This window comes from Cherax quadricarinatus, chromosome 25 (genome assembly GCF_038502225.1).
Source record: "Cherax quadricarinatus isolate ZL_2023a chromosome 25, ASM3850222v1, whole genome shotgun sequence".
Taxonomy (NCBI): Eukaryota; Metazoa; Arthropoda; class Malacostraca; order Decapoda; family Parastacidae; genus Cherax; species Cherax quadricarinatus.
The window spans coordinates 38,177,598-38,249,686 of record NC_091316.1 but is presented as its reverse complement, the minus strand read 5'-3'; positions in this window follow the sequence as shown (position 1 = coordinate 38,249,686).

Genomic DNA, 72,089 nt, shown 5'->3' with positions numbered 1-72,089 from the left:
TGTAACTTCCAATTCAGATTTGCCTCAAATACAGCATGAGTTAGCCAATGCTACAGAGTTTGATCCTCCCAGAGATGACACCCATTCTGCATATGCCAATCTTACCCTAGCAGAGTTGGGGTTAAATGTAAATAACCTGTATAGATGAATAATTACAGTATCAACTTATCAGTATTCAAGAATTTTTTTTTTGTGTTCATGTTCTCTCCGCATTCTGAGAGTTAACAGTCTAGATTTGCGTGCACCGAATCTGCCTTTCTGTTAAACACTCTTTCTTTGTATATATTCCTTCCTCAGAATCCGTAGATCACATGAATACAGATCGATCGATCAAAATTTTTTTTTTTTTATCACTTGTAATCTCAACGTTGAGTTCGTTGTTCATTTGTTGAGTTTTAAGTTGTACTATAGTATACCTTGTATTGCATTACAGTTTCAGTTACGTAAGCTTTCATTCCAATGTTCTACTTATGTATATATAATGTTTAATTGTTGTGTACTTTGACATTGTATAGAATCAGCCCAAGCCGTATACCTGCCATCTCTAGTTTGTATTAGTTGTATGTCGGGACGACATACGTTAGCGTCGCCGAGCTCTCAGTAGTAGTAACCAGTTACCAGTAACCAGTGTACCGTTGACTCAACGACCAACCGTCTCTGCCTGAGTCACTATCTGAATTCATATTGTGCTGACCTCAGCAGTATCAAAGGCCCCCTCACATAGGGTACTGTGGGCGGCTAGTCAGTGTTACGAGTGTGAGCAAGGAGATAGGTACGGCTGGCAAGGGCTCTCTCCACATAACTGCAATTATACGTAATAACAGCCTACGTGAGTATTTCTTACCTAATCCACGTATCGAACTCCCACATGATAGAACAAGAACAAGGCAGAACAAGAACAAGGCAGAACAAGAACAAGGCAGAACAAGAACAAGGCAGAACAAGAATAAGGCAGAACAAGAAAAAGGCAGAACAAGAATAAGGCAGAACAAGAAAAAGGCAGAACAAGAATAAGGCAGAACTAGAACAAGGCAGAACTAGAACAAGGCAGAACAAGAACAAGGCAGAACAAGAACAAGGCAGAACAAGAACAAGGCAGAACTAGAACAAGGCAGAACTAGAACAAGGCAGAAAAAGAACATGGCAGAACAAGAACAAGGCAGAACAAGAACAAGGCAGAACAAGAACAAGGCAGAACAAGAACAAGGCAGAACAAGAACAAGGCAGAACAAGAACAACAGGTACAACTTGCTCGTAATATATCTCACTATATTAACACTTTCATGAGAAGGAAATGATATCAAACAGTTGTTCTTCAACTCTATATATCTTTGGTCAGGCCTCATTTACCAGAAATCTTCCCTATGAGGATAGACTGAGGGCCTTGAATCTGCACTCTCTAGAAAGGCTTAGAATTAGGGGGGATATGATTGAGGTGTATAAATGGAAAACAGGAATTAATAAAGGGGATGTAAATAGTGTGCTGAAAATACCTAGCCTAGACAGGACTCGCAGCAATGGTTTTAAGCTGGAAAAATTCAGATTCAGGAAGGATATAGGAAAGTACTGGTTTGGTAATAGAGTTGTTGATGAGTGGAACAAACTCCCGAGTACCGTCATAGAAGCTAAGACGTTGTGTAGTTTTAAAAATAGGTTGGATAAATACATGAGTGGGTGTGAGTTGAACCTGACTAGCTGGTGCTACTGGGTCAGATGCTGTGCTCCTCCCTGACTAGGTCAAAGCATTGGCTTAAGCCGGTGAGAGAATTGGACCTGCCTTGCATGGGCCAGTAGGCCTGCTGCAGTGTTCAGTCTTTCTTATGTTCTTATGTTTTATTTTTAAGTCGCGCAGAAAAAGGCAATAAAATCAAGACTAGAAGGAATCAAAGAAGAGGAATAACACATAAATGAAAAGGTAAAATGTTTAGATTTTTTCCTTGTATAAACAAAATTATAAACAACAAGTTAAAAAAGAAATAAACAATAAAACATCAAGTGAGGTTGAGTATGAAAATTATTTAAAATATAAAGCATTTGAAATCAAATAATTTTGAGGCTTCATGAAAAATTGTTTGATAAAAGTACGGCACAGCAAACAATTATCAAAGGGGACAAAAGAGAGTGTAAAAATTACAAGGGTATATGTCTGTTGAGTATATCTGGTAAAGTGTATGGTAGAGTTGTTACTGAAGGAGGTGAACAGTCTTTACGAGGATAGTGAGGCTCAGGTTAGAGTATGTAGGAGAAAGGGTAATTATTTCCCAGAAAAATTAGGCCTTAGGGATGTGTGATGTCACCATAGTTGTTCAATATAATTATAGATGGGGTTGTATGAGAAGTGAATGCTCGGGTCTTGGCAAGAGGTGTAGGATTAAAGGATAAAGGATCCAACACAAAGTGGGAGTTGTCACAGTTGCTTTTTGCTGATGACACTGTGCTTTTGGGAGATTCTGAAGAAAAGTTGCAGAGGTTGGTTGATGAGTTTGGTAGGGTATGTAAAAGAAGGAAACTAAAGATGAATATTGGAAAGAGTAAGGTGATGAGGTTAAAAAATTAGGTGACGGAAGACTGGAGATCAGATTGGAGGGAGAGAGTATTGAGGAGGTGAATGTATTCAAATATTTGGGAGTGGATAGGTTAGTAGATGGGTCTATGAAAGATGAGATGAATCATAGAATTGATGAGGGAAAAAAAGGTGAGGAGTCTGTGGAGACAAAGAACTTTGTCCATTGCAGCAGAGATAGGAATGTATGAGAGTAAAGATATACCAGCGCTCTTATAAGAGTGTGAAGTATAGGTGGTGAATGTTACAACAAGGAGAAGGCTGGAGGCAGTGGAGATGTCATGTCTGAGGGCAAGGTGTGGTGTGCATATAATGCGGAGAATTCGTAGTTTGGAGATTAGGAGGAGGTGTGAGATTACCAGAACTATTATTCAGAGGGCTGAGGAGGGGTTATTGAGATGGTTTGTACATGTTAAGAGGATAGAACTAAATAGAATGACTTCGAGAGTGTATAAATCTGCAGTGGATGGAAGGGAGGGAAGGGGTACAAGGTATACAGGTCTAGCTGACATAAGTGAAATACTACTATATAGGAAGCCCCTTGTTATGCAGAACATTTCTTGCAAATTAGGTTAGTTTTGTCCCAGGATGCGACCCACACCAGTCGACTAACACCCAGGTGCCCATTTTACTGATGGGTGAACATAGACAACCGGTGTAAGGAAACATGTCCAATGTTTCCACCCCTTCGCCGGGAATCAGACCCGGACCCTCAACCATGTGAAGCGAGAGCTTTGACCACCAGGCCACGGGGCACCAAATATCACCTATGATTTTTTTGGTCTCTGTAGATGAGATAGTATCGGGCAAGCACAAAATCGTTGAACAACGACAGATGCAGCTGATAACACAGACTATGATCAATAGAGTGTGATGACGTCACTGTAGCATTTATGCTCTGTGATCAGTCCGACAAAAGTTCGTCATCAAATGTCTATTCAGCCAAATGCTTGGATATCTATAGTAAGAAATACAGTGAGTTACGCGAGGTATTGTGTCATGTGGAAGTATTGGTTAATTCATTTTATTCTGTCTTTTATTGCCAATTATTCTCATTTGCAGTCTATAATTATCTGTTGTTTGCCATTTTAATCATAATACTGCAAAAACTCACAAACTTTAAATTAGAACTGTGCATATATTATTCTACGAGATATTGCTAACAACTTATATTAGCCTTAGTGCAATTACAAGTGATAATTGCAATTACAAGTGATAATTACGATTAAAAGTGAAAATTTTGTAATTATATTTTATTAGCTTATATCTAGTTAATATGTTAGCTCATTCTAGCTTAATACATAGTTAACACCAAATTCATTATATTTATTAGTTATTACACTCTATTTAACCAACATGCATTATCCATATACTTGTCCAAACATCCCACTATTACAGATATCACTGCTAGAACTCAACACACTATACATGTTATAAAGAATTACCATTTAACCATAATGATGAATGATCACGTCGACTCGGATCTAAACATATACAATCTAACTCCCAACCAAAATTTATTGGAAAGTAACTGCCTCTATTACACAGCATCACAAACCAGCACTGTCTTAAATACTGCTAAAAGTGTAACAGTTCTTGACTACAACATCAGGTCCTTAAGGAAACACCTGATGGCCTGATGGCACTCCTTGATTCCTTAAAAAGAACCTTCTCCTGTATTATTCTCACTGAAACCTGACTTAAGTAGGATACAGTTGATATCTACTCACTACCAGGATACACAACAATCCACAACTGCAGACCATACCAAGTTGGGGGAGGTATTGCAATCTATTACTCTTATGAACTATCTTGTAATAATACCACTTGCTATAGTGATGAATACGGAGAAAATATTTTTTGCTAATTATCTGTAAAAATCCTTAGGACTCCTATAACAGTCGGTGCCATTTACCGGATGCCTCACACAAACATCCCAAATTTTAGCGAAAAATTAAAGTCACTAATAACAAACAGACAAATGAACAAGCACCACCTTCTCTTAGCTGGAGACTTCAGTATCAACCTTGGCCTACCAGATAATCAGACTGTAACTGATTTCATCAACAATATGAACAACACACTTCTTATACCAACAATAACTAAACCAACCAGGCTGACTGAGACAAGTGCAACCATAATAGACCACATATGGACCAATATACTAGCCCCCTTAAATCAAGGATAATCACAGACAGCACTACTGACCACTACCCAACCTTCCTCTTAACAAACATTAGTAAACCACCACTGGAATACAACAAAGTTTCATTTAGACTCCATGACGAGGCCTCAATAAGGAATTTCACAGCAGACCTAGATGTTGCTGAGGCAGATGATGTTGGTGAGGGGCTCTTGATTTAGGGAATTGGATCTGTGCTCCAGTTCCCCGAATTAAGCCTGAATGCTTTCCACACCCCCCTCCCCTGGGCGCTGTATAATCCTACGGGTTTAGCGCTTCCCCCTTGATTATAATAATAATAATAGAGAATTCTACAAGGCCAATGGTATTGACGATTGAACAGACATTTTTCTTAATAAATTACTTAGACTATACAACAAACATTGTCCTATAAAAACGAAACAGATCACGAATAAACGGCTTGGTTGCCCATGGCTAACTTACAGCATACTAAGATCCATTGATAAGAAACATCAATATGAAAAGCAATATAGACAGGGCTTAAAACACAAAGATATTATTAAACTCTATGCATCGGTTCTCACCAAACTAATAAAAAAAGGAAAGAAATTGTACTACTCCAGCAAATTCACTGAAACATGAGGAGATATAAAATAAGACTTGGAAAACACTCTCTCAGATTCTGGGCATCCACAGGCTGAAAAAAACTAGGGATATTGTCCTAACTAAACCGAACGAAACACTACTACAGCCTATTGATACAGTTAACAAGATAAATGACTTCGTCTTAACCATAGGATCAAATCTCGCCAGTAAAATCCCAGGTACCAACGCCCGAGCAAGTGATTACTTAGATGTGAATTACCCAGCCTCCTCCTGTCTTGCACCTACTGAGTCCACTGAAGTCACCACGATTATCAAGTCACTTAAAAATAAATCAGGGAATCTGTCTCAAGTCTCCCCAATATTGTACAAAGGGTGACTATTTCATTACTTTTTAACAAATCACTAGAAACTAGCACTTTCCCGACACTACTCAAGACAGCAAGGGTTACACCAATACACAAACCTGGTGACCCCACAGATGTAAACAACTACAGGCCAATATCAAACTTACCGTTGCTATCCAAAATCTTTGAGAAAATCGTGCACAAGAGATTATAATCGTTTATATTATTATTATTATTATAATCAAGGGGGAAGCGCTAAACCCGGAAGATTATACAGCGCCTGGGGGGGGGGATGTGGAAGGTATTCAGGCTTAATTTGGGGAACTGGAGCACAGATCCAATTCCCTAAATCAAGAGCCCCTCACCAACATCAAGGAACCTTCCTTGAGGGGATAATCGTTTATAACAGCCCAAAGCATACTCAAACCCTGCCAGTTTGGTTTCAGAAAAAAAAAAAAAAAAAAAGCACAAACGATGCAATTGTAGAAATGCTGGACCTGCTTTACACAGTACTGGAAAATAAGGAATATCCATTAGGACTTTTTATTGACCTAAGGAAAGCTTTTGACACAGTAGACCACGGCATCCTACTCCACAAACTTCACTATTATGATATAAGAGGCCATGCACTTGTAAATTCCAATATTAACCCTGAACTAAAGCACTTTCTTGATAATTGTAACAGGACCCACAGGCACAACACCAGGCACAAAACTCTATGACATTCCCTGCGTCCGGCTAAACCTATACAAAAATTCAATGTACATTAAAGGACCTAAAATCTGGAACTCCCTACCATAAAACTCTAGAAATACAGACACAACCATCACTGTCAAAACTACCATTAAAAAACATCTTATCTCCCTGACTCACCCCACCGTCAGCTAACTACATAAAAACAACCTATTCTCTTACTTGCATCATACACACATAAAAAAACAAACTAGACCAACTCTTGATATCTGTGATCCCCCAGTTTACACTTACACTCACCCAAATGACTGTAAGCATAAAATTTCGAAGAAAGCTATTGCCTAATAAATCTTCAACTAGTCATAAGTTTGCCTGATATACTACAATATTTTATAATTTGTAAACCCCACATTATAATCTTTACAGAAAAATAAACATTTGAATTTGAACTATGAAAGCTTGTCAACTTGATGGTAAAACTGACACAATCATCGTGTCACTTGTTGCTGATATCATACAGCGTGAAATGTTCAACACTGTGCACCATTGGTGGATCATTTACTGGTGACTCCGTGCACGTATCTGTGTCTTCAGAGACATAATACTCACCACAGGACGAGACTTTCTCTGGCGTCTAGCCGCTTTCTCTTTCAACCCATCCTCTTATTGACGGATACTGTCTCGCTGTTGCAAACACAGTCGAATTAGTGACTGTTCAACGTGCCTTAAACAGTAATCACTTGATTTACATATTTCTAGCATGCATTGTAGGGTCTCTTATCGTTTTCTTTCTCTTCACACTTTTATCGCCTTCATGCATTTTATTTACTGACATTGTATTATATAAAATTGGTTAGTTATTACTGAAAGAGGACAATTAAACCAAACTAAACCTACAGTAAACTAAGCTAACGTTACTTACATATATTAAAAATAAATTGATGACAAGTTTATGGTAGTATTCCACATGGAATTTGCTGGGATGAGGTGTCACAATATGTCTGCTAATCTTAAGTATTCTGCTATCAATTACCTTGAAAAAACTGCAGTCTGCCTATAATCTCCTATAAGAGGCACTTTTTCCAGCAACAGCTTTGATAATATAGTTCGTGACCCTGTAAGCACACGGTGCTCAGTCTCCATTCCACAGGACTGAAACTTCTTCACCGGGGTGATGCTCAGCAGGAGCATATCCCTGTTTACATGTCTAACTGAAAAAACCCAAGTTACCAATCTATTACACATTATTTAAGCCTGTTTTAAAGAGTAAGTGTTCACCTATGTCTGAGTACGTGTGTGCACCTATGTCTGAGTACGTGTGTGCACCTATGTCTGAGGTACGTGAGTGTAAGTGTGCACCTATGTCTGAGTACGTGTGTGCACCTATGTCTGAGGTACGTGAGTGTAAGTGTGCACCTATGTCTGAGTACGTGTGTGCACCTATGTCTGAGGTACGTGAGTGTAAGTGTGCACCTATGTCTGAGTACGTGTGTGCACCTATGTCTGAGGTACGTGAGTGTAAGTGTGCACCTATGTCTGAGTACGTGTGTGCACCTATGTCTGAGGTACGTGAGTGTAAGTGTGCACCTATGTCTGAGGTACGTGAGTGTAAGTGTGCATCTATGTCTGAGGTACGTGAGTGTAAGTGTGCATCTATGTCTGAGTACGTGTGTGCACCTATGTCTGAGGTACGTGAGTGTAAGTGTGCACCTATGTCTGAGTACGTGTGTGCACCTATGTCTGAGGTACGTGAGTGTAAGTGAGCATCTATGTCTAAGGTACGTGAGTGTAAGTGTGCACCTATGTCTGAGGTACGTGAGTGTAAGTGAGCATCTATGTCTGAGGTACGTGAGTGTAAGTGTGCATCTATGTCTGAGGTACGTGAGTGTAAGTGTACATCTATGTCTGAGGTACGTGAGTGTAAGTGTGCATCTATGTCTGAGGTACGTGAGTGTAAGTGAGCATCTATGTCTGAGGTACGTGAGTGTAAGTGTGCACCTATGTCTGAGGTACGTGAGTGTAAGTGAGCATCTATGTCTGAGGTACGTGAGTGTAAGTGTGCATCTATGTCTGAGGTACGTGAGTGTAAGTTTACATCTATGTCTGAGGTACGTGAGTGTAAGTGTGCATCTATGTCTGAGGTACGTGAGTGTAAGTGTGCATCCATGTCTGAGGTACGTGAGTGTAAGTGTGCATCTATGTCTGAGGTACGTGAGTGTAAGTGTGCATCTATGTCTGAGGTACGTGAGTGTAAGTGTACATCTATGTCTGAGGTACGTGAGTGTAAGTGTACATCTATGTCTGAGGTACGTGAGTGTAAGTGAGCATCTATGTCTGAGGTACGTGAGTGTAAGTGAGCATCTGTGTCTGAGGTACGTGAGTGTAAGTGAGCATCTATGTCTGAGGTACGTGAGTGTAAGTGTACATCTATGTCTGAGGTACGTGAGTGTAAGTGAGCATCTATGTCTGAGGTACGTGAGTGTAAGTGTACATCTATGTCTGAGGTACGTGAGTGTAAGTGAGCATCTATGTCTGAGGTACGTGAGTGTAAGTGTGCATCTATGTCTGAGGTACGTGAGTGTAAGTGAGCATCTATGTCTGAGGTACGTGAGTGTAAGTGAGCATCTATGTCTGAAGTACGTGAGTGTAAGTGAGCATCTATGTCTGAGGTACGTGAGTGTAAGTGTGCATCTATGTCTGAGGTACGTGAGTGTAAGTGAGCATCTATGTCTGAGGTACGTGAGTGTAAGTGTACATCTATGTCTGAGGTACGTGAGTGTAAGTGAGCATCTATGTCTGAGGTACGTGAGTGTAAGTGAGCATCTATGTCTGAGGTACGTGAGTGTAAGTGAGCATCTATGTCTGAGGTACGTGAGTGTAAGTGTACATCTATGTCTGAGGTACGTGAGTGTAAGTGAGCATCTATGTCTGAGGTACGTGAGTGTAAGTGAGCATCTATGTCTGAGGTACGTGAGTGTAAGTGTGCATCTATGTCTGAGGTACGTGAGTGTAAGTGTACATCTATGTCTGAGGTACGTGAGTGTAAGTGAGCATCTATGTCTGAGGTACGTGAGTGTAAGTGAGCATCTATGTCTGAGGTACGTGAGTGTAAGTGTACATCTATGTCTGAGGTACGTGAGTGTAAGTGTACATCTATGTCTGAGGTACGTGAGTGTAAGTGTGCATCTATGTCTGAGGTACGTGAGTGTAAGTGTGCATCTATGTCTGAGGTACGTGAGTGTAAGTGTGCATCTATGTCTGAGGTACGTGAGTGTAAGTGTGCATCTATGTCTGAGGTACGTGAGTGTAAGTGTGCATCTATGTCTGAGGTACGTGAGTGTAAGTGAGCATCTATGTCTGAGGTACGTGAGTGTAAGTGTACATCTATGTCTGAGGTACGTGAGTGTAAGTGAGCATCTATGTCTGAGGTACGTGAGTGTAAGTGAGCATCTATGTCTGAGGTACGTGAGTGTAAGTGAGCATCTATGTCTGAGGTACGTGAGTGTAAGTGTGCATCTATGTCTGAGGTACGTGAGTGTAAGTGTGCATCTATGTCTGAGGTACGTGAGTGTAAGTGAGCATCTATGTCTGAGGTACGTGAGTGTAAGTGTGCACCTATGTCTGAGGTACGTGAGTGTAAGTGAGCATCTATGTCTGAGGTACGTGAGTGTAAGTGTGCATCTATGTCTGAGGTACGTGAGTGTAAGTGAGCATCTATGTCTGAGGTACGTGAGTGTAAGTGTACATCTATGTCTGAGGTACGTGAGTGTAAGTGAGCATCTATGTCTGAGGTACGTGAGTGTAAGTGTACATCTATGTCTGAGGTACGTGAGTGTAAGTGAGCATCTATGTCTGAGGTACGTGAGTGTAAGTGTACATCTATGTCTGAGGTACGTGAGTGTAAGTGTACATCTATGTCTGAGGTACGTGAGTGTAAGTGTACATCTATGTCTGAGGTACGTGAGTGTAAGTGTACATCTATGTCTGAAGTACGTGAGTGTAAGTGAGCATCTATGTCTGAGGTACGTGAGTGTAAGTGTACATCTATGTCTGAGGTACGTGAGTGTAAGTGTACATCTATGTCTGAGGTACGTGAGTGTAAGTGTACATCTATGTCTGAGGTACGTGAGTGTAAGTGTACATCTATGTCTGAGGTACGTGAGTGTAAGTGAGCATCTATGTCTGAGGTACGTGAGTGTAAGTGTACATCTATGTCTGAGGTACGTGAGTGTAAGTGAGCATCTATGTCTGAGGTACGTGAGTGTAAGTGTACATCTATGTCTGAGGTACGTGAGTGTAAGTGTACATCTATGTCTGAGGTACGTGAGTGTAAGTGTACATCTATGTCTGAGGTACGTGAGTGTAAGTGTACATCTATGTCTGAGGTACGTGAGTGTAAGTGTACATCTATGTCTGAGGTACGTGAGTGTAAGTGAGCATCTATGTCTGAGGTACGTGAGTGTAAGTGTACATCTATGTCTGAGGTACGTGAGTGTAAGTGTACATCTATGTCTGAGGTACGTGAGTGTAAGTGAGCATCTATGTCTGAGGTACGTGAGTGTAAGTGAGCATCTATGTCTGAGGTACGTGAGTGTAAGTGTACATCTATGTCTGAGGTACGTGAGTGTAAGTGTGCATCTATGTCTGAGGTACGTGAGTGTAAGTGTGCATCTATGTCGGAGGTACGTGAGTGTAAGTGTGCATCTATGTCTGAGGTACGTGAGTGTAAGTGTGCATCTATGTCTGAGGTACGTGAGTGTAAGTGAGCATCTATGTCTGAGGTACGTGAGTGTAAGTGTGCATCTATGTCTGAGGTACGTGAGTGTAAGAAAACAAGTCATAGTTTGTATTTGGTAGAGGAAAATATTCAGTGAACCTATATATTATTATCAATTATCACAGAGCTGTATGACCCTGATGTGTTTAGAGCTTAGTTTTGGTTATAATATTAATTTCAATTATCAACACGTCAAAACTATCATAGTTAAGAAAGTTCAGATGGGACTATTAAGTTCAGATGGGACTATTACGTTCAGATGGGACTATTAAGAGTCATAAGCTGCTTACCACGCAAATCAATCTCACGAGAATAGCCAACAAATTGCAGTGATTGAAATTCTTCTATATTTTTCAGACTAGTCTGAGTCTATTGCTGTGAGTAAATGCTGAATGGATGCAGTGCAACGTGCGGTCAATGTACTCATTGTACTCACCCCATTAATAGTATGTTATCAACATCTGGTCAAAATTGCTCCCAAGATTGAATGAACATGGCCTAAAACACGCAAAGACAAATATGATGTAATGTTGGGAGGACTCCAAATTAAGATGTTATTGTTGAAATGTTTGGGTGACCTGCTTATTTGTATAAACTGGCCATAAGTTATATCACAGAGTGGAATAGATAAATCATGTAATGCAGAAGACAGTAATTTATCAAGTGACAGTGAACTGATCGAACCAAAACAAAATACTTTCACAAAATACGAGACAGATCCCAGAATAGAAGTCTGGACTGACAGATCAAGGGCATCTCCTATTCAATTTATTCCCTGAGATCTTATTTAATTATTCTTACATGTGAGAGAGTAATTCAAGATAATAACTCTTAGGTGTATAGTGACACCTTTTCTGTACTACAGACTCCATGCTCTATACCATTATCAATATTCCGGAGCTCCTGCATCTTTCCTTCTACCATTCTCAATATTTCAGAGCTGCTGCGCCATTTCTTCTGCCATTATCAATATTCCAGAGCTGCTGCATCGTTCCTTCTTCCATTATCAATATTCCAGAACTGATGCATCATTTGTTCTACCGATATCAATAATATTCCAAACGTGCTGCACAGTTCCTTCAACCATCATCAATATTCCAGAGTTGCTCCATCGTTCCTTGTACCATTATCAATATTCCAGAGCTGCTCCATCGTTCCTTCTACCATTATCAATATTCCAGAGCTGCTCCATCGTTCCTTCTACCATTATCAATATTCCAGAGCTGCTCCATCGTTCCTTCTACCATTATCAATATTCCAGAGCTGCTGCGCCATTTCTTCTACCATTATCAATATTCCAGAGCTGCCGCATCTTTCCTTCTACCGTTATCAATAATATTCCAGAGGTGCTGCTGTTCATCAACGGTTTATACCAACTATTAAGCATAAACATCGTGCTGTGTATACAGAATTCCGTAAATCTGTTTCTCATTTAATAGATGTACTCAGTGTTTCTCCAAAATCCCCTAGACGAAAGCAACGAACAGAAGAACATCTCGGGTACGTTTTATAATGAGGTGATGAAGGCCACGGATTACATTAGTATCAGTTTATTTGTCGTGTGCAGAAAATAGATGTAGTTTCGACATATTCGACATGAAATGGAAACATGTAAGAGAAAAGTGGGAAAGGCACCAAAATGCATGTTAAACAAAAAAATTCAACACCCCACTAAATCGGAGGAATTTCCTCGTGAAGAAACAACAAAACTGAACCAGCGAACATGTGTTCAGTGAAAGTTTTCCGTCATGGGTCGTCACTACCCACAATGAGAAGGTTTTGTTGTCGACCAATAGTGATCTCCAAAGTCTCGTCAACTACTGCTACGTCGTAGCAGTAGTTCGCTATTTTAATGCTGGCATTTGTAATCATTAATTTCTCAAAATTTATTTGCTGCGACTAGAATATTATAAGAAGTCGAAAAATGCTGTTAAAATTAAGAAACTATTACTGAATAAATATCAATTTATTTTTTAAATATAGATATAAAATTTGTATTGCGCTGTGATGTTGATGTTATTGCTACGAGGCCAAGATGAGTGGAGCATCACGAGGCCAAGATGAGTGGAGCATCACGAGGCCAAGATGAGTGGAGCATCACGAGGCCAAGATGAGTGGAGCATCACGAGGCCAAGATGAGTGGAGCATCACGAGGCCAAGATGAGTGGAGCATCACGAGGCCAAGATGAGTGGAGCATCACGAGGCCAAGATGAGTGGAGCATCACTAGGCCAAGATGAGTGGAGCATCACGAGGCCAAGATGAGTGGAGCATCACGAGGCCAAGATGAGTGGAGCATCACGAGGCCAAGATGAGTGGAGCATCACGAGGCCAAGATGAGTGGAGCATCACGAGGCCAAGATGAGTGGAGCATCACGAGGCCAAGATGAGTGGAGCATCACGAGGCCAAGATGAGTGGAGCATCACGAGGCCAAGATGAGTGGAGCATCACGAGGCCAAGATGAGTGGAGCATCACGAGGCCAAGATGAGTGGAGCATCACGAGGCCAAGATGAGTGGAGCATCACGAGGCCAAGATGAGTGGAGCATCACGAGGCCAAGATGAGTGGAGCATCACGAGGCCAAGATGAGTGGAGCATCACGAGGCCAAGATGAGTGGAGCATCACGAGGCCAAGATGAGTGCAGTATCACGAGGCCAAGATGAGTGGAGCATCACGAGGCCAAGATGAGTGGAGCATCACGAGGCCAAGATGAGTGGAGCATCACGAGGCCAAGATGAGTGGAGCATCACGAGGCCAAGATGAGTGGAGCATCACGAGGCCAAGATGAGTGGAGCATCACGAGGCCAAGATGAGTGGAGCATCACGAGGCCAAGATGAGTGCAGTATCACGAGGCCAAGATGAGTGGAGCATCACGAGGCCAAGATGAGTGGAGCATCACGAGGCCAAGATGAGTGCAGTATCACGAGGCCAAGATGAGTGGAGCATCACGAGGCCAAGATGAGTGGAGCATCACGAGGCCAAGATGAGTGGAGCATCACGAGGCCAAGATGAGTGGAGCATCACGAGGCCAAGATGAGTGGAGCATCACGAGGCCAAGATGAGTGGAGCATCACGAGGCCAAGATGAGTGGAGCATCACGAGGCCAAGATGAGTGGAGCATCACGAGGCCAAGATGAGTGGAGCATCACGAGGCCAAGATGAGTGGAGCATCACGAGGCCAAGATGAGTGCAGTATCACGAGGCCAAGATGAGTGGAGCATCACGAGGCCAAGATGAGTGGAGCATCACGAGGCCAAGATGAGTGCAGTATCACGAGGCCAAGATGAGTGGAGCATCACGAGGCCAAGATGAGTGGAGCATCACGAGGCCAAGATGAGTGGAGCATCACGAGGCCAAGATGAGTGGAGCATCACGAGGCCAAGATGAGTGGAGCATCACGAGGCCAAGATGAGTGGAGCATCACGAGGCCAAGATGAGTGGAGCATCACGAGGCCAAGATGAGTGGAGCATCACGAGGCCAAGATGAGTGGAGCATCACGAGGCCAAGATGAGTGGAGCATCACGAGGCCAAGATGAGTGGAGCATCACGAGGCCAAGATGAGTGGAGCATCACGAGGCCAAGATGAGTGGAGCATCACGAGGCCAAGATGAGTGGAGCATCACGAGGCCAAGATGAGTGGAGCATCACGAGGCCAAGATGAGTGGAGCATCACGAGGCCAAGATGAGTGGAGCAGCACGAGGCCAAGATGAGTGGAGCATCACGAGGCCAAGATGAGTGCAGTATCACGAGCCTTGTAGGGAAGACTGTGTCTTTAACAGATATATTAACTATTTTCATATTTAAATTACAGGAAGTCTCTGTATCTGTGTATAAAACACTTTCATAAAAACTGAATTAAAATGTACGTATGTAATGATGGATGTGTTTATTTCTGTAGAAAATAAAGATTATTAGTTTTTATATTACTATTACTACAACTTCTACGACTACTAATACAATTATTATTGCACCTCTTACTAGCATTAGCATTTCTAATACTGTACCGTTACTTCTATTATTACTACTGTCACAATGCCTTCTACTTTACTACCACTACTGCTAATACGACTTTTACTATTCTTAGTAATATTAGTAGGACGGATACTAATATTACTACTTCTGGTACGACCACTACTGTATTACTACTACCGCTAAGTTAGAGATGGCGGGTATAGGTGGAGGGCTGTCGGGTACTTAGTATTCTGTTCAGCCACTACCTTCTTCCAGCATTTCTCCTCACCTCCCAAGAGGTGACAGCCAGTCACCTCACTGCCTGGAGAAATCACGTCTGCCGAGTGAGAAAAGGAGATTGTGGAGAGGTTCTTGGGAATGGTGGAGGTGATTGGTAGGGGAAATGTTGTGTGGGAAATGTAATTGGAACCATCAGTTGGAACCATCAGTTGGAGCCATCAGTTGGAACCATCAGTTGGAACCATCAGTTGGAACCATCAGTTGGAACCATCAGTTGGAACCATCAGTTGGAACCATCAGTTGGAACCATCAGTTGGAACCATCAGTTGGAACCATCAGTTGGAACCATCAGTTGGAACCATCAGTTGGAACCATCAGTTGGAACCATCAGTTGGAGCCATCAGTTGGAACCATCAGTTGGAACCACCAGTTGGAACCATCAGTTGGAACCATCAGTTGGAGCCATCAGTTGGAACCATCAGTTGGAACCATCAGTTGGAACCATCAGTTGGAGCCATCAGTTGGAACCATCAGTTGGAACCATCAGTTGGAGCCATCAGTTGGAACCATCAGTTGGAACCATCAGTTGGAACCATCAGTTGGAACCATCAGTTGGAACCATCAGTTGGAACCATCAGTTGGAACCATCAGTTGGAACCATCAGTTGGAACCATCAGTTGGAACCATCAGTTGGAACCATCAGTTAGAACCATCAGTTGGAACCACCAGACCCATCAACCTTGAACATTCATTCAAGGTTGATGAGACTGGTGGTTCTTCGGAATGACAGTTCATGGGAATGGTGGTTCATGGGAATGGTGGTTCATGGGAAAAGTTTCTTCAGGGAAACGTTGGTGGGTCACTGTGCAAGTTGGTTCATGGGGTAGGTGGTTCATGAGAAAGATGCATCGTAAAAATGATGGTTCATGGATGTGTTCCTGAGAACCGTACCTCATGGGAATGGTGAGTCATGGGAATGGTGCTTCAAAGAAATGGAGGTTCGTGGGAATGGTGGTTAATCGGAATGAAAGATCGTGGAAATGTCTGTTTTTGGCAATAGTGGTTCATGGAAATTGAGGTAAATTGGTATGGTGGGAAATGGAAATGGTGGTTTAATAATTTATCCAATTGATCGATTTTTATTAACCTAATCTTCTCTCTTTATGAAAAAATCAAATCGAAAGATAACTTTAATAATAAAAAAAGGGCTGAAAAAAAATTCTTAAAGCATATATCTTTATTACAATAATTGTAAAAATAAATACATGAACTAACAAATTTAACGGAAGCAACAGTAAAAAAAAAATACATAAAAGGGAGAATTTTATATACCAGTGGTAAAAACGGTTAAAAAAAGTGTGGAAAATGTGTGCTGAGGATAGATGAGTGACTAGTGTGTGTGTGTGTGTGTTAGCCTTACACAAGTGCATGACTTAAGAAATCGTAATGACACGATTGCAAATAAACCATACCCCCGGCCGGGATTGAACCCGCGGTCAGAGAGTCTCAAAACTCCAGCCCGTCGCGTTAGCCACTAGACCAGCTAGCCACAATAAGATTCATCCAACTAGGTATATTTCTACACCATAGGAAGGTTAGCACAGGCACCTCTGTGACCACAAATGCAAGTTTTTACAGACGAATCTCCAGCTAGCGTGGCCGTGACGAACTCTAGCTCAAGTCCCTTCACTGCCGTTTTCACTGCTGGAGTTTTGAGACTCTATGACCGCGGGTTCAATCCCGGCCGGGGGTATGGTTTATTTGCAATCGTGTCATTACGATTTCTTGAGTCATGTTGACGGCAGTGAAGGGACTTGAGCTAGAGTTCGTCACGGCCACGCTAGCTGGAGATTCGTCTGTAAAAACTTGCATTTGTGGTCACAGAGGTGCCTGTGCTAACCTTCCTATGGTGTAGAAATATACCTAGTTGGATGAATCTTATTGTGGCTAGCTGGTCTAGTGGCTAACGCGACGGTCTGGAGTTTTGAGACTCTATGACCGCGGGTTCAATCCCGGCCGGGGGTATGGTTTACACAAGTGCACTTATGAAGAGAGTGGTGGATTATGTACACAGACAAATAGCTGTGACTGATGTAGTGGTAGTAGCTAATGGAGATTCACAGTGTTCCGGCAGCTTGCAATGACCAACGTAATCGGGTCACAGGACTGCAGAAAAGCTCTGGCTCCTTGACAAAATTATCAGACGAGGCAGCCAAGCAGACAGGCGACACGTATGAAGTGAACCCTGGGTGACATCTATTAACATGTGCCGTAGTCTACGGTTCCCCTTGTTCCTTACGACTACTAGAAGACTAGGTCAGTCTCATGGAATATAAAAAGCCACCTGTGAGTGTCTATCTGGTTACGGCGATAACCAGAAAGGCACTCATAGGTAAAGTTTAGAGAAATAGATGAAAGCCAATATGAAGACAAACCTGAAATCACTGCAGGAATCCGAGTAGATTAGCTATTTACACAGCTGGGAGAAAAAAATAAATGATAGAAGCAGGTCTTATCACTCAACTCACTAGATCACTTCTAACCAACTAGAGCAATTTCTGCCAGTGTCGTTAATCAGCAGTAATATCCAATAGCCATCCCAGGGACAGATGTAATATGTCAAACATCTCCTAGACTACTCACCATAAAAAAAAAAAAAAAAAAAAAAACAATGAATTTATTCCTCAAGGAGGTATATTGCTCGTCAGCTGAAATGTGAAGATTCCTGCTGACGCGAATCTCAGTAAATTCAGCGTTAAGACCTTTCCCTGACTCACTGGTCTCCTGACCCTCTGTTACCCATAAGTTTTATTTCCTGTCCCTTTCATATAAAATAAAAACAATATTTGTTGAAATTTTCTTTAGTGGAAAGACTGGAGAGAAATGATAAAAATAATCCATATAAATACGAATTTATATTATATTTGTCCTCTGTCAGTGTTCCAGCCCTAAGTAATTTCTCATTGACAAATCCAATAATGGAATTTATTTTGTCGGATTACAATTAATTTATATTTATTTTAATTACTGGATAATCCATCGTCACTTACATGGAGCGTCGACAATGAAAGTTAGAGATGATCTGCAAACACACTGTTTACAGTATTATGATTACCTCTATCATTAATACAAACACCACTTTAATTACTTTTTAATTGTCCAGCAACACAGAGACTCGCATTTGTTATGAAATATTGTCCCTTGATGTTGCGGCCTTGATGCTGCTGCTGCCAGTGATGCTACTGACTTGATTCTGCTGCTTTGATGCTGCTACCTTGACACAGCTGCCTTGATTCTGCTACGCTGATGCTGTTGCCTTGATGCTGCTGCCTTGATTCTGTAGATGCTAACAAGAACATAAAGTGGGACCAAATAAATCAAGTCCTAAACGATATAAGCTGGGAAGACAGACTAAGCAATACAGACCCCAACTTTTGCCTAGAACAGATTAACTCGGTGGCACTCGATGTATGCTCAAGGCTTATTCCTTTAAGAAAAAGGAGGAGTAGATGTAAAATAGAAAGAGACAGGCGCTCCCTTTACAGGCGACGGAAAAGAATAACAGAGCGGCTAAAAGAGGCCAATATATCTGAAATGCGTAGGGAGTCACTGGTCAGAGAAATAGCAAGCATCGAACTTAAGCTAAAGGAATCTCATAGGAGTCAGGAATCGTGGAAAGAACTAAAAGCCATAAATGAAATCGAAAGAAACCCAAAGTATTTCTTTTCTTATGCCAAATCAAAGTCGAGAACAACATCCAGTATTGGGCCCCTACTTAAACAAGATGGGTCCTACACAGATGACAGCAAGGAAATGAGTGAGCTACTCAAGTCCCAATATGGCTCGGTTTTTTAGCAAGCAGCTAACCAGACTGAGAGTCGAAGATCAAAAGGAATTTTTTATGAGAGAGCCACAGAATTTGGTTAACACAAGCCTATCTGATATTATCCTGACTCAAATGACTTCGAACAGGCGATAAATGACATGCCTATGCACTCTGCCCCAGGCCCAGACTCATGGAACTCCGTGTTCATCAAGAACTGCAAGAAGCCCCTATCACGAGCTTTTACCATCCTATGGAGAGGGAGCATGGACACGGGAGTCGTCCCACAGTTACTAAAAACAACAGACATAGCCCCACTCCACAATGGGGGCAGTAAAGCAATAGCACTAACATCCCATATCATAAAAATCTTTGAAAGGGTCCTAAGAAGCAAGATCGCCACCCATCTAGATACCCATCAATTACACAACCCAGGGCAACATGGGTTTAGAGCAGGTCGCTCCTGTCTCAGCTACTGAATCACTACGACAAGGTCCTAGATGCACTAGCAGGCAAAAAGAATGCAGATGTAATATATACAGACTTTGCCAAAGCCTTCGACAAGTGTGACCATGGCGTAACAGCGCACAAAATGCGTGCTAAAGGAATAACAGGAAAAGTTGGTAGATGGATCTATAATTTCCTCACAAACAGAACACAAAGAGTAGTAGTCAACAGAGTAAAGTCTGAGGCAGCTACGGTGAAAAGCTCTGTTCCGCAAGGCACAGTACTAGCTCCCATCTTGTTTCTCATCCTCATATCTGACATAGACAAGGATGTCAGCCACAGCACCGTGTCTTCCTTTGCAGATGACACCCGAATCTGCATGACAGTGTCTTCCATTGCAGACACTGCAAGGCTCCAGGCGGACATCAACCAAATCTTTCAATGGGCTGCAGAAAACAATATGAAGTTCAACGATGAGAAATTTCATTTACTCCGATATGGTAAACATGAGGAAATTAAATCTTCATTAGAGTACAAAACAAATTCCTTCCACAAAATAGAGCGAAAAATCAACGTCAAAGACCTGGGAGTGATCATGTCGGAGGATCTCACCTTCAAGGACCATAACATTGTATTAATCGCAGCTGCTAGAAAAATGACAGGATGGATAATGAGAACCTTCAAAACTAGGGAGGCCAAGCCCATGATGACACTCTCCAGGTCGCTTGTTCTATCTAGGCTGGAATATTGCTGCACACTAACAGCACCTTTCAAGGCAGGTGAAATTGCTGACCTAGAAAATGTACAGAGAACCTTCACGGCGCACATAACGGAGATAAAACACCTCAGTTACTGGGAGCGCTTGAGGTTCCTGAACCTGTATTCCCTGGAACGCAGACGGGAGAGATACATGATTATATACACCTGGAAAATCCTAGAGGGACTAGTACCGAACTTGCACACGAAAATCGCTCACAACGAAAGCAAAAGACTCGGCAGACGATGCAACATCCCCCCAATGAAAAGCAGGGGTGTCACTAGCACGTTAAGAGACAATACAATAAGTGTCAGGGGCCCGAGACTGTTCAACTGCCTCCCAGCATACATAAGGGGGATTACCAATAGACCCCTGGCTGTCTTCAAGCAGGCAATGGACAAGCACCTAAAGTCGGTACCTGACCAGCCGGGCTGTGGCTCGTACGTTGGATTGCGTGCAGCCAGCAGTAACAGCCTGGTTGATCAGGCTCTGATCCACCAAGTGGCCTGGTCACAGACCGGGCCGCGGGGGCGTTGACCCCCGGAACTCTCTCCAGGTAAACTCCAGGTAAGTGAAGAATTCCCAAATATTAAGATCCCAAGAGGTTGCAGTGTCAGACATCATCTGCCTACACTATATAAGCCACTTCTTCGCACATACGCTGTATTCCTTTCAAGATTGATGGACTGATCACATCGACTCAAGTCTGAGGGACTGATTACCTCAAACTCCTCCTGTTCTTCACGATTCTCCTTTGTATGGACTGATGTAGTCACTGTGTGGCGAAACGTTTCCCCATTTAATATACCCAAGCGTTGCACAAGTATCTATTTTATCAACTTGTCGGTTCTCTGAACCATTCATCTACAAGCACTAGACGTGTTGAAGTCTCACAGTATTTTAGGACTGGTCGACGATCAGGTTACTCATAGGGATGAAGTGAGCAGCTCAATATGCTTGGATCAGAACTCCATCACCACCATGAAATGAATGAAATATGTAAAAAAAAAAAAAACTCAAAAAGATTTGGTGGTCATGATGTAACTAGTTAATGGTAAAAGCCTGACCGAAATGTGGTGTGCTTATACACCAGCTTCGTAAGTCTTTTGTTTTCTTATTATTTTTGCTATTCCTTGATAATGTGAGAAATCTTGAAAGTGCTTGGAATTTTACTAGTTTTTTCACTGTGGTTATATTGCTGTTACTTGGTTAGCATAAAAAATGTTTGACAAATATTTCTGATTTGTGGATTTGAGAAGGTCTGTCTCAGTGTTCCTCCTCTGTTATGTTCTTGTCTAATATTAGCAGCAGAAACTACGTGATGGCAGAGTTTACTGTTATCAGGAGGATTCTCGCTAAGACTTCAGAGATGGTGAAGCTGCCTTTTTGTGTTAGAAACAGCGATTAATACTGTTTCAAGGCATTTGCGTCTGCAGAAACTGCGTTCTTTGATCACTAGTTGGGCGTCCCTGAATTTCAAGAGATGATTGGCGGAATATCGGTGTTGTATGCAGGTGTTATTCAAGTTATCGATCCTACATGCATTAATGTGTTTGTTGAGGCGTGTTTCGAGGTTTCTTGCTGTTTGACCTACATATATCCTATCGCAGCCTCCACATGGTATAATGTAAACCCTTGCCTTGACTGGTTCGTGGTGTTTCGATTTTGTTCTGGTTAGATCATTATTGAAGTGGTGGATGTGATAGCGACTCTAGTGTTAGTTTGTGCTAGTACTTTAGAAACGTTCAATGCAATCTGGATGTTGGGAAGAATTATAACTTCGTCTTTGCATCTTTACTGCTTCTGCTGACTCTTCTATAATCGACTGAAGAAGCCTGCTGTATAGGCGAAACGTTTCGGAATAAAGATACCTAACTTTTTCACCCGTGTTTTAACTTATCATCCAAATAATTACTCAGTATTCATGGCTCATACTTACTTACCTACCCACCTGCCTATTATCTAGTTCACAGCCAGCTTAAGGACGGACTCCACAAACTCAAAATAACTTTATTGTGTACCATACATTTGGAGGAAACCTGGTGGCCACAGTGTAGGTGCTTACAGTGCATCCCCTTTTAGCAAAACTTCCTGGATGTCATGTTCTTGAGGTGTCTTCTAAACATAAAGAGGAGGAACACCTCAGCAGGCCTTCTGGTCCATACTAGGTAGGTTCTACTCACACCCAAACCCGCTAACAAAAATGCTTGTCCAACCCATTGTCAATGTTACCCAAGGTATAAGTTTTGATAACTATAAACTCGTGTGTAAGTCCCACTCAAATCCAACCACTCTGACTTGTGTATGTATCTAACCTAAATTTGAAGCTACCCAAGGTTTTAGCTTCAATAACCCTACTAGGAAGACTGTTCCACTCATCAACTACTCTATTTCCAAACCAATTCTTTCCTATATCCTTTCTAAATTTAAACTTATTCAATTTGGACCCCTCAGGAAGGTTCCTTGATGTTGGTGAGGGGCTCTTGATTTAGGGAATTGGATCTGTGCTCCATTTCCCCGAATTAAGCCTGAATGCCTTCCACATCCCTCCCCCCCAGGTGCTGTATAATCCTAAGGGTTTAGCGCTTCCCTTGATTATAATAATAATAATAATCCAATTTGAATCCATTATTTCGAGCTCTTTCTTGAGTGGATATCCTCAGGGCCTTATTGATATCTCCATTGTTTATGCCAGTCTTCCACTTATACACTTAAAAGAGAATGTAGTCTAGGAGATTATAGTCTCTTTTCTTACGGAAGATTTCTCATGCAATGGATTAATTTTGTCATCTTTGAATGTTTTTTTTAAAGAATTTATATCCATTCTGTAATATGGTGACCAGAACTTAGCTACATAATCTGAGGCTTTACTAATAATGCGTAGACATTACTAATGCATGTTTGTATGTACTAATGTACTAGTTTCATGTGCTGTATTTAATTTCAGCTCTTTTTAAACACGCATTTGTGAAGTTTGTCACTCTATTACAAATCTTCACTCTTCCAGTTATTCCACTTATTCACCTCACTTGACTGTCTTTTGTTTCCTAGACGAACATTTGTGTCACTGTTCACTGACACTCTCATGCACTGTCACCACCGCGACGATCAAATTACCACCCTGATGACACCAGACACTCAGAGACTCCTATATGCTGTAGTGCCGCCACTCTCTAGTGTCTATGTGTGTGTACTCACCTATTTGTGGTTGCAGGGGTCGAGTCTTAGCTCCTGGCCCCGCCTCTTCACTGGTTGCTACTGGGTCCTCTCTCTCCCTGCTCCATGAGCTTTATCAAACCTCGTCTTAAAACTATGTATGGTTCCCGCCTCCATTACGTCACTTTCTAGGCTATTCCACTGCCTGACAACTCTATGACCGAAGGAATACTTCCTAACATCCCTTTGACTCATCTGAGTCTTCAACTTCCAATTGTGACCTCTTGTTTCTGTGTCCCCTCCCTGGAACATCATGTCTTTGTCCACCTTGTCTATTCCGCGCAGTATTTTATATGTCGTTATCATGTCTCCCCTGACTCTCCTGTCTTCCAGTGTCGTCAGGCCGATTTCCCTTAACCTTTCTTCATAAGACATTCCCCTTACCTCTGGAACTAACCTTGTCGCAAACCTTTGCATTTTCTCTAATTTTTTGACGTGCTTGATCAAGTGCGGGTTCAAGACAGGTGCTGCATATTCCAGTATGGGCCTGACATACACGGTGTACAGTGTCTTGAACGACTCCTTACTAAGGTATCGGAACGCTGTTCTCAGGTTTGCCAGGCGCCCATATGCTTCAGCAATTATCTGGTTGATGTGTGCTTCCGGAGAATACTCGGTGTTATACTCACCCCAAGATCTTTCTCCTTGAGCGAGGTTTGCAGTCTTTGGCCACCTAGCCTATACTCCGTCTGCGGTCTTCTGTGCCCTTCCCCGATCTTCATGACTTTGCATTTGGCGGGGTTAAATTCGAGAAGACAGTTGCTGGACCAGGTGTCCAGTCTGTCCAGGTCTCTTTGAAGTCCTGCCTGATTCTCATCTGATTTAATTCTCCTCATTAACTTCACATCATCTGCGAACAGGGACACTTCTGAGTCTGACCCTTCCATCATGTCGTTCACATATACCAAAAATAGCACTGGTCCTAGGACCGACCCCTGTGGGACCCCGCTCGTCACAGGTGACCACTGTGATACATCATGACTCGTTGTTGCCTCCCTGTCAGGTATTCTCTGATCCACTGCAGTGCCCTTCCTGTTATATGCGCCTGATCCTCTAGCTTCTGCACTAATCTCTTGTGAGGAACTGTGTCAAAGGCCTTCCTGCAGTCCAAGAAGATGCAATGTACTCACCTAATTGTACTCACCTAATTGTGGTTGCAGGGGTCGAGACTCAGCTCCTGGCCCCGCCTCTTCACTGATCGCTACTGGATCCTCTCTCTCTCTGCTTCCTGAGCTTTGTCATACCTCTTCTTAAAACTATGTATGGTTCCTGCCTCCACTACTTCACTTGCTAGGCTATTCCACTTCCTGACAACTCTATGACTGAAGAAATACTTCCTAACGTCCCTGTGACTCGTCTGAGTCTTCAGCTTCCAGTTGTGACCCCTTGTCCCTGTGTCCCCTCTCTGGAACATCCTATCTCTGTCCACCTTGTCTATTCCCCGCAGTATCTTGTATGTCGTTATCATGTCTCCCCTGACCCTTCTGTCCTCTAGTGTCGTCAGTCCGATTTCCCTTAACCTTTCCTCGTACGACATTCCCTTGAGCTCTGGGACTAGCCTTGTTGCAAACCTTTGTACTTTCTCTAACTTCTTGACGTGCTTGACCAGGTGTGGGTTCCAGACTGGTGCTGCATACTCCAGTATGGGCCTAACATACACAGTGTACAGTGTCTTGAACGATTCCTTATTAAGGTATCGGAACGCTATTCTCAGGTTTGCCAGGCGCCCGTATGCTGCAGCGGTTATTTGGTTGATGTGTGCCTCCGGTGATGTGCTCAGTGTTATGGTCACCCCAAGATCTTTCTCCCTGAGTGAGGTCTGTAGTCTTTGTCCACCTAGCCTATACTCTGTCTGCAGTCTTCTTTGCCCCTCCCCAATCTTCATGACTTTGCATTTGGCTGGATTGAATTCGAGAAGCCAGTTACTGGACCACATGTCCATCCTCTTCAGGTCTCTTTGCAGTCCTGCCTCATCCTCGTCCGATTTAATTCTTCTCATCAACTTCACGTCATCTGCGAACAGGGACACTTCAGAGTCTATTCCTTCCATCATGTCGTTCACATATATCAAAAATAGCACTGGTCCTAGAACTGACCCCTGTGGGACCCCGCTCGTAACAGGCGCCCACTCTGATACCTCTTCACGTACCATGACTCGTTGCTGCCTCCCTGTCAGGTATTCCCTTATCCATTGCAGTGCCCTTCCTTTTACGTGTGCCTGATCCTCCAGCTTCTGCACTAATCTCTTGTGGGGAACTGTGTCAAAGGCCTTCCTGCAGTCTAGGAAAACGCAATCTACCCAACCCTCTCTCTCGTGTCTTACTTCTGTTACCTTGTCATAAAACTCCAGGAGGTTTGTGATACAAGATTTGCCTTCCATGAACCCATGCTGGTTTTCATTTATAATCTTGTTCCTTTCCAGGTGTTCGACCACTCTCCTCCTGATAATCTTCTCCATGACTTTGCACACAATACATGTCAGAGACACAGGTCTGTAGTTTAGTGCCTCGTTTCTGTTTCCTTTCTTAAATATGGGGACTACATTAGCTGTCTTCCATTTCTCAGGTAGTTGCCCAGTTTCAAGGGATGTGTTGAAGATTGTGGTTAGAGGCACACATAGCATCTCTGCTCCTTCTCTAAGGACCCATGGGGAGATGTTGTCCGGTCCCATCGCCTTTGAGGTGTCAAGGTCACTTAAGAGCTTCTTCACCTCCTCCTCAGTTGTTCGTATGTCATCCAACACTTGTTGGTATATTCCCTCTTGATGTTCCCTTCTGTGCTGTCTTCCCACAGCCCTTCCTGTCTCTACTGTAAAAACTTCCTTAAATCTCCTGTTCAGCTCCTCACATACCTCCTGATCATTTCTTGTGAGTTCTCCACCTTCTGTCCTTAATCTGATCACCTGGTCTTTGACTGTTGTCTTCCTCCTGATGTGGCTATACAACAGTTTCGGGTCAGTCTTGATTCTCGATGCTATGTCATTTTCATACTGTCGCTGGGCCTCCCTCCTTACCTGTGCGTACTCATTCCTGGCTCTGCGACTGATCTCCCTATTTTCGTGTGTTCTCTGCCTTCTGTACTTTTTCCATTCTCTATTGCACTTTGTTTTTGCCTCCTTACACCGTCGGGTAAACCAGGGGCTTGTTCTGGTCTTCCCGTTGTTACTGTTGCCCTTGGGAATGAACCTTTCCACTGCCTCCTTGCATTTTGTTGCTACATATTCCATCATTTCATTTACTGGCTTTCCTGCCAGTTCTCTGTCCCACTGGACCTCCCGCAGAAAGTTCTTCAACCCTATGTAGTCCCCTCTTTTATAGTCAGGCTTTTTCCATTCTACTCCTGTTATTCTCTCCACTTGCAGCTCTACTATGTATTCAAAGCACAGAACCACGTGGTCGCTAGCTCCTAGGGGACTCTCATACTTGATGTCCTCAATGTCTGAGCTGCCCAGGGTGAACACAAGGTCCAATCTTGCTGGTTCATCCTCCCCTCTCACTCTGGTAGTGTCCTTAACATGTTGGTGCATGAGATTTTCCAGCACCACGTCCAACATCCTGGCTCTCCATGTTTCGGGACCCCCATGTGGCTCCAGGTTTTCCCAGTCAATCTCCCCGTGGTTGAAATCCCCCATAACCAGCAACTTTGCTCTGCTGGAGTGTGTGTGTGTGTGTGTGTGTGTGTGTATGTGTGTGTGTATGTGTGTGTGTGTGTGTGTGTGTGTGTGTGTGTGTGTGTGTGTGTGTGTGTGTGTGTGTGTGTGTGTGTTTAAGCGAAGAATTCATAGTATGTGTGTAAGAACACAATTCTCATTTGGGAAGTGTTGACATTTTTGTTTTACTAACGCGACACACCTCTCTTAATTCCAGTTGTTTACATCAGTATTCTATATGCATGACTGACATTCCTGGGCGTCTATAATAATGACGAAAGGTTTATATGAAGACATCCAGGCAGAATATCAGTGAATAATCCAGATAGGTAACTAACCCGACAGACAGCAACTAGCTAAAATGTCATCTAGCTATTAAGAAAGTCTGTCAGCAGCCTTGAATCCCGACCACATTAACTCAAGTTTTCAGCCAGTATTCGATATTACATTACGACTCGGCCGGAGGGATGGCGAGACAGTGTCGGGTAAGAAAACATCTGCTGTGTCTGATTTTCGACGCTGCTGGAGTATTTTAATGAGGGATATTCAGTGTATCGAACTCGAAATTAGAGAAGCAGAGGATTCGTTAGTGTGAACTTTTAAACGAGGGGATTTTCTTGTGTAGCATCCGACACCTTAGTTGATAAAATATTCGGCAAAGATTCTCAAGAGGACGTCGGTTTGACGGCTGCGAGACGAGACGTATTGGCACGGCTTCTTAAAACTATGTATTGATTCTCTCTCTGTTATTTTACTGTGTAGGTTCATTCCCTTGACCATCAAAGACTAAAAAAGTATTTCTTAGCATTCTTGTGACCAATCTGTGTTTTTAACTTCCAGTGTGTCAGAGTTTTGCCTCTCAAACAGACTGTTCCGTTCACCCTGTTAATTCCTTTCAGTAATTTGTACGTCGTTTCCATGTCACTTTGTTCTTCTGTTCTCTTATGTCATCTGGCTTAACTCCTTTAACCTCTTCATATTACTCATAACTCTTAGATGAACAATGAGTCGTATTGTAAACCTTTACATTTATCCAGCTTCTTGACATGCTTTATATGTGGGTTCGATACTGGTGCTTTTTCTTGCACAATTGGCTTGACATATGCGCATATAGTGTCGTGAATGACTCTTTTTGTTAAGGTTCCTGAAACATAACATTAGATTTGCTTGTTTTGGGTTTGCTGAGATCATTTTGTTGATGTGTGCCTTAAATAATATGCTGTAAACTATGTTCACCCCATTTTTCTCCGATTTCAGGAAAGTTTGCAGCCTCTCCCTTCCCAAACCTGTACTCTGTTTCTGGTCGTCTTTGCCTTTCCCCTGATTTTCTTGACTGTATTTGTTGGGGCTAAGTTCTGATAACCTCTTGTCAGACCAAACCTGCAACTTGTCTACAACCATTTGTTGTTTTTGCAGGTCTCTTCCTGTTTGTATTCTCATTACTTTCACATCTTCTGCAAAGATAAATGAGTCTAACTTGATTTCTTCTGTCAAGTTGATGATCACAAGAAACTGGACTGGTCCCAATACTCAGCCTTGTGGAACCCCACTCATCACACTTTCCCATTTGAACTCCTCATCCAGAACAATAACTCGTCGTTTTCTTCCTGTTATTGGGTCCATTGATTCACTCGAGTACCTTCCGTCTTATTTTTGCCTGCTCTGTTAGTTTTTGTACCTATCTCTTTTGTTGTATTGTATCAAGCTCCTTACACTCCACTTAGCCATCTCTCTCTCTTGTTTCACTTTTGTTACCTTGACATTCTTTTCTCTAACAGATTTGTAAGACAGCGTCTACCATATATCAAATGATTCAGGATATTTTTATGAATCCGTTACTTTAAACGTGATAAACTACTCTTCTCCTGATATTATTTTCCATTATTACAGTTCATGCTATGTCTGTGATAATAACTTATAGTCTAATGATTCTGTCCTTTTTCTTAAATATCGGCATTCATCTGCTGTTTTTTTGCATGTCTGGTAGATGCCAGATTTATAACTGATTTGCTTTTAGCTATTGGTTTACGTAGTTCTGATCTTTCTCTCAGACCCCCTGGAGACATGTCTGCTCTGATAGCTTCTGGGTATCTTGCTCACTCTTCACTTGTTGTGTGTATTTACTTCAATATTCATTGGAAAATTATTCTTCCTTGACTGTGGTAATGTGCCTGTTTCCTCTGTGGATATCTCCTTAGTTTTTTTATTTCCTGGCTGATTTTCTTGTCCTTCCCTCTTCATGTGGCTGCAAAATTGTTTAAGTTCAGATCTGACTTTATGTTATATGTCATTCTCATACTGCCTTTCAGCCCCACGTTTCCAGTCCCCCTCAATCTATTTATTTCCTTATGGTTAAATTCTCCCTTTTGATCAGTAGATTTGCATTGCTTGTAATGGCCCTTCTGGCCACTTCTGATATTGCATCCACCATCACTCCATTCTTGTCACCATATGCATGCCTTAATTTCCTGCTATTTAGTAGTAAATTTTATGTCACTTATTACCACCTTGGATGTTCTACTTCTGAAAGAAGCCACTGTGTAGTTCTTTGACTTCTGTCTGTTTATTCATTTCATCTCCTCAGAACTCCGCTGTTTTTTTAATTAACAATGCCACTCCTCCACCTCCTTTGTTTTCTCTGCCGTTTCTCATAATTTGATATTCTGCTGGGAATATCGCTTTTGTTATCACCTTTGAGAGGTTTATCTCCATCATTGTTTAGATGTCTGGGGATGACTCCACTTTCCTTCTATAGTAGAATCCTGTATTAACAAACTGTGTATCCAGCTGATTCATGAAAGTCTGAAGAGATTAGACGTCTACAACTGTCATTACAAGACTGTTCCATTGCCCCTTGTTTCTGCTTAAAAAGCTCTTCCCCCACACTCACTTTTACTCTCATACAACATTAATATCTTACTGTTTCGTATAATTTTAACACAATACACTTCAAAAGGATCCTCGATTTCCAGTATTTGGAACAAATATATCATAAATATGAGCGACTACCTCGAGGCTTTCTTTTTCTGAATAAACTATTTGGCCAATTTAAAACTATTCAAATTGTTTGGTTATCAATGATGGTATGAAATTAGTTACTCTTCTACCATCTACACTTTTGTCTACTGAACAAATTCAAAATGTGGTATAAAGAAAGCATTGTTTTTAAGCTAATATTGTTTCGGTAAATCTGTGCTAGAAGTTTGTTAGTACGAAATAAAACATCCTGGCAGCCTTACCACTTGCAACAAGACATTGCTTACTATATTTCAGATCATTCCAAGAGAAAGAGAGAGACAGAGAGAAAGAAAGAGAGAGAGAGAGAGAGAGAGAGAGAGAGAGAGAGAGAGAGAGAGAGAGAGAGAGAGAGAGAGAGAGAGAGAGAGAGAGAGAGAGAGAGAGAGAGAGAGAGAGAGAGAGAGAGAGAGAGAGAGAGAGAGGGGAGAGAGAGAGAGCGAGAGAGAGCGAGGAGAGCGAGAGAGGGAGAGAGAGAGACAGAGAGAGAGAGAGAGAGACAGGGGGGAGAGAGAGAGAGAGGGAGAGAATCATCTCCTCTAGGGACGAAGGTATGTTATCTCCATCTTCTCTTAGAGAGGCTGCTAATTGATAGGAAGTAGTTAGCATTTCCCAATTATCCTCAACTTCTGTTCCTGTGAAGGAAGATATTATCACAATTGGACTGATTTCCCCTGTGGGTTCTGGATACAAAGGGTTCATCCCCTTTAGGTTCTGCTGTTGGCAGCAACACCTCAGCTCCTGTTCCAGTATTACTGTCTTCCTTTCTAACATTCATTCATTCAATGGATAGAGGGTCGTTATCTTGATCGTCCCTTAAATCAGTTGCTATGTCAAAGGGATTAGTCTTTGTTAATAGTATTTCAACCTCTGTTTATAATCTATTTCTTCTAGGGACAAAGTTACGCTCCATATTATCCCTTAGACTGGCTACTAATATCACCTTATACTCACCTACTTTTGTCACCACAATACTGGCCACATTAATATTACTTGTTTACGCGTATACAAAGATCTCTGTTGGTCCGTCTCATGGTAACAGCTGTCCAGGAACCGTCTTCTCCTTACCACTGTTTTCTTTTACAAGTCAGTCCTTTTAAAAATATAACTTTTTTTTTTGTTTGATGGTGACAGCAACATCCCACTCTGGGTTCTACTAATGGTTACTCTTCATTATGTACAAAGAGCTGGACTGACTCTCTGCTAGTTTCTATCGCTCAACAGTCTTCAGCTATTGGCTAAAATAACATTCCCACTCTCTTTCGTCAGTAATGTTTGATGAGGTATCATTTATTTACCGATTCTCACTTTTTACTCTATTTTTTCAGGTTGAATCTACAGAGGAAACTCGCGAGCCTCATTCCTTGTCACTTGCAGCAATCGCTCGTGGCACAGTTGATTTGGTTCTCAGTTCATACACTGAGGGACCTGGAATTGCTCTCCGGTACAGTGAAACGATAGGCCTCTCACAAAGCTGATTTCTGTTTCCCCAATCAATTCCTTGAAATATTTCGTGTGTTGTTATAATGTCTAGCCTGATTTTTCGAACCTTAAATTTTAGCAGAATCTCTTCCTTTAGCTTCACCCCATCACCTTAGCTCTGGAAATATCCAAGGTACATTCCTCTTTACTGCCTTCAGTTTCATGCAGTGATTGCTGAAGGCCACTGATTGTTTTGCCAAACGAGCATTGGCACAACATTTCGAAATATTTTACATGCTACATTAATACCAATTTACTTTAGGAGCATCAAAATCACCAACTAATATCATCCCTTACTGCAAATTAAGTTAATTTCTTCATATGGAAGACAATATACTATGTTAAGAAAAATATTTCTATTCCCAATGACTCGGAATTCCACATAAACAGAGTCGTACATCAGTGTGTCATTTTTTTTTTCGGTCGCATGGAGTTCATCAGGGACATGTAGGGTCGCTTCACCCCCTTTATTGTGAGTATAAGCTTAATGCTACTGTTTCCTGTCAAGGTTACTTTTCTTGTCACATCGTTGTTAGAATTACACAACGATTCAATCGCAGTGACAATGTCTGGACTTTCTAATGATAAGTAAGGAGGTAATTCGTGTACTGTGTAGAAACCCTCACACCTGTTTTTTCTCTGGTCTGGTCAACAGTTTCTATTCCTGTTTACCTGACTGCTTGTGTCAGCGTGTCCGCCGCTACTCTCCCTTCCTCAACCAGTTCTTCCCTTCCATCCATACCCTCTCTGCAACAATCCGTCATTCTTGCAATACGCCACACAACATTGCATTACCTACATCGTTCAGATGAGGACCATCTCGCTTAAAGTAACTTCTGTCAAAACAAAAATTTTTACAATCTTCTATATAATCGAAAGCAACGTCCTTATTACACATAACTTTAAGTATTTTATTAAGCCCAATGGCCCTGCTGGGGATTAATATTTCCACGTTATACTTGTGGGATGTATTATTAATTGAAGTGGAAAAGGACGGAGATAAACTTGTTAATAAGTAAGTTTTTTCAGGTATACTCAAATACAGTTACATAGATTATCATACATAGCAGCATATGTGTAGAGAACCTGGGATAACCCAGAGAGTTAGACATAGTGACTTATTTCCATTGGCAACGTTTCGCTCAACAAAAGCTTCATCAGTTAGAGAAAAACAATAGAATATATATGTAGTAACATGGAGTCCAGCTGTCAATACGCAAGGTGCGGGAAACGATTAATGTCAACAGACAGTTGCGCCCTGACGGCCTAAAATCAGTTGAACCAAAACTCTGGATATTAAAGTCCCCTCCCGGTGGCCTGGTGGCTAAAGCTCCTGCTTCACACACGGAGGGCCCGGGTTCGATTCCCGGAGGGTGGAAACATTTGGACACGTTTCTTTACACCTGTTGTCCTGTTCACCTAGCAGCAAATAGGTACCTGGGTGTTAGTCGACTGGTGTGGGCGCATCCTGGGGACAAGATTAAGGACCCCAATGGAAATAAGTTAGACAGTCCTCGATGACGCACTGACTTTCTTGGGTTATCCTGGGTGGCTAACCCTCCGGGGATAAAAATCCGAACGAAATCTTATCTTATCTTATCTAGAGTAAATTCTCAACAACGGAGTTTGTCTGTATTGTCTTGATAAAATATTAGCCATCATTCCACTTCATAAAGTGGACGTAATTAATCCTGTGAATAACAGAGGATTCACTAACATTATAGGGCAGTCGTATTTATATTCAATAACAGGTGTGTGTTCTTTTCTATCCATCTACGCCCCTCAGTTTGAAAGTCCTTTCTCTATCCACTTAATATAAAAGTGCTAGAGAATATTTTTCTTCGGAAAATGACGCTACAGACGCTAAATCTGATGCTATACTTACAGAAATAAGCAAAAGCAAATTTGGCGGTCGTACACAACTTCGCACAACAGACTTCGACTTCGCACAGTTTGGGGTCTAGACTCACGAAACCACGGAACGGGTGAGGATTAAACCCCTAAGATTTAAACCGACTCGTCATAGGTTTAAACTCTTCCCGTTCAGTGGTTTAATTTGAGGTCTATTTTTGGTCTATTTCTTTGCTCAAACCAGCCTAATTCATAAATATTTCGTAGGTATGCTTATTATACCATAAAATGATTGCAAGAAACCGCTCATTAAACTAATTAAACTAATCTATAAAGTGTCCGGAAGACGGTAATTTAAAGAATTTTATACCATTTCCAACAAATTCAAATTTAATACAAATTACAAAAACACTGTAGTCATTCCACCCACAAAATATTCTTTTCGTCTGTTAAATGATCACGTCTTCAGGTGTTTACTATACAACTCTTGTTTTCCGTTTTTAATCTTTAAAAGAATTGAATTTTTTTTCTGTTTCCTGGCGACCGTCTCCGCCATTTTATGTCAATTATCTCATCTTTACTAGCATGTTTGTTGTTCTATTTACTAGCATGTCTGGTCTATTTACTAGGATGTCTGGTCTATTTACTAGGATGTCTGGTCTATTTACTAGGATGTCTGTTGTTCTGTTTACTAGCATGTCTGTTCTATTTACTAGGATGTCTGGTCTATTTACTAGGATGTCTGGTCTATTTACTAGGATGTCTGTTGTTCTGTTTACTAGCATGTCTGTTCTATTTACTAGCATGTCTTTTTTTCTATTTACTAGCATGTCTGTTGTTCCTTTTACTAGTAAGTCTGTTGTTCTATTTATTAGCATGGAAAAGTCAATAAAACCACGACGACTACCCTTAAAAACCGCCCCAAAGTCGCAGCAAATTTGAGGTCTCTATTAATTATGCATACTAGCACTAGTACGTGAGGGACACTGATTGCTATGACTTATTACTACGTCATAAAGGACTGAAGACCAAGCTGTCTATAAGGGTAGTTGTGGTATGCGCTGAGTATGTTGCAGTGTTTTTGTCGTTCATCATACACCCACATTTTGCATTCCCTCTATACCAGCCAAACTGGCAGTTAGGTCGCAGTAGCTGCAGAGGGGCCCCGGCTACTCTTATTCACTGTCAGGTCTATATGTCAACCAATTGGGTGAGAGCTTCCTCCCAGCCGAATTGATGTTGTTTCCACACCAGGCTGGGGGCACACCAGGCTGGGGGCACACCAGGCTGGGGGCACACCAGGCTGGGGGCACACCAGACTCTCACTGAAGACTAGTCGAGTACACACACACTGGTCTATCTTGGATGATGTGAAAAGCCAATCGCGGTGAGCGAACCCACTTTGTTCTATTGAACTACGTATATTTTGTAAATATTGTTGAAGAGAATATATAGGTACTCAAAAACTATACTGTGGTGTTTGTCTTTATTTGCTTGTGGATTGATATGGGCAGTTCCAACAGGTCTTTTTTCGTGTACCTTTGTAATAGCAGGGCTAATAGTAGCGGCTAATCTCAAATTGCACTTAGAGAAAACAGTGGATAGCTCATGACCCGCATTCTGATTAGAAGGATGACAAATCCTTCCAAAAAATCGTTAAACTTGGGCTGTTGATGATGGAAGGTATTTTTTACCATTTAAATGGAAGAAATATTCAGCCCATAGCGTTTCATTATAATATTATTACAAACATAGGGAACCGCTAAACCGATAAGGAATATAGAATATCTTAAGAATAAACTTAAGGTTTGATTCTATGATGGGATGTCTAAGAAAAAGTGAGTAAATATATTTTTTGAAGAAAAGGGAGGAAAAGCTATAATTGCCAAGTAATAAAAGTCAAATAAGATTTTTTTTTTAAACATAATGATGGAAACCAAAAATAAAATGAATTAGTCTAAGCTAAAATTAACGCAAATAAATGCTGTAATGATCACATGGAGGAGCATCTATAATGCTGTAATGTTCGACTGGAGGAGCATCTATAATGCTGTAATGTTCGGCTGGAGGAGCATCTATAATGCTGTAATGTTCGGCTGGAGGAACATCTATAATGCTGTAATGTTCGTCTGGAGGAGCATCTATAATGCTGTAATGTTCGGCTGGAGGAGCATCTATAATGCTGTAATGTTCGGCTGGAGGAGCATCTATAATGCTGTAATGTTCGGCTGGAGGAGCATCTATAATGCTGTAATGTTCGGCTGGAGGAGCATCTATAATGCTGTAATGTTCGGCTGGAGGAGCATCTATAATGCTGTAATGTTCGGCTGGAGGAACATCTATAATGCTGTAATGATCATCTAGAGGAGCATCTATAATGCTGTAGACGAGTCTGGTGATGCTTCACCCCTGGTAGACGAGTCTGGGGGTGCTTCACCCCTGGTAGACGAGTCTGGTGATGCTTCACCCCTGGTAGACGAGTCTATAATGCTGTAGACGAGTCTGGTGATGCTTCACCCCTGGTAGACGAGTCTGGTGGTACTTCACCCCTGGTAGACGAGTCTGGTGATGCTTCACCCCTGGTAGACGAGTCTGGTGATGCTTCACCCCTGGTAGACGAGTCTGGTGATGCTTCACCCCTGGTAGACGAGTCAGGTGACGCTTCACCCCTGGTAGACGAGTCTGGTGATCCTTCACCCCTGGTAGACGAGTCTGGTGATGCCTCACCCCTGGTAGACGAGTCTGGTGGTGCTTCACCCCTGGTAGACGAGTCTGGTGGTGCTTCACCCCTGATAGACGAGTCAGATGATGCTTCACCCCTGGTAGACGAGTCTGGTGATGCTTCAACCCCTGGTAGACGAGTCTGGTGGTGCTTCACCCATGGTAGATGAGTCTGGTGATGCTTCAACCCCTGGTAGACGAGTCTGGTGGTGCTTCACCCCTGGTAGATGATTCTGGTGATGCTTCAACCCCTGGTAGACGAGTCTGGTGGTGCTTCAACCTCCGGTAGACGAGTCTGGTGGTGCTTCACCCCTGGTAGATGAGTCTGGTGATGCTTCAACCCCTGTGAGACGAGTCTGGTGATGCTTCAACCCCTGGTAGACGAGTCTGGTGGTGCTTCACCCCTGGGAGACGAGTCTGGTGATGCTTCACCCCTGGTAGACGAGTCTGGTGATGCTTCACCCCTGGTAGACGAGTCTGGTGGTGCTTCACCCCTGGTAGATGAGTCTGGTGATGCTTCAACCCCTGGTAGACGAGTCTGGTGGTGCTTCACCCCTGGTAGATGAGTCTGGTGATGCTTCAACCCCTGGTAGACGAGTCTGGTGATGCTTCAACCCTGGTAGACGAGTCTGGTGATGCTTCACCCGTGGTAGACGAGTCTGGAGATTCTTCACCCCTGGTAGACGAGTCTGGCGATTCTTCACCCCTGGTAGACGAGTCTGGTGATGCTTCACCCCTGGTAGACGAGTCTGGAGATGCTTCACCCCTGGTAGACAAGTCAGATGCTTCACCCCTGGTAGACTCAAGTGATGCTTCACCCCTGGTAGACGAGTCTGGTGATGCTTCACCCCTGGTAGACGAGTCTGGTGATGCTTCACCCCTGGTAGACGAGTCAAGGTGATGCTTCACCCTTGGTAGACGAGTCTGGTGATGCTTCACCCCTGGTAGACGAGTCAAGTGATGCATCACCCCTGGTAGACGAGTCTGGTGATGCTTCACCCCTGGTAGACGAGTCTGGTGATGCTTCACCCTGGTAGACGAGTCAAGTGATGCTTCACCCCTGGTAGACGAGTCTGGTGATGCTTCACCCCTTGTAGACGAGTCAAGTGATGCTTCACCCCTTGTAGACGAGTCTGGTGATGCTTCACCCCTGGTAGACGAGTCTGGTGATGCTTCACCCCTGGTAGACGAGTCAGGTGATGCTTCACCCCTGGTAGACGAGTCAGGTGATGCTTCACCCATGGTAGACGAGTCTTGTGATGCTTCACCCCTGGTAGACGAGTCTGGTGATGCTTCACCCCTGGTAGACGAGTCTGGTGATGCTTCACCCCTGGTAGACGAGTCTGGTGTTGCATCACCCCTGGTAGACGAGTCTGGTGATGCTTCACACCTGGTAGACGAGTCAGGTGATGCTTCACCCCTGGTAGACGAGTCAGGTAATGCTTCACCCCTGGTAGACGAGTCAGGTGATGCTTCACCCCTGGTAGACGAGTCTGGTGATGCTTCACCCCTGGTAGACGAGTCAGGTGATGCTTCACCCCTGGTAGACGAGTCAGGTAATGCTTCACCCCTGGTAGACGAGTCAGGTGATGCTTCACCCCTGGTAGACGAGTCTGGTGATGCTTCACCCCTGGTAGACGAGTCTGGTGATGCTTCACCCCTGGTAGACGAGTCAGGTGATGCTTCACCCCTGGTAGACGAGTCTGGTGATGCTTCACCCCTGGTAGACGAGTCAGGTGATGTTTCACCCCTGGTAGACGAGTCTGGTGGTGCTTCACCCCTGGTAGACGAGTCTGGTGATGCTTCACCCCTGGTAGACGAGTCTGGTGATGCTTCACCCCTGGTAGACGAGTCTGGTGATGCTTCACCCCTGGTAGACGAGTCTGGTGATGCTTCACCCCTGGTAGACGAGTCTGGTGGTGCTTCACCCCTGGTAGACGAGTCTGGTGATGCTTCACCCCTGGTAGACGAGTCTGGTGGTGCTTCACCCATGGTAGATGAGTCTGGTGATGCTTCAACCCCTGGTAGACGAGTCTGGTGGTGCTTCACCCCTGGTAGATGAGTCTGGTGATGCTTCAACCCCTGGTAGACGAGTCTGGTGGTGCTTCAACCCTGGTAGACGAGTCTGGTGGTGCTTCACCCCTGGTAGATGAGTCTGGTGATGCTTCAACCCCTGGGAGACGAGTCTGGTGATGCTTCAACCCCTGGTAGACGAGTCTGGTGGTGCTTCACCCCTGGGAGACGAGTCTGGTGATGCTTCACCCCTGGTAGACGAGTCTGGTGATGCTTCACCCCTGGTAGACGAGTCTGGTGGTGCTTCACCCCTGGTAGATGAGTCTGGTGATGCTTCAACCCCTGGTAGACGAGTCTGGTGGTGCTTCACCCCTGGTAGATGAGTCTGGTGATGCTTCAACCCCTGGTAGACGAGTCTGGTGATGCTTCAACCCTGGTAGACGAGTCTGGTGATGCTTCAACCCTGGTAGACGAGTCTGGCGATACTTCACCCCTGGTAGACGAGTCTGGTGATGCTTCACCCCTGGTAGACGAGTCTGGTGATGCTTCACCCCTGGTAGACAAGTCAAGTGATGCTTCACCCCTGGTAGATGAGTCTGGTGATGCTTCACCCCTGGTAGACGAGTCTGGTGATGCTTCACCCCTGGTAGACGAGTCAGGTGATGCTTCACCCTTGGTAGACGAGTCTGGTGATGCTTCACCCCTGGTAGACGAGTCTGGTGATGCTTCACCCCTGGTAGACGAGTCTGGTGATGCTTCACCCATGGTATGGTAGACGAGCCTGGCGAGTGGAGTGCTTCACCCTGGTAGACGAGTCTGGTGATGCTTCCCCCGTGGTAGACGAGTCTGGTGATGCTTCACCCCTGGTAGACGAGTCTGGTGATGCTTCACCCCTGGTAGACGAGTCTGGTGATGCTTCACCCCTGGTAGACGAGTCTGGTGGTGCTTCATCTTTGGTAGACGAGTCTGGTGATGCTTCACCCCTGGTAGACGAGTCTGGTGGTGCTTCAACCTCTTGGTAGACGAGTCTGGTGGTGCTTCACCCCTGGTAGAAGAGTCTGGTGATGCTTCACCCCTGGTACCCCTGGTAGACGAATCAAGTGAGTCTGGTGATGCTTCAACCCCTGGTAGACGAGTCTGGTGGTGCTTCACCCCTGGTAGACGAGTCCTTCACCCTGGTAGACGAGTCTGGTGATGCTTCAACCCCTGGTAGACGAGTCTGGTGTTGCTTCACCCCTGGTAGACGAGTCTGGTGATGCTTCACCCCTGGTAGACGAGTCTGGCTTCACCCCTGGTAGACGACTCAGGTGATGCTTCACCCCTGTAGACGAGTCTGGTGATGCTTCACCCCTGGTAGACGAGTCTGGTGATGCTTCACCCCTGGTAGACGAGTCTTGTGACTTCACCTCTTGTAGACGAGTCTGGTGATGCATCAACCCTGAGTCTTCACCCCTGGTGACGAGTGCTTCACCCCGAGTGGTAGACGAGTCTGGTTCACCCCTGGTATCTGCTTCACCCCTGGTAGACGAGTCTGGTGGTGCTTCAGGTAGACGAGTCTGGTGATGCTTCACCCCTGGTAGACGAGTCTGGTGATGCTTCACCCCTGGTGTAGACGAGTCTGATGTTTCACCCCTGATCTGGTGGCTTCACCCCTGGTAGACGAGTCTGGTGATGCTTCACCCCTGGTAGACGAGTCTGGTGATGCTTCACCCCTGGTAGACGAGTCCTTCACTGGTAGACGAGTCTGGTGATGCTTCACCCCTGGTAGACGAGTCAGGTGATGTTTCACCCCTGGTAGACGAGTCTGGTGGTGCTTCACCCCTGGTAGACGAGTCTGGTGATGCTTCACCCCTGGTAGACGAGTCTGGTGATGCTTCACCCCTGGTAGACGAGTCTGGTGATGCTTCACCCCTGGTAGACGAGTCTGGTGATGCTTCACCCCTGGTAGACGAGTCTGGTGATGCTTCACCCCTGGTAGACGAGTCTGGTGATGCTTCACCCCTGGTAGACGAGTCTGGTGATGCTTCACCCCTGGTAGACGAGTCAGGTGATGCTTCACCCCTGGTAGACGAGTCTGGTGTTGATTCACCCCTGGTAGTAGATTCTGGTGATGCTTCACCCCTGGTAGACGAGTCTGGTGATGCTTCACGCCTGGTAGACGAGTCAGGTGATGCTTCACCCCTGGTAGACGAGTCTGGTGGTGCTTCACCCCTGCTTCACCCCTGGTAGACGAGTCTGGTGATGCTTCACCCCTGTAGACGAGTACCCCTGGTAGACGAGTCTGGTGATGCTTCACCCCTGGTAGACGAGTCTCTGGTGATGCTTCACCCCTGGTAGACGAGTCTGGTGGTGCTTCACCCATGGTAGATGAGTCTGGTGATGCTTCAACCCCTGGTAGACGAGTCTTGTGGTGCTTCACCCCTGGTAGATGAGTCTGGTGATGCTTCAACCCCTGGTAGACGAGTCTGGTGATGCTTCAACGCCTGGTAGACGAGTCTGGTGGCTTCACCCCTGATGGGAGACGAGTCTGGTGATGCTTCAACCCCTGGTAGACGAGTCTGATGGTGCTTCACCCCTGGGAGACGAGTCTGGTGATGCTTCACCCCTGGTAGACGAGTCTGGTGATGCTTCAACCCCTGGTAGACGAGTCTGGTGGTGCTTCACCCCTGGTAGATGAGTCTTGTGATGCTTCAACCCCTGGTAGACGAGTCTGGTGATGCTTCAACCCCTGGTAGACGAGTCTGGTGATGCTTCACCCCTGGTAGACGAGTCTGGCGATACTTCACCCCTGGTAGACGAGTCTGGTGATGCTTCACCCCTGGTAGACGAGTCTGGTGATGCTTCACACCTGGTAGACAAGTCAAGTGATGCTTCACCCCTGGTAGACGAGTCTGGTGATGCTTCACCCCTGGTAGACGAGTCTGGTGATGCTTCACCCCTGGTAGACGAGTCAGGTGATGCTTCACCCTTGGTAGACGAGTCTGGTGATGCTTCACCCCTGGTAGACGAGTCTGGTGATGCTTCACCCTTGGTAGACGAGTCTGGTGATGCTTCAACCCTGGTAGACGAGTCAGGTGATGCTTCACCCCTGGTAGACGAGTCTGGTGATGCTTCACCCCTGGTAGACGAGTCTGGTGATGCTTCACCCCTGGTAGACGAGTCTGGTGATGCTTCAACCCTGGTAGACGAGTCAGGTGATGCTTCACCCCTGGTAGACGAGTCTGGTGATGCTTCACCCCTGGTAGACGAGTCAGGTGATGTTTCACCCCTGGTAGACGAGTCTGGTGGTGCTTCACCCCTGGTAGACGATTCTGGTGATGCTTCACCCCTGGTAGACGAGTCTGGTGATGCTTCACCCCTGGTAGACGAGTCAGGTGATGTTTCACCCCTGGTAGACGAGTCTGGTGGTGCTTCACCCCTGGTAGACGAGTCTGGTGATGCTTCACCCCTGGTAGACGAGTCTGGTGATGCTTCACCCCTTGTAGACGAGTCTGGTTGTGCTTCACCCCTGGTAGACGAGTCTGGTGATGCTTCACCCCTGGTAGACGTGTCTGGTGGTGCTTCATCCCTGGTAGACGAGTCTGGTGATGCTTCACCCCTGGTAGACGAGTCTGGTGGTGCTTCACCCATGGTAGATGAGTCTGGTGATGCTTCAACCCCTGGTAGACGAGTCTTGTGGTGCTTCACCCCTGGTAGATGAGTCTGGTGATGCTTCAACCCCTGGTAGACGAGTCTGGTGGTGCTTCAACGCCTGGTAGACGAGTCTGGTGGTGCTTCACCCCTGGTAGATGAGTCTGGTGATGCTTCAACACCTGGGAGACGAGTCTGGTGATGCTTCAACCCCTGGTAGACGAGTCTGGTGGTGCTTCACCCCTGGGAGACGAGTCTGGTGATGCTTCACCCCTGGTAGACGAGTCTGGTGATGCTTCACCCCTGGTAGACGAGTCTGGTGGTGCTTCACCCCTGGTAGATGAGTCTGGTGATGCTTCAACCCCTGGTAGACGAGTCTGGTGGTGCTTCACCCCTGGTAGATGAGTCTTGTGATGCTTCAACCCCTGGTAGACGAGTCTGGTGATGCTTCAACCCCTGGTAGACGAGTCTGGTGATGCTTCACCCCTGGTAGACGAGTCTGGCGATACTTCACCCCTGGTAGACGAGTCTGGTGATGCTTCACCCCTGGTAGACGAGTCTGGTGATGCTTCACACCTGGTAGACAAGTCAAGTGATGCTTCACCCCTGGTAGACGAGTCTGGTGATGCTTCACCCCTGGTAGACGAGTCTGGTGATGCTTCACCCCTGGTAGACGAGTCAGGTGATGCTTCACCCTTGGTAGAAGAGTCTGGTGATGCTTCACCCCTGGCAGACGAGTCTGGTGATGCTTCACCCCTGGTAGACGAGTCTGGTGATGCTTCACCCATGGTAGACGAGCCTAGTGGTGCTTCATCACTGGTAGACGAGTTTGGTGATGCTTCCCCCCTGGTAGACGAGTCTGGTGATGCTTCACCCCTGGTAGACGAGTCTGGTGATGCTTCACCCCTGGTAGACGAGTCTGGTGATGCTTCACCCCTGGTAGACGAGTCTGGTGGTGCTTCACCCCTGGTAGACGAGTCTGGTGATGCTTCACCCCTGGTAGACGAGTCTGGTGGTGCTTCATCCTTGGTAGACGAGTCTGGTGATGCTTCACCCCTGGTAGACGAGTCTGGTGGTGCTTCAACCTCTTGTAGACGAGTCTGGTGGTGCTTCACCCCTGGTAGATGAGTCTGGTGATGCTTCAACCCCTGGGAGACGAGTCTGGTGATGCTTCAACCCCTGGTAGACGAGTCTGGTCGTGCTTCAACCCCTGGGAGACGAGTCTGGTGGTGCTTCACCCCTGGTAGATGAGTCTGGTGATGCTTCAACCCCTGGTAGACGAGTCTGGTGGTGCTTCAACCTCTGGTAGACGAGTCTGGTGGTGCTTCACCCCTGGTAGATGAGTCTGGTGATGCTTCAACCCCTTGTAGACGAGTCTGGTGATGCTTCACCACTGGTAGACGAGTCTGGTGATGCTTCACCCCTGGTAGACGAGTCTGGTGATGCTTCAACCCTGGTAGACGAGTCAGGTGATGCTTCACCCCTGGTAGACGAGTCTGGTGATGCTTCACCCCTGGTAGACGAGTCAGGTGATGTTTCACTCCTGGTAGACGAGTCTGGTGGTGCTTCACCCCTGGTAGACGAGTCTGGTGATGCTTCACCCCTGGTAGACGAGTCTGGTGATGCTTCACCCCTGGTAGACGAGACAGGTGATGTTTCACCCCTGGTAGAGGAGTCTGGTGGTGCTTCAACCCTGGTAGACGAGTCTGGTGGTGCTTCACCCCTGGTAGACGAGTCTGGTGATGCTTCACCCCTGGTAGACGAGTCTGGTAGTGCTTCATCCCTGGTAGACGAGTCTGGTGATGCTTCACCCCTGGTAGACGAGTCTGGTGGTGCTTCACCCATGGTAGATGAGTCTGGTGATGCTTCAACCCCTGGTAGACGAGTCTGGTGGTGCTTCACCCCTGGTAGATGAGTCTGGTGATGCTTCAACCCCTGGTAGACGAGTCTGGTGGTGCTTCAACCTCTGGTAGACGAGTCTGGTGGTGCTTCACCCCTGGTAGATGAGTCTGGTGATGCTTCAACCCCTGGTAGACGAGTCTGGTGATGCTTCAACCCCTGGTAGACAAGTCTGGTGATGCTTCAACCCCTGGTAGACAAGTCTGGTGATGCTTCAACCCCTGGTAGACAAGTCTGGTGATGCTTCACCCCTGGGAGACGAGTCTGGTGATGCTTCAACCCCTGGTAGACAAGTCTGGTGGTGCTTCACCCCTGGGAGACGAGTCTGGTGATGCTTCACCCCTGGTAGACGAGTCTGGTGATGCTTCACCCCTGGTAGACGAGTCTGGTGGTGCTTCACCCCTGGAAGATGAGTCTGGTGATGCTTCAACCCCTGGTAGACGAGTCTGGTGGTGCTTCACCCCTGGTAGATGAGTCTGGTGATGCTTCAACCCCTGGTAGACGAGTCTGGTGATGCTTCAACCCCTGGTAGACGAGTCTGGTGATGCTTCATCCCTGGTAGACGAGTCTGGTGATACTTCACCCCTGGTAGACGAGTCTGGCGATACTTCACCCCTGGTAGACGAGTCTGGTGATGCTTCACCTTTGGTAGACGAGTCTGGTGATGCTTCACCCCTGGTAGACAAGTCAAGTGATGCTTCACCCCTGGTAGACGAGTCTGGTGATGCTTCACCTCTGGTAGACGAGTCTGGTGATGCTTCACCCCTGGTAGACGAGTCAAGTGATGCTTAACCCTTGGTAGACGAGTCTGGTGATGCTTCAACCGCTGGTAGACGAGTCTGGTGGTGCTTCACCCCTGGTAGATGAGTCTGGTGATGCTTCAACCCCTGGTAGACGAGTCTGGTGATGCTTCAACCCCTGGTACACGAGTCTGGTGATGCTTCACCCCTGGTAGACGAGTCTGGCGATACTTCACCCCTTGTAGACGAGTCTGGTGATGCTTCACCCCTGGTAGACGAGTCTGGTGATGCTTCACCCCTGGTAGAGAAGTCAAGTGATGCTTCACCCCTGGTAGACGAGTCTGGTGATGCTTCACCCCTGGTAGACGAGTCTGGTGATGCTTCACCCCTGGTAGACGAGTCAGGTGATGCTTCACCCTTGGTAGACGAGTCTGGTGATGCTTCACCCATGGTAGACGAGCCTAGTGGTGCTTCATCCCTGGTAGACGAGTCTGGTGATGCTTCACCCCTGGTAAACGAGTCTGGTGATGCTTCACCCCTGGTAGACGAGTCTGGTGATGCTTCACCCCTGGTAGATGAGTCTGGTGGTGCTTCAACCTCTTGTAGACGAGTCTGGTGGTGCTTCACCCCTGGTAGATGAGTCTGGTGATGCTTCAACCCCTGGGAGACGAGTCTGGTGATGCTTCAACCCCTGGTAGACGAGTCTGGTGGTGCTTCAACCCCTGGTAGACGAGTCTGGTGATGCTTCAACCCCTGGTAGACGAGTCTGGTGATGCTTCACCCCTGGTAGACGAGTCTGGTGATGCTTCACCCCTGGTAGACGAGACTGGCGATACTTCACCCCTGGTAGACGAGTCTGGCGATACTTCACCCCTGGTAGACGAGTCAGGTGATGCTTCACCCCTGGTAGACGAGTCTGGTGATGCTTCACCCCTGGTAGACAAGTCAAGTGATGCTTCACCCCTGGTAGACGAGTCTGGTGATGCTTCTCCTCTGGTAGACGAGTCTGGAGATGCTTCACCCCTGGTAGACGAGTCAAGTGATGCTTAACCCTTGGTAGACGAGTCTGGTGATGCTTCACCCCTGGTAGACGAGTCAAGTGATGCTTCACCCATGGTAGACGAATCAAGTGATGCTTCACCCCTGGTAGACGAGTCTGGTGATGCTTCACCCCTGGTAGACGAGTCAAGTGATGCTTCACCCCTGGTAGACGAGTCTGGTGATGCTTCACCCCTGGTAGACGAGTCAAGTGATGCTTCACCCATGGTAGACGAATCAAGTGATGCTTCACCCCTGGTAGACGAGTCTGGTGATGCTTCACCCCTGGTAGACGAGTCAAGTGATGCTTCACCCCTGGTAGACGAGTCTGGTGATGCTTCACCCCTGGTAGACGAGTCAAGTGATGCTTCACCCCTGGTAGACGAGTCTGTGATGCTTCACCCCTGGTAGACGAGTCTAGTGATGCTTCACCCCTTGTAGACGAGTCAAGTGATGCTTCACCCCTGGTAGACGACTCAGGTGATGCTTCACCCCTGTAGACGAGTCTGGTGATGCTTCACCCCTGGTAGACGAGTCTGGTGATGCTTCACCCCTGGTAGACGAGTCTTGTGATGCTTCACCTCTTGTAGACGAGTCTGGTGATGCATCAACCCTGGTAGACGAGTCTGGTGATGCTTCACCCCTGGTAGACGAGTCAGGTGATGCTTCACCCTTGGTAGACGAGTCAGGTAATGCTTCACCCCTGGTAGACGAGTCAGGTGATGCTTCACCCCTGGTAGACGAGTCTGGTGATGCTTCACGCCTGGTAGACGAGTCAGGTGATGTTTCACCCCTGGTAGACGAGTCTGGTGGTGCTTCACTCCAGGTAGACGAGTCTGGTGATGCTTCACCCCTGGTAGACGAGTCTGGTGATGCTTCACCCCTGGTAGACGAGTCTGGTGATGCTTCAACCCTGGTAGACGAGTCAGGTGATGCTTCACTCCTGGTAGACGAGTCTGGTGATGCTTCACCCCTGGTAGACGAGTCAGGAGATGTTTCACCCCTGGTAGACGAGTCTGGTGGTGCTTCACCCCTGGTAGACGAGTCTGGTGATGCTTCACCCCTGGTAGACGAGTCTGGTGATGCTTCACCCCTGGTAGACGAGTCAGGTGATGTTTCACCCCTGGTAGACGAGTCTGGTGGTGCTTCACCCCTGGTAGACGAGTCTGGTGATGCTTCACCCCTGGTAGACGAGTCTGGTGATGCTTCACCCCTGGTAGACGAGTCTGGTGATGCTTCACCCCTGGTAGACGAGTCAGGTGATGTTTCACCCCTGGTAGACGAGTCTGGTGGTGCTTCACCCCTGGTAGACGATTCTGGTGATGCTTCACCCCTGGTAGACGAGTCTGGTGATGCTTCACCCCTGGTAGACGAGTCAGGTGATGTTTCACCCCTGGTAGACGAGTCTGGTGGTGCTTCACCCCTGGTAGACGAGTCTGGTGATGCTTCACCCCTGGTAGACGAGTCTGGTGATGCTTCACCCCTTGTAGACGAGTCTGGTTGTGCTTCACCCCTGGTAGACGAGTCTGGTGATGCTTCACCCCTGGTAGACGTGTCTGGTGGTGCTTCATCCCTGGTAGACGAGTCTGGTGATGCTTCACCCCTGGTAGACGAGTCTGGTGGTGCTTCACCCATGGTAGATGAGTCTGGTGATGCTTCAACCCCTGGTAGACGAGTCTTGTGGTGCTTCACCACTGGTAGATGAGTCTGGTGATGCTTCAACCCCTGGTAGACGAGTCTGGTGGTGCTTCAACGCCTGGTAGACGAGTCTTGTGGTGCTTCACCACTGGTAGATGAGTCTGGTGATGCTTCAACCCCTGGTAGACGAGTCTGGTGATGCTTCAACCCCTGGTAGACGAGTCTTGTGGTGCTTCACCACTGGTAGATGAGTCTGGTGATGCTTCAACCCCTGGTAGACGAGTCTGGTGGTGCTTCAACGCCTGGTAGACGAGTCTGGTGGTGCTTCACCCCTGGTAGATGAGTCTGGTGATGCTTCAACACCTGGGAGACGAGTCTGGTGATGCTTCAACCCCTGGTAGACGAGTCTGATGGTGCTTCACCCCTGGGAGACGAGTCTGGTGATGCTTCACCCCTGGTAGACGAGTCTGGTGGTGCTTCACCCCTGGTAGATGAGTCTGGTGATGCTTCAACCCCTGGTAGACGAGTCTGGTGGTGCTTCACCCCTGGTAGATGAGTCTTGTGATGCTTCAACCCCTGGTAGACGAGTCTGGTGATGCTTCAACCCCTGGTAGACGAGTCTGGTGATGCTTCACCCCTGGTAGACGAGTCTGGCGATACTTCACCCCTGGTAGACGAGTCTGGTGATGCTTCACCCCTGGTAGACGAGTCTGGTGATGCTTCACACCTGGTAGACAAGTCAAGTGATGCTTCACCCCTGGTAGACGAGTCTGGTGATGCTTCACCCCTGGTAGACGAGTCTGGTGATGCTTCACCCCTGGTAGACGAGTCAGGTGATGCTTCACCCTTGGTAGACGAGTCTGGTGATGCTTCACCCCTGGTAGACGAGTCTGGTGATGCTTCACCCCTGGTAGACGAGTCTGGTGATGCTTCACCCATGGTAGACGAGCCTAGTGGTGCTTCATCACTGGTAGACGAGTTTGGTGATGCTTCCCCCCTGGTAGACGAGTCTGGTGATGCTTCACCCCTGGTAGACGAGTCTGGTGATGCTTCACCCCTGGTAGACGAGTCTGGTGATGCTTCACCCCTGGTAGACGAGTCTGGTGGTGCTTCACCCCTGGTAGACGAGTCTGGTGATGCTTCACCCCTTGTAGACGAGTCTGGTGGTGCTTCATCCTTGGTAGACGAGTCTGGTGATGCTTCACCCCTGGTAGACGAGTCTGGTGGTGCTTCAACCTCTTGTAGACGAGTCTGGTGGTGCTTCACCCCTGGTAGATGAGTCTGGTGATGCTTCAACCCCTGGGAGACGAGTCTGGTGATGCTTCAACCCCTGGTAGACGAGTCTGGTCGTGCTTCAACCCCTGGGAGACGAGTCTGGTGGTGCTTCACCCCTGGTAGATGAGTCTGGTGATGCTTCAACCCCTGGTAGACGAGTCTGGTGGTGCTTCAACCTCTGGTAGACGAGTCTGGTGGTGCTTCACCCCTGGTAGATGAGTCTGGTGATGCTTCAACCCCTTGTAGACGAGTTTGGTGATGCTTCACCACTGGTAGACGAGTCTGGTGATGCTTCACCCCTGGTAGACGAGTCTGGTGATGCTTCAACCCTGTAGACGAGTCAGGTGATGCTTCACCCCTGGTAGACGAGTCTGGTGATGCTTCACCCCTGGTAGACGAGTCAGGTGATGTTTCACTCCTGGTAGACGAGTCTGGTGGTGCTTCACCCCTGGTAGACGAGTCTGGTGATGCTTCACCCCTGGTAGACGAGTCTGGTGATGCTTCACCCCTGGTAGACGAGAGAGGTGATGTTTCACCCCTGGTAGAGGAGTCTGGTGGTGCTTCACCCCTGGTAGACGAGTCTGGTGGTGCTTCACCACTGGTAGACGAGTCTGGTGATGCTTCACCCCTGGTAGACGAGTCTGGTAGTGCTTCATCCCTGGTAGACGAGTCTGGTGATGCTTCACCCATGGTAGACGAGTCTGGTGGTGCTTCACCCATGGTAGATGAGTCTGGTGATGCTTCAACCCCTGGTAGACGAGTCTGGTGGTGCTTCACCCCTGGTAGATGAGTCTGGTGATGCTTCAACCCCTGGTAGACGAGTCTGGTGGTGCTTCAACCTCTGGTAGACGAGTCTGGTGGTGCTTCACCCCTGGTAGATGAGTCTGGTGATGCTTCAACCCCTGGGAGACGAGTCTGGTGATGCTTCAACCCCTGGTAGACAAGTCTGGTGGTGCTTCACCCCTGGGAGACGAGTCTGGTGATGCTTCACCCCTGGTAGACGAGTCTGGTGATGCTTCACCCCTGGTAGACGAGTCTGGTGGTGCTTCACCCCTGGTAGATGAGTCTGGTGATGCTTCAACCCCTGGTAGACGAGTCTGGTGGTGCTTCACCCCTGGTAGATGAGTCTGGTGATGCTTCAACCCCTGGTAGACGAGTCTGGTGATGCTTCAACCCCTGGTAGACGAGTCTGGTGATGCTTCACCCCTGGTAGACGAGTCTGGTGATGCTTCACCCCTGGTAGACGAGTCTGGCGATACTTCACCCCTGGTAGACGAGTCTGGCGATACTTCACCCCTGGTAGACGAGTCTGGTGATGCTTCACCTTTGGTAGACGAGTCTGGTGATGCTTCACCCCTGGTAGACAAGTCAAGTGATGCTTCACCCCTGGTAGACGAGTCTGGTGATGCTTCACCTCTGGTAGACGAGTCTGGTGATGCTTCACCCCTGGTAGACGAGTCAAGTGATGCTTAACCCTTGGTAGACGAGTCTGGTGATGCTTCAACCCCTGGTAGACGAGTCTGGTGGTGCTTCACCCCTGGTAGATGAGTCTGGTGATGCTTCAACCCCTGGTAGACGAGTCTGGTGATGCTTCAACCCCTGGTACACGAGTCTGGTGATGCTTCACCCCTGGTAGACGAGTCTGGCGATACTTCACCCCTGGTAGACGAGTCTGGTGATGCTTCACCCCTGGTAGACGAGTCTGGTGATGCTTCACCCCTGGTAGACAAGTCAAGTGATGCTTCACCCCTGGTAGACGAGTCTGGTGATGCTTCACCCCTGGTAGACGAGTCTGGTGATGCTTCACCCCTGGTAGACGAGTCAGGTGATGCTTCACCCTTGGTAGACGAGTCTGGTGATGCTTCACCCATGGTAGACGAGCCTAGTGGTGCTTCATCCCTGGTAGACGAGTCTGGTGATGCTTCCCACCTGGTAGACGAGTCTGGTGATGCTTCACCCCTGGTAGACGAGTCTGGTGATGCTTCACCCCTGGTAGACGAGTCTGGTGATGCTTCACCCCTGGTAGACGAGTCTGGTGGTGCTTCATCCTTGGTAGACGAGTCTGGTGATGCTTCACCCCTGGTAGATGAGTCTGGTGGTGCTTCAACCTCTTGTAGACGAGTCTGGTGGTGCTTCACCCCTGGTAGATGAGTCTGGTGATGCTTCAACCCCTGGGAGACGAGTCTGGTGATGCTTCAACCCCTGGTAGACGAGTCTGGTGGTGCTTCAACCCCTGGTAGACGAGTCTGGTGATGCTTCAACCCCTGGTAGACGAGTCTGGTGATGGTTCACCCCTGGTAGACGAGTCTGGTGATGCTTCACCCCTGGTAGACGAGACTGGCGATACTTCACCCCTGGTAGACGAGTCTGGCGATACTTCACCCCTGGTAGACGAGTCTGGTGATGCTTCACCCCTGGTAGACGAGTCTGGTGATGCTTCACCCCTGGTAGACAAGTCAAGTGATGCTTCACCCCTGGTAGACGAGTCTGGTGATGCTTCTCCTCTGGTAGACGAGTCTGGAGATGCTTCACCCCTGGTAGACGAGTCAAGTGATGCTTAACCCTTGGTAGACGAGTCTGGTGATGCTTCACCCCTGGTAGACGAGTCAAGTGATGCTTCACCCATGGTAGACGAATCAAGTGATGCTTCACCCCTGGTAGACGAGTCTGGTGATGCTTCACCCCTGGTAGACGAGTCAAGTGATGCTTCACCCCTGGTAGACGAGTCTGGTGATGCTTCACCCCTGGTAGACGAGTCAAGTGATGCTTCACCCATGGTAGACGAATCAAGTGATGCTTCACCCCTGGTAGACGAGTCTGGTGATGCTTCACCCCTGGTAGACGAGTCAAGTGATGCTTCACCCCTGGTAGACGAGTCTGGTGATGCTTCACCCCTGGTAGACGAGTCAAGTGATGCTTCACCCCTGGTAGACGAGTCTGTGATGCTTCACCCCTTGTAGACGAGTCTAGTGATGCTTCACCCCTTGTAGACGAGTCAAGTGATGCTTCACCCCTGGTAGAGGACTCAGGTGATGCTTCACCCCTGTAGACGAGTCTGGTGATGCTTCACCCCTGGTAGACGAGTCTGGTGATGCTTCACCCCTGGTAGACGAGTCTTGTGATGCTTCACCCCTTGTAGACGAGTCTGGTGATGCATCACCCCTGGTAGACGAGTCTGGTGATGATTCACCCCTGGTAGACGAGTCAGGTGATGCTTCACCCTTGGTAGACGAGTCAGGTAATGCTTCACCCCTGGTAGACGAGTCAGGTGATGCTTCACCCCTGGTAGACGAGTCTGGTGATGCTTCACGCCTGGTAGACGAGTCAGGTGATGTTTCACCCCTGGTAGACGAGTCTGGTGGTGCTTCACCCCTGGTAGACGAGTCTGGTGATGCTTCACCCCTGGTAGACGAGTCTGGTGATGCTTCACCCCTGGTAGACGAGTCTGGTGATGCTTCAACCCTGGTAGACGAGTCAGGTGATGCTTCACCCCTGGTAGACGAGTCTGGTGATGCTTCACCCCTGGTAGACGAGTCAGGAGATGTTTCACCCCTGGTAGACGAGTCTGGTGGTGCTTCACCCCTGGTAGACGAGTCTGGTGATGCTTCACCCCTGGTAGACGAGTCTGGTGATGCTTCACCCCTGGTAGACGAGTCAGGTGATGTTTCACCCCTGGTAGACGAGTCTGGTGGTGCTTCACCCCTGGTAGACGAGTCTGGTGATGCTTCACCCCTGGTAGACGAGTCTGGTGATGTTTCACCCCTGGTAGACGAGTCTGGTGGTGCTTCACCCCTGGTAGACGAGTCTGGTGATGCTTCACCCCTTGTATACGTGTCTGGTGATGCTTCATCCCTGGTAGACGAGTCTGGTGATGCTTCCCCCCTGGTAGACGAGTCTGGTGGTGCTTCACCCATGGTAGATGAGTCTGGTGATGCTTCAACCCCTGGTAGACGAGTCTGGTGGTGCTTCACCCCTGGTAGATGAGTCTGGTGTTGCTTCAACCCCTGGTAGACGAGTCTGGTGGTGCTTCAACGCCTGGTAGACGAGTCTGGTGGTGCTTCACCCCTGGTAGATGAGTCTGGTGATGCTTCAACACCTGGTAGACGAGTCTGGTGATGCTTCAACCCCTGGTAGACGAGTCTGGTGGTGCTTCACCCCTGGGAGACGAGTCTGGTGATGCTTCACCCCTGGTAGACGAGTCTGGTGATGCTTCACCCCTGGTAGACGAGTCTGGTGGTGCTTCACCCCTGGTAGATGAGTCTGGTGATGCTTCAACCCCTGGTAGACGAGTCTGGTGATGCTTCAACCCCTGGTAGACGAGTCTGGTGATGCTTCACCCCTGGTAGACGAGTCTGGCGATACTTCACCCCTGGTAGACGAGTCTGGTTATGCTTCACCCCTGGTAGACGAGTCTGGTGATGCTTCACACCTGGTAGACAAGTCAAGTGATGCTTCACCCCTGGTAGACGAGTCTGGTGATGCTTCACCCTTGGTAGACGAGTCTGGTGATGCTTCACCCCTGGTAGACGAGTCTGGTGATGCTTCACCCCTGGTAGACGAGTCTGGTGATGCTTCACCCATGGTAGACGAGCCTAGTGGTGCTTCATCCCTGGTAGACGAGTCTGGTGATGCTTTCCCCCTGGTAGACGAGTCTGGTGATGCTTCACCCCTGGTAGACGAGTCTGGTGATGCTTCACCCCTGGTAGACGAGTCTGGTGATGCTTCACACCTGGTAGACAAGTCAAGTGATGCTTCACCCCTGGTAGACGAGTCTGGTGATGCTTCACCTTTGGTAGACGAGTCTGGTGGTGCTTCATCCTTTGTAGACGAGTCTGGTGATGCTTCACCCTTGGTAGACGAGTCTGGTGGTGCTTCAACCTCTTGTAGACGAGTCTGGTGGTGCTTCACCCCTGGTAGATGAGTCTGGTGATGCTTCAACCCCTGGGAGACGAGTCTGGTGATGCTTCAACCCCTGGTAGACGAGTCTGGTCGTGCTTCAACCCCTGGGAGACGAGTCTGGTGGTGCTTCACCCCTGGTAGATGAGTCTGGTGATGCTTCAACCCCTGGTAGACGAGTCTGGTGGTGCTTCAACCTCTGGTAGACGAGTCTGGTGGTGCTTCACCCCTGGTAGATGAGTCTGGTGATGCTTCAACCCCTGGTAGACGAGTCTGGTGATGCTTCACCACTGGTAGACGAGTCTGGTGATGCTTCACCCCTGGTAGACGAGTCTGGTGATGCTTCAACCCTGGTAGACGAGTCAGGTGATGCTTCACCCCTGGTAGACGAGTCTGGTGATGCTTCACCCCTGGTAGACGAGTCAGGTGATGTTTCACTCCTGGTAGACGAGTCTGGTGGTGCTTCACCCCTGGTAGACGAGTCTGGTGATGCTTCACCCCTGGTAGACGAGTCTGGTGATGCTTCACCCCTGGTAGACGAGACAGGTGATGTTTCACCCCTGGTAGAGGAGTCTGGTGGTGCTTCACCCCTGGTAGACGAGTCTGGTGATGCTTCACCCCTGGTAGACGAGTCTTGTGATGCTTCACCCCTGGTAGACGAGTCTGGTGGTGCTTCACCCCTGGTAGAGGAGTCTGGTGATGCTTCACCCCTGGTAGACGAGTCTGGTGATGCTTCACCCCTGGTAGACGAGTGTGGTGATGCTTCACCCCTGGTAGACGAGTCTGGTGGTGCTTCATCCCTTGTAGACGAGTCTGGTGATGCTTCACCCCTGGTAGACGAGTCTGGTGGTGCTTCACCCCTGGTAGATGAGTCTGGTGATGCTTCAACCCCTGGTAGACGAGTCTGGTGGTGCTTCAACCTCTGGTAGACGAGTCTGGTGGTGCTTCACCCCTGGTAGATGAGTCTGGTGATGTTTCAACCCCTGGGAGACGAGTCTGGTGATGCTTCACCCCTGGTAGACAAGTCAAGTGATGCTTCACCCCTGGTAGACGAGTCTGGTGATGCTTCACCCCTGGTACACGAGTCTGGCGATACTTCACCCCTGGTAGACGAGTCTGGTGATGCTTCACCCCTGGTAGACGAGTCTGGTGATGCTTCACCCCTGGTAGACAAGTCAAGTGATGCTTCACCCCTGGTAGACGAGTCTGGTGATGCTTCACCCCTTGTAGACGAGTCTGGTGATGCTTCACCTCTGGTAGACGAGTCTGGTGATGCTTCACCCATAGTAGACGAGCCTAGTGGTGCTTCATCCCTGGTAGACGAGTCTGGTGATGCTTCCCCCCTGGTAGACGAGTGTGGTGGTGCTTCACCCATGGTAGATGAGTCTGGTGATGCTTCAACCCCTGGTAGACGTGTCTGGTGGTGCTTCACCCCTGGTAGATGAGTCTGGTGGTGCTTCAACCCCTGGTAGACGAGTCTGGTGGTGCTTCACCCCTGGTAGACGCGTCTGGTGATGCTTCACCCCTGGTAGACGAGTCTGGTGATGCTTCACCTCTGGTAGACTAGTCTGGTGATGCTTCACCCCTGGTAGACTAGTCTGGTGATGCTTCACCCCTGGTAGACGAGTCTTGTGATGCTTCACCCCTGGTAGACTAGTCTGGTGATGCTTCACCCCTGGTAGACGAGTCTGGTGATGCTTCACCCCTGGTAGACTAGTCTGGTGATGCTTCACCCCTGGTAGACTAGTCTGGTGATGCTTCACCCCTGGTAGACGAGTCTGGTGATGCTTCACCCCTGTTAGACGAGTCTGGCGGTGCTTCACCCCTGGTAGTTGAGTCTGGTGGTGCTTCACCCCTTGTAGACGAGTCTGTTGGTGCTTCACCCCTGGTAGACGAGTCTGGTGGTGCTTCACCCCTGGTAGACGAGTCTGGTGGTGCTTCACCCCTGGTAGACGAGTCTGTTGGTGCTTCACCCCTGGTAGTTGAGTCTGATGGTGCTTCACCCCTGGTAGACGAGTCTGGCGGTGCTTCATCCCTGGTAGTTGAGTCTGGTGGTTCTTCACCCCTGGTAGACGAGTCTGGTGGTGCTTCACCCCTGTTAGACGAGTCTGGCGGTGCTTCACCCCTGGTAGTTGAGTCTTGTGGTGCTTCACCCCTGGTAGACGAGTCTGGTGGTGCTTCACTCCTGGTAGACGAGTCTGGTGGTGCTTCACCCCTTGTAGACGAGTCTGGTGGTGCTTCACCCCTGGTAGACGAGTCTGGTGGTGCTTCACCCCTGGTAGACGAGTCTGGCGATACTTCATCCCTGGTAGACGAGTCATACTATTACTCAGAATATTGAAAAATTTCCAGGAGTTAACACAGCAGGGCCGCTGCTGTGTAAGGCAACAGACACGTGGTAGATGGATGCTTCCTCTTAAACGCTGAGCAATCAGCCAAGGAAATGAAGCTAATTTTTCGAACTGACGACTGAGAGAACAGGAAAAAGACACTATGTAAAATATGTATAGCTGAATCCAATGTATTTAAAAAAACTGAATTATGAAACACTACTTGGAGTTTTCAGCGAAGAAAGTAAATGAATATTGCTCAAGGGACACCTCTCTCAAGTGTTTACATAGACTGAACATAAGACATCTCCACCGAACAAACAAGAGGAAAATTTCATACTATGGAAAGAGAAAGAAGATCTCAAAAAGCAAACCATGAGGAAATTTAGTGTAACAGTGTCTTCAGTTCTCCCGGGAGGACTGATAACACTGCCAACCACATCACAGTTACACGATTGCAAACAAACCATGCCCCGGCCGGGATTTGTGGTCACAGTGGTGCCTATGCTAACCTTTCTATGGTGTAGAAATATACCAATTTGGACGAATCTTATTGTGGCTAGCTGGTCCAGTGGCTAACGCGACGGGCTGGAGTTTTGAGACTCTCTGACCGCGGGTTCAATCCCGGCCGAGGTATGGTTTGTTTTCAGTTACACACTGTACTAAGAAATAGTCTTTCCAGAATGGAAGTTCAGTTAAATGAATCAAAGGCTTTTGAGCATCAAGGAACCCCAATGAAAAACCAAATGTATATAAATATATAATATAACCGCGAACTGTTTATCACTGCAAGAACTTGCAACTTCGGCCAGTACTGTGTTTCACTGTAACACCGAACATCTGCCACAGTGTCACTAAACTGTTATATTTAATTTCTCTTAAATTATACTAACTTACCGAGAAGAGAAAAAAGACATATTTGAACTTCTTGCTTTCATTGGGAGAAAATTTCGATATGTTAAGACCATTATCAAGTCATCAACCAATAAATGTTTTTACAGAGATAAACAATATCTCAATAATACTTTGGCAATGTGTTTATTTTCGTCAGTGATGTTGACAGGTGTGTAGCTGCGGCTCTTATAAGCTATATTACTGATGTTTATTATAATTGTGCTAACTTTATGTATGTTAGCTTAATCGTATCAGTGTTATATCAGGTTGTTACGTTACTTGTGTTGCATCAACCTGCATACCCTCACCATTTTTTAATACTACAGTATACCTTTCTCACTTCTTAAGATAAATGGTCGAAACTATGTTGTCATTACTGTGCATGTCTGTCTCTCAGTCTCTCTCTCTCTCTCTCTCTCTCTCTCTCTCTCTCTCTCTCTCTCTCTCTCTCTCTCTCTCTCTCTCTCTCTCTAGCTCTGTTTTTATACAGCGTTCTAAAAGGTTAGGTTAGGGATTCCTAACATTTTCTATAAGATAAGAACTGTTACCTACATCAGCTCATTTAAAAGTCTTTTTGTTATGAAACATACAAATATTGAACAGGATGAAGTTGGAGGCATCTGTGGGCCAGCAGTTTCATTTGGTCAGCTGACTTTTATTTCGTTGATATCATTCAGACTCGAGTCATCCTAGGAATAAATAATCTCAGATGAAATGATGTGGAGAAGGGGACAGAGTGAACTTATTGCTTGCTGCCCGTCTTGCTGTGTAGCTCACTTCCCTCTGTCCTCAGAGTGGAGCAAAGTGTGGTACTTTGATAATATTGGCCTTGCACATAACAGTAAGGCCTCCCACATCCCTACGGTGTTGAAGTCACTGGCGAAATGACAGATCTGTCCAGGCTGGGTCTAGTCGAAAGATGAGGCGTCTTACTTTGTTCTTTTCTCTGTGAAGAAGTCGCAGATGAGATGGGAGGAAGGGGCAGGCAATCCAAGAACGTGGAGAAGGCGTGAGCCTACTTGTGCCTCGTACATAATCTTGCAGCCTCTACTGTCGAGCAGATGCGAGATACGTATAAGTGCTATAAGCTTAATGGCCGTCTTGTTTGCAAGATTTATACCGCGGATCTTCATGTTTAGTTTGGAGTCAAATTTTTCTCCAAGGATATCAACTTTGTCCCCAGGTACCAACTCTCTCTCCCATTCATACTTACTACTGCTCCGGCATTACCATCATGGTGCCTAGAGACCATTATTTGTGTTTACTCAGGAGCAAATGTTACCTGACATCAGTTTCCCCAGGCTAATGTAGCTCTTCGCTGGTGATTGCTGTAGCTTACAGCAGCTGGCGTTTCCTCTGTTGGATAAGTAAATATCAGTACAGTCTGTTCCATATGTATGGGATTCTGGGATGAAATGAAGATCACTGTAGTAGACATTCCATAACAAAGTCCCAAGTACACTTCACTGTGGAGCACTTGCCCCAGTATTATGTCTTGCTGACTCTGTCCCGTTAAGAACTACACTTAGAGATCTACCTTGAAAGTAATCACTGAGGAGACATAGTGTAGAGTCTGCAGTACTCAGTGCTTGCAGTATTGCAAAGAGTACCTGGTGCCACACTCGGTTGAAAGCAGCAGCAATGTCCAGTTCTAACACCCAGCTGACTTTGGATTCATCCAGTGACTGGTGCCATTTAGTGGAAAGGTTTAACAACAGATCAGCAGCAGAGTAACCTTTTCTGAAGTCATATTGACGATCACAAAGTAGTGAGTGGTAGTAGAGAAAACTTTGTCATTTGCCGTGAGATTATTGTCTTGCTAGTGATTGACAGGAGTGACACTGGTCTGTAGTTGCTGATTTCTGCTCTGATCTTTTTGTGAACAAGGACTACATTCGTCTCTTTTCACAGAGACAGCCATGTACACTGTGCTAGGCAGTGTTGATAGATGCGAGTTAGAGATGCTGCTAGTTGGTCTGACATCTACTCAGCAATCTTGGTCTCAACTTGTCTGGGTTCACAGCCTTTCTTGATCCAGCGATTTAAGAAGGAAATGCACCTCCTCCTGCCTTATTGTCACCACTGACAGCTTTGACACAGTTCTCGCAGCTAGCCAAGGAGGTCCCTTGCTGGATGAGGAACCTGCATCTTGGCAGCAAAGTGTTCGGCAAAGAGGTCAGCTTTCTCCTGTTATAGGGAATTAAGGAAATTAAGGAAAAATCTTAGGCTTCACCTAACGAAACAGACAATGCAAATGTGATAGTAATTATGTACAAGGTAGATTATAGTGGAAAAATAACCATGTATTAAAAAAAGGGGGAGCTAACGTGCCCTTTAATGTTAATCACGCCTTTGAAATAAACTCGTATAGTTATCAAGAGGTTTTAAAAGAGGTTACCTACCATAACAGAACAAAAACAAAATCTCGACTAATATAATTGTTAAAGATTCTGTCATTCCATGGTTATTATATACTGTGTGTAGCTTTTACTGAGCAAACACCGAGACAGGCGCATCTGTTTCAGTGTATGTACACTGAGAGATGAGAATTTCTCAGTGTATACATACTAAGGGGCAAATCTTTCAACACATTCAATGAGAGTTTATTTTAAGCCATATTTTAGGCGTAAAATTATTCATGACTGTTAGAGAAGAAAAGTTAGGCAGTCTTTAACGACACTCAGTCAGAAAGTTTTGAACTATCGACCTAATGCTATCACATAAGTGAGGATCAAACCTTTGGAGAGCCACTCACTTTGTTCGAATTCATTATTCGATGAGTTACATATCCTAAGCTAATAATCTAACCTAACAAACTAGCTTAACAATCTAACAAACTCGTTTTAAAGAGAGACTCTTATTTTCACTCGACAAGCACTCTATATACATATGGAAATGCCTAATGACCAGTTAAAGAGTTAAAATCGCACTTTTCAAATTTTATTAAAAAATTTTTTCAAGTATGCAAAACGCGTGATATTATATGGAATTCATTCATAAAGTAATATTCAACTTTTCCATTCATATTCTAATTCGTCGGCACAAAATGGAATATTCAATTTTCCTATCCAGTATTATCATGGACGGTATTCACTGCATTTCACACATCTGCTCTGGGTTTGGGCACATTAGTAGTTTTAAATTATGGACTTATTCACACACACACACACACACACACACACACACACACACACACACACACACACACACACACACACACACACACACACACACACACAGGTGGGAGTAACAGCAACATTAGTGCTCACTCAATTTGAGTTTTTTGTGGCCTAGCCATGGGTACAGCAGTAATGAGTGAATGTGTCAGGGTCAGTGAATAACTCTGAAGAGAATCACAAGGTGCATTAAGTCACATGAGGATGATTAGAACCTCAATTTTAAAAGACAATTTGAAAGTGATATTAGTAGCAGAGGAGGGAGACAGAGGCCTAGGCTGGTGTTGCCGCATGTGACACTAAGAAAGAGAATTGCAAATCAGTGTGTGACCGATGAGAGAAGCGCAGTAAATAGGAACAATTTAAATATAGTAAAGAAGAGGTGGAGGTACTAGGCCAGGACAAAGTCACAACGAGCTGGATGATCTTCTGGCTAATATGCAAGGATTCACCTGTGTGGTAGCGGAGTCAGGTGCGGGTTCTGGGTACCGCCAGCTGTAAGTGAATGATCCATTCTTACTTACTGTGAATAAGGAATTGACTAAAAAAATACTCAATAGCAAACAGTATTTAGTATTTTAAAGCTGAAGTCAGGGCGGGCAGACAGGTGTCTATTACACTCAATTTGCATAAGCATAGATGGTACAACGTAAGTAGGAAGTTGTTGGGTCAGTGTCAGGTCAAGCCGTAGCTATGTACACGTGACATGCACACACACACACACACACACACACACACACACACACACACACACACACACACACACACACACACACGAATAAAGGTTAAGGGAAATTGGCATGACGACACTGGAGGACAGGAGGGTCCGGGGAGATATGATAACGACATAAAATACTGCGCGGAAAAGACAAGGTGGACAAAGACAGGATGTTCCAGAGATGGGACACAGAAACAAGGGGTCACAATTGGAAGCTGAAGACTCAGGGATGCTAGGAAGTATTTCTTCAGTCATAGAGTTGTCAGGCAGTGGAACAGCCTAGAAAGTGACGTAGTGGAGGAGGGAACCATACATAGAGTTTTAAGACGAAGTTTGATAAAGCTCATGGAGCAGGGAGAGAGAGGACCTAGTAGCAATCAGTGAAGAGGCGGGGCCAGGAGCTATGACTCGACCCCTGCAGCCACAAACAGGTGAGTACAAATAGGTGAGTACACATAAGAAATTAGAGAAAGTGCAAAGGTTTGCGACACGGTTAGTTCCAAAGCTAAGGGGAATGTCTCACGAAGAAAGGGTAAGGGGAAATCGGCCTAACGGCACTGGAGGACAGGAGGGTCAGGGGAGACATGATAACGACATATAAAATACTGCGTGGAATAGACAAGGTGGACAGAGACAGGATGTTCCAGAGAGGGGACACAGATACAAGGGGTCACAATTAGAAGCTGAAGACCCAGATGAGTCAAAGGGATGTTAGGAAGTATTTCTTCAGTCATAGAGTAGTCAGGAAGTGGAATAGCCTAGCAAATGAGGTAGTGGAGGCAGAAACCATACATAGCTTTAAGATGAGGTATGATAAAGCTCATGGAGCAGGGAGAGAGAGGACCTAGTAGCACTCAGTGAAGAGGCGGGGGCCGGTAGCGGAGTCTCGACCCCTGCGACCACAATTAGGCGAGTACACAAGGAGAGTGAACGGGATAACTTGGAGACCCATGGGGGTCCCGAAACATGGAGAGCCAAGAAGATAGATGTGGCACTGGAAAACCTCATGCTTCAGTATGTTAGGGACACTACCAGGGAGAGAGATGAGAAAGAACCACCTTGAGTAGTTCTAACTTCGAGGACATCATGTACGAAAGGGCCCTTGGGGCTAGTGGTCACGTGGTTCTGTGCATTGAACACATAGGTAGAGTTACAAGTGGACAGGTAGCAGGAGTAGGATGGGAGAATCAAAACTACAAAAGGGGGAACTACACAATCATGAGGAACTTTCTGCTAGAGGATCAGTGGGACAGAGAATTGGTAGAAAAATCAGTAAATGAAGTGATGGACTACGTGACGAGAAAATACAAGGAGACAGAAAAGAGATTTGGTCCCAAAGGAAATAGAAATAATGGGAAGATCAGAAAGAGATTTGGTTCACTCAAAAGTGTAGGGAGGCATAAACTGAAGGTGTTAGAGAATGGGAAAAGTACAGAAGACAAAGGACCCAGGAAAATAAAAGGATTAGTTAAAGAACCAGAAATGAGTATGCACAGATGAGGAGGGAGGCCCAGTGGCAGTACATAAATGACATAGCATCAAAAGAAAAGTCTGACCCGAAGCTGTTGTATAGCCATATCAGGAGGAAAACAACAGTCAAGGACCAGATAATCAGGCTGAGGAAGGAACGTGGGGAGTTCTCAAGAAATGATCAAGAAGTATGTGAGGAACTTAACATAAGATTTAAAAAAAGTATTTACAGTGGAAACAGAAAAAACTCTGGGTAGTCAGAATTGGGGGGTACGCCTACAAGTTCTGGATGAAATATACACAACCAAGGAAGAGGTGAAGAATGAGCTAAGTGAACTTGATACCCCAAAGGGGGTGGGGCCGGATATCTCTCCAAGGGTCCTTAGTGTGGTAGCAGAGATGCTGTGTGTGTCACTGATCAACACTTTCATTGAAACTGGATAACTACCTGAGGCATGGCAGTTGGCAAATATAGTCCCAATTTTTAAGAAAGGAGACATACACGAGGCATTAAACTTACAGACCAGTGTCACCGACATGTATAGCATGCAAAGTCATGGAGAAGATTGTCAGGAGGAGAATGGAGCAGCTAGAAAGGAAGAAACTTATAAACGACAACCAGCACAGTTTCAGGGAAGGCAAATCCTGTGTTACAAACCTACTAGAGTTTTATGACAAGGAAACGGAAGTAAATCCCGAGAGAGAGGGGTGTGTGGACTGCATTTTCTTGGACGTCAAGAAGGCTTTGGACACATTTCTACACAAGAGATTAATGCAAAAGGTAGAGGATCAGGTAGGTATAACAGGAAAGGCACTGCAACTGATCAGAGAATACCCGACAACCAGGTAACAACAAGTCATAGTACCGACAAGATGTCAGTGTGGGCGCCAGGGATAAGCGGGGTTCCACAGGGGTTAGTCCGAGGACTTGTACTGTTTCTGGTACATGTGAATGACATGACGGAAGGGATGGATAGACTCAGGAGTGTCCCTGTGTACATATGATGTGAAGTTAATGAGGAGAACTAAATCAAATGAAGATCAGGCAGGACTACAAAGAGACCTGGACAGGCTGCAAGCCTGGTCCAGCATCTGGCTCCTCGAATTTAACCCCGCCAAATGCAAAGTCATGAATATATTGGAAGGGCAAAGAAGACCGCAGAGTATAGGCTAGGTGGCCAAAGACTGTAAACCTCACTCAAGGATCTTGGGGTGAGTATAATACCGAGCACATCTGCTGAGGTGCATATCAGCCAGATAACTGCTGCAGCATATGGGCGACTGGTAAGCTTAAGAATAATGTTCCAATACCTCAGTAAGGAATGATTCAAAACTCTCTACGCCGTGTACATCAGGCCCATATTGGAGCATGCAGTACCAATTTGGAACCCACATCTGGTCAAGCAAGTCAAGAAATTAGAGAAAGTGCAAAGGTTTGCAACAAGACTAGTACTGGAGTGATTAAGGGAAATTGGCCTGACGACACTGGACGACAGGAGGGATGAGGGGGGACATAATAACAACATATAAGATAGTGCGAGGAATTAACAAGGTGGACAAAGACAGGATGTTCCAAAGAAGGGACTCAACAGCAAGGGGTCACAATTGGACTCTGAAGACTCAGATGAGGTACAGGGACGTTAGGAAGTATTTCTTCAGCCATGGAGTTGTCAGGATGTGGAATAATCTGGAAAGTGATGTAGTGGAGACGGGATCCATACATGCCTTCAAGATGACTTACACACATATGAACACCCTCTAACACTAACACACTTTAATACACATACATACATACACACACACTAATGGTGCCTCACTATTACGATAAACTTTATAAACCATAGGTGATGTTAGTCTTGGGGAGTTTTATGGAGAATTATTCTCCAGTTATATTGTAATAAGGTTATAAGGAGATCGAAAAAAACTTTGTAAAATGTATCTTTAATATAAAGTAGATATCCTTATAGACTTAAGGTAATTAGTTGTACCTTTTTCTTAATTATATATAAACAAACTTTATACACCACTTATAAATTAAGAAGACCTTCATTCTTAGCTGAATGAACCTGTGGAAAACTGCATTTATCTGAATGTATCATTATGTACATAAAAGTAAATGAACAAAGATAATTATTATTTATCAGTTAAAGTAGGAATTTGGGACACCTAGGTCGCAAAAAATGTCCCCCTTCGATACCTACCACTGTCATATCCACAAGTTGCTCTGGACCTATTAATTATAAATGAAATATACATACACCAGGAATTCTGGTAAATATATAAATTTGGGGACTGTATATTAAAAATAATAAATGATATATATATATATATATATATATATATATATATATATATATATATATATATATATATATATATATATATATATATATATATATATATATATATATATATATATTACACACATTTATACAACAGAAGGAAAATATCTTAATATCACTCACCAATTTGACTGGAGATTAATGTGTATCATACTCAGAAAACCTCACTGTCTATACATGAAAATAACAACTGGCCAGAGTTATAACATAACAGACTTATCTGAGGTTCCTGGAGTTGTCCTGTCCTGTCGTCTGATACCTCAAGTTATGCAGGAATGCACATCCAACAATTTCGCCTCCTATTTGAAAGGTGTCAGCCCAATTTTAACCTCTAGAGCAGGAAAATTCCTTCCCATTACACTAACGTTGTATCCAATTCAAATTAACAATGGCGACTCCTGTCTGCGCAGGCGCAGGTCCAGTTTCCCATTTTCCATAATATAATTCTTTTAAATACAGTATGGCCATCTATTTACATATAACTACTGTATTTCTGGAAAATATATACAGTATTTTCCACAGAACCTTTAATATACAGTTGAACGAAAAGTTACATGATCCTCTATTTCTAAGGAGATTAGGCTGTTGACTTAGAAAACTTGAAGTCTCTACACCAGAGAACTTCTATATAATGAAAATTCCACAATTTTTGGTGGCTTTAGCGAATAAAGCTCTAGACCAAATGCTTCACCGTTTAGGTTAACAGGAGTAAGCCGTGAAGACCTTCTCTATACCGAGAGAGGTGCTGTACTGCCTGCTCTACTCCACTCAACTCTGAGGTAAGCTCGCGTCAGGCCAGTAGTAACCAGAGGTGAGGTCATAAACAGTTGTTATCATCGGTAAATGATGCATCAGCACAAAATACATATATATACATAAAATGAAAAATGAGAAAGATGAAAATGAATATGTAATATTATAAAGCTGATTTTCGTCGTTTTAGCTAATAACGACGATAATCGCAATGTAATATTAGATGGATGAACAAAATTGTAGGACATATTTAGAGAAACCGCATGTCAGCATAACACTCACTAAGCCCCCCCCCCCCAACAAAAAGAAAAAGGGTAGGACGGCAAGGCAAATGTACTGGGAATAGCCGGGTTGATAAAGAAGCATGAACACAGTGAAATGAGAGTTGGAAAAAAATAAACAAGTTTTGCAACTCATTGGAGGATAAGATATCTAAGAGATCAAGAACTAGGAGTTACAAACTGTTACTGATGAGGCAAAGGTACAGAGCCTGGTGGAAGAACTGGAAGTGCTGAAGAGGAATAGGACTGATATGCGAAAGGTGATTTGTGTAAAAACCATCAGTGGACAGTGAGGGGACTGGAAGGGAAAGGAGTAAAGACTCCCCTCGAGGAAATGATATCAGGCCACAGGGACGTCTGGGAGACGATAAGACCCTAAATTAAGAAAATGCTTGAAGCAGACCCAGAGATATGGAGGGAAACAGAATAGGGAGAGGAATGGGAGAGGTCGTTTATTATTCATGCCCACCATGAGGGAGAAGGGAAGACCTATGATGAAAGTAAACAGGAAGGGAAAACAGAGCAGGTACCAAAGACAGGGAGCACAGTCTTGGCGTAATCAACAAACACAACTGTCCACAGAACCACCTACAGCATCCCCTCAACCCTTAACAATTCACACCAACCAAACACAATAACCAGAAACTAACCACACTCCACACCCACAGTCCCCACCCACCACAGCACTAATACCACAACACCACCAGTCTACCATAATATCCAGCCCTGTCTACCACACCCTCAACCTGCAACAAACCCTCCCACCCCCCTGAATACAATTCTGTTTGTGTGTGTGCGTTAGTTATCATTTTGACTTAGGCACATATTGATTAGACACTGGGCCTGTTTGTGTGTACTCACCTATATGTGGTTGCAGGGGTCGATTCATAGCTCCTGGCCCCATCTCTTCACTGGTCGATACTAATTCACTCTCTCCCTGCTTCATGATATTTGTCATACCTCTTCTTAAAGCTATTTATGGAACTTGCTTCCATTACTTCACTCTCCAGATTATTCCAGTTCCTGACAACTTTGAGATTAAAAAAATACTTCCTAACATTCCTATGACTCATCTGGCTTTTCAGCTTCCGATTGTGTCCCCTTGTTTCTGTATCCCATCTCTGAAACATTCGATCCTTGTCCACCTTGTCAATGCCTCTTAGTATTTTATATGTTATCATGTCCCCTCTATCCCTCCTATCCTCTAGTGTCATCAGGTTGAGGTCCATTAACCTCTCCTCATAAGACATACCCCTCAGTTCCGGGACTAATCGTGTTGCAAATTTTTGCACTTTCTCCAATTTCGTGACGTGTTTGACTAAGTGTGGGTTCCATACTGGCGCTGCATATTCCAGTATAGGCCTTACGTACACTGTGTACAATGTCGTGAATGACTCCTTACTCAGATGTCTGAACGCCAATCTCAGGTTTCCAATCTCCCATATGCTGCAGCAGTTATTTGATTGTGTGCCTCAGGGGACATGTTCGTTATAATGCTTACTCCAAGATCCTTTTCTTTAATTGACGTTTGTAGCTGCTGGTTTCCTAGCCTGTACTCCGTCTGCGGTCTTCTATGTCCTTCCCCAATCATCATGGCCTTACACTTACTGGGGTTAAACTCCAGGAGCCATTTGTCGGACTATACTTGTAGTTTGTCCAGATCCCCTTGTAATCTTAACTGATCCTCGCCCACTTGTATTCTCCTCATCAGTTTCACATCATCAGCAAACAGTGACACTTCTGAATCTATTCCTTCCACCATGTCATTCACGTATACAAGAAACAGCACCGGGCCTAGGACTGAACCTTGTGGAACCCCACTCGACACATTCGCCCACTCCGACACTTCATCACGTACCAACACTCGTTGTTTCCTTCCTGTCAGGTATTCCCTGATCCATTGCAGTACTTTCCCCGTTATTCCTGCCTGCTCCTCTAATTGTTGCACCAGTCGCTTGTGTGGTACTGTGTCAAAAGCCTTCTTGCAGTCTAAAAAGATGCAATCTACCCATCCCTCTCTCTCTCTGTTACCTTATCGTAGAACTCAAGTAGATTTGTGACACAGGATTTCCCATCTCTGAAGCCATGCTGACTGTCATGTATAAACCCAATCTTTTCAATGTGTTCCATCACTTTTCTCCTGATAATCTTTTCCATGACTTTACATACTATACAAGTCAGTGACACTGGTCTGTAGTTTAATGCTGCCTGTCTGTCCCCTTTCTTTAAAATTGGAACTACATGTGCTGTCTTCCACGCCTCAGGCAACTGCTCTGTTTCGATAGATTTACTGAAGATTGCTGCTAAGGACACACAAAGTTCCTCTGCTCCCTCTCTCAGTATCCATGGAGATATGTTAACTGGGCCCACCACCTTTGAGGTATCGAGTTCGTCTAGCAGTTTCTTCACCTCTACCTTGGTTATGTGTATTGTGTCCAGTACCTCCTGGTGCACCCTACCTCCACAGTTTGCTGGAAGCATTCCTGAATCTATTGTGAATACATCTCTAAATCTCTTTAGTTCATCACATACTTCTTGGTCACTCTTCGTCAGCTCCCCTCCTTCTTTCCTCAGCCTGATTACCTGGTCCTTGACTGTTGTTTTTCTCCTAATGTGACTGTATAACAACTTTGGTTCATATTTGGCTTTTGATGCTATGTCATTCTCGTATTGCCTCTTGGCCTCTCTCCTTATCCCTGCATATTCGTTTCTGGTTCGTCTGTTCAGCTCCTTGTTTTCTTGAGTCCTTTTTCATTCTATGCCTTTTCCATGCTCTAGCACACTTGGCTTTGGCCTCTTTACACCTCCAATTAAACCATGGGCTCACTCTGGTCTTACCATTTTTTCTGTTGCCCTTTGGTATGAACTTTTCCTCTGCCTCCCTGCACTTAGTGGTCACTATTTCCATCATTTCATTTACTGTCTTTCCATCTAGTTCTCTTTCCCACTGCACTTCATGCAGGAAACTTCTCATTCCTATCTAGTCCCCTTTTTTGAAGTTTGGTTTCTCTCTTTGTTCTCGTGCTGCTGCATTCTCCACTGTTAACTCTGCAAGGTATTCAAAACTCAGGACATCATGATCACTAGCGCCAAGGGGTCTTCCGTGGGTGATATCCCCTATGTCTGAACTATTAAAGGTGAATATGAGATCCAGCCTTGCTGCAACATCCTCTCTCTCTGGTTGTATCCCTAACATGTTGGTGCATTTAGTTCTCCAATACAATCTCCAACATCTTAATCCTCCATGTTTCTGGTCCCCCATGTGGCTCTAGGTTTTCCCAGTCAATCTCTTTATGACTGAAATCCCCCATTATAAGCAATTTTGTCCTACCCATATGAGCCCTCCTGGCCACTTAAGGTAGTGTATCCACCATTGTCCTATTGTGCACATCATACTCTTCTCTTGTTCTCCTGCTGTTAAGTGGTGGGTTATACATCACTGCTATCATCACCTTTGGACCACCAGTCTGAAGTGTTACTACAATGAAGTCGTCTGTTTCCCTTCTTTCCATTCCTCCCATCTCTTCAAAACTCCACTGGTTTTTTACAAGCAATGCTACTCCTCCCCCTCCTCTGTTCTCTCTGTTATTCCTCATAATCTAATATCCAGGTGGAAAAATTGCATCTGTTATCCCTGTAAGTTTTGTCTCTATTAGTGCTATGATGTTAGGCGATGCGTCACTGATGCGTTCTTGCCACTCTTCACTCTTATTTGTTATTCCATCTGCATTGGTGTACCATAACTTTAGCTTCCTTTCCATTACTGCATTTTGGGAGATGGAAGATGAAGGCACAGGCTGGGAGGGTGGGATTCAGGGCACAATATTATGGGAGGCTCCTGTGGTCGTGGAATTAGTGCTTAGGTGGGTGGTGGCTATGGAGTGAGGTTCGTTTCTGTTTACTGTGTGTACTCACCTAATTGTGGTTGCAGGGGTCGAGACTCAGCTCCTGGCCCCGCCTCTTCACTGATCGCTACTAGGTCCTCTCCCTCTCTGCTTCCTGAGCTTTGTCATACCTCTTCTTAAACCTATGTATGGTTCCTGCCTCCACTACTTCACTTGCTAGGCTATTCCACTTCCTGACGACTCTATGACTGAAGAAATACTTCCTAACTTCCCTGTGACTCGTCTGAGTCTTCAGCTAACAATTGTGACCCCTTGTTTCTGTGGCCCCTCTGTGAAACATCCTGTCTCTGTCTACCTTGTCTATTCCCCGCAGTATCTTTCATGTCGTTATCAAGTCTCCCCTGACCCTTCTGTCCTCCAGTGTCGTCAGTCCGATTTCCCTCAACCTTTCCTCGTACGACATTTCCCTGAGCTCTGAGCTCTGGAACTAGCCTTGTTGCAAATCTTTGAACTTTCTCTAACTTCTTGACGTGCTTGACGTGTGTGTGTGTGTACTCACCTATTTGTACTCACCTATTTGTACTCACCTATTTGTGGTTGCAGGGATCGAATCATAGCTCCTGGCCCCGCCTCTTCGCTGATTGCTACTAGGTTCTCTCTCTCCCTGCCCCATGAGCTTTATCATACATCGCCTTAAAACTATGTATGGTTCCCGCCTTCACTACGTCACTTTCTAGGCTATTTCACGGCCTGACTACTCTATGACTGAAGAAATACTTCCTAACATCCCTTTGATTCATCTGAGTTTTCAATTTCTACTTGTGACCTCTTGTGTCTGTGTCCCTTCTCTGCAACATCCTGTCTTTGTCCACCTTGTCTATTCCGCGCAGTATTTTATATGTCGTTATCATGTCTCCCCTAACCCTCCTGTCCTCCAGTGTCGTCAGGCCGATTTCCCTCAACCTTTCTTCGTAGGACAATCCCCTTAGCTCTGGGACTAGTCTTTGCACTTTCTCTAATTTCTTGACGTGCTTGACTAGGTGTGGATTCCAAACTGGTGCTGCATACTCCAGTATGGGCCTGACGTAAATGGTATACAGAGTCTTGAATGAATCCTTACTGAGGTATCGGAACGCTATCTGTAGGTTTGCCAGGCGCCCGTATGCTGCAGCAGTTATCTGATTGATGTGCGCCTCAGGAGATATGCTCGATGTTATACTCACCCCCAGATCTTTTTCCTTGAGTGAGGGTTGCAGTCTTTGGCCATCTAAACCATATTGTGTCTGCGGTCTTCTTTGCCCTTCCCCAATCTTCATGACTTTGCATTTGGCAGGGTTAAACTCAAGGAGCCAGTTGCTGGACCAGGCTTGTAGCCTGTCCAGGTCTATGTAGTCCTGCCTGATCCTCGTCCGATTTGATTCTTCTCATTATCTTCACATCATCTGCAAACATGGACACTTCTGAGTCTATCCCTTCTGTTATGTCATTCACATATACCAAGAACAGCACAGGTCCTAGGACTGACCCCTGTGGAACCCCGCTTGTCACAGGCGCCCACTCTGACACCTCGTCATGTACCATGACTCGTTGTTCCCTCCCTGTCAGGTATTCTCTGATCCATTGCAGTGCCTTTCCTGTTATGTGTGCCTGATCCTCTAGCTTTTGCAGTAACCTCTTGTGAGGAACTGTGTCGAAGGCCTTCTTGCAGTCCAAAAAAATGCAGTCGATCCACCCCTCTCTCTCTCTTGTCTTACTTCTGTCACCTTGTCATTAAACTCCAGTAGGTTTGTGACACAGGATTTTCCTTCCCTGAAACAGTGCTGGTTGCCAATTATACACTTGTTTCTTTCCAGGTGCTTCACCACTCTCCTCCTGATGATCTTCTCCATGACCTTGCATACTATACACGTTAGTGATACAGGTCTGTAGTTTAGTGCCTCATGTCTGTCTCCCTTTTTAAAAATTGCGACTACATTTGCCATCTTCCATACCTCAGGGAGTTGCCCAGTTTCAATTGATGTGTTGAAGATCTTTGTTAATGGCACACACAGTATCTCTGCTCCCTCTTTAAGGACCCACAGAGAGATGTTGTATGGTCCCACCGCCTTTGAGGTGTCAAGTTCGCATAGCAGCTTCTTCACCTCCTCCTTGGTTATATGTACCTCATCCAGCACTTGCTGGTGTATCCCCCTGTTCTGATTTCCTGGAGTCCTACTGGTTTCCACTGTAAATACTTCTTTAAATCTCGTGTTGAGCTCCTGACATACCTCTCGGTCGTTTCTTGTGAACTCCCCATCACCCTTCCTCAGTCTGACTACCTGGTCCTTGACTGTTGTTTTCCTCCTGATGTGGCTATACAACAGCTTCGGGTCAGACTTGACTTTCGATGCTATGTCATTTTCATATTGTCGCTGAACCTCCCTTCTTATCTGTGCATATTCGTTTCTGGCTCTTCGGCTAATCTCTTTATTTTCCTGAGTTCTTTGTCTTCTGTACCTTTCCCTTCTCCAGTACACCTAGTTTTTACCTCCCTACACCTTTGGGTGAACCAAGGACTCGTTATGTTCTTCCCATTATTTCCGTTTCTTTTGGGAACAAACCTCTCCTCTGTCTCCTTGCATTTTGCTGTCACATAGTCCATCATTTCTTGTACTGGTTTTCCTGACAGTTCCCTCTCCCACTGAATGTCTTAAAAAAAGTTCCTCATGCCTGAGTAGTTCCCCCTTTTGTAGTTTGGTTTTTCCCAACCTATTCCTGCTACTCTCTCCACTTGAAGCTCAACTATGTAGTCGAAGCACAGAACCACATGATCACTAGCTCCCAGGGGCCTTTCATACATGATATCCTCGATGTCCGAACTACTCAAGGT